The following is a 58,871-nucleotide window of genomic DNA, read 5'->3' as shown; positions in this document are numbered from 1 at the left end:
GAGGGGGAGGGAGGAAGAAGGGGGAGAGGAGAAGGAAGAAAAAGGGGGAGGGGGGCCGCGGAAGGAAGAAGGGGGAGAGGGCAGAAGAAGGAAAAAGAAAGGAAGGAGAAAAAATTGAAAAAAAAAGTGAAGGAGAAAGGTGAAAGTGGCACGTTGGGGGAAGGAGAAAGGTGAAAGTGATCACTGTGTACACAGTAACAATTGAAAAATTGGACGAAGGAAGCGCAAAGGTAAAAAAAAATTGATGCACAGTGTAACAGTCGAAAAAAAATTGTACAGTATAATAAATTGGTTCAAACAGTAACAATTTGCACACCCAATTATCATTCTCATTTTTCATTTGTCAACCTCTATTTTCCAAATTCGAGTTTTTTTTTCAAACGGATCCAAATCAATTTGATTGGCAAAGTTATATAAATGTTTTACAAAATTACAACATGCCTCCTTCGATCCAAAATTCACAAAATCATCCTCCTTTTTTACCACCACCACCACCACCAAATTATTTTATGTCAAACACTTTCAACCTTTAATTCTCAAAGTTCGCAAACATTTTCTTCAATCCCAGCAAATAGTCCTACGATGGTTTCAAATGATGACATTGGTTCATAATTTCCAAAATTTTCTATCCAAATTGGGCTAGACGAGATTGCCATTGAGGTAATAGGAGGGTCTTCGACAAAAGGAAGCCTCGAGTCGCCTTTATAGTTGAAGAAGATACACACCTCATTAGTTCATGGCTCATCATCTCAACCGATCCAATTGTTGGTGTTGGTCAAGGAAAAGAAGCGTTTTGGTTGAGAGTCATGGAAAATTACAACAAATTTCAAAGTGAACTCCGCGAAAAAGCAATTAATCAATTGAAATCATGATGTCAAAAAATTAATCTAAGCATGCAAAAATTCAAGAGTTATTACAAGCAAGCGGTATCATTGAAGAAAAGTGGTTGCACAGATAACAATGTCAAGCTTAATGCATATGCCATTTGGAAGGAAGACGAAGGAACCAATTTTGGTTTGGAACATGCTTGGCGACTTTTGAAAAATCAACTGGAATGGTTATATCAGTTTACTGAAAATTGCTCTAAAAGGATGAAGATTTCTGCATCTAGGGCATATTCATCTTCATCTAATCCAGAAACACCGATCGAAAATGTTGAAGTTGACACACTGTCTCCAATTTTCCGTTTAATGGGGCAAAAGGCAACCAAAAGGAAGAGCAAAGGGAAAAGAGTAGGAACATCTACCAATCCTGTGGACCTCATTGGTGTGGAGGAAGGAATGCGGGAAATAAATATTCTCAACGCCAAACTAGCAACCTTAAGGGAGAAAGAATTGGAAAAGGAGTATTACGATATTCTAATGAAGGACACATCTACAATGTTTGAAACTCAACTCAAAGACCATCAAGCCTTTTGTAAAACAATTAGGCATAAACTACGAATCTAGTATTAATTTGTTAAGTAGTTTTAATTTGTTATAATTGTCTTTTAATTTGTATTTTTAGGAATCATGTTTGACTTGTTTTTTTTAAACCATATTTTAATTTGTTCAATTTTTTTATTTGTGAAACTAGTCGTTATGAAACTAGTTGTTACAAAACTAGATGTTATGAAACTAGTCGTTATACAATTTGATATTTAATTGTTCAATTTGCATTCATTGTTGTATATCTCCTTCAAACAATATTCTTCTTTCACTTGTTTGTGTAATCAATACAATAGGTCGAAATAATGACTTCGACAGAGTTTGGAAACAAATTATTTATGAAACACTTGACGACGATAATGATGAACAAATCATGGGTTACTTACGTGCGATGCAACAGCAAGGAGGCAACAACAGTTAAAACAAAAAGCCTAGAAGAGTCATTAATCGCAATTGTGAAGATGAACATTTACTATTGATGAATGACTACAACTCAGAAAATTCAATATACAGAGAGACTCAATTCTGACGTAGGTTTCGAATACGGCAACAATTGTTCATTCGAATTGTCAACACTCTTAGTAATCATGATGAGTATTTCCGAATGAGATCTGAAGTTGTTGGTAGAATGGGTCTCTCACCATTGCAGGAGTGCACTACAGCTATTTGTATACTGGCATACAAATCACCTGTTGATCGTGTGGATAAGTACATTAGAATTGGCGAATGCACTGCAACCAATGCTTACAAAAATTTGTAAGGGCTGTCAATGAGATATTTGGACAAGAGTACTTGAGAAGACCCAACAACAATGATATTAATCGCCTACTACAAATTGGAGATGCACGAGGGTTTCTAGGTATATTAGGTTCTATTGATTGTATGTATTGGAAGTGGAAAAATTGTCCAGTTGTATGACAGGGCCAATATCGTAGAGGTGATCATCGCAAACCCATAATAATACTTGAAGTCTTCACTTCACAAGACTTGTGGATTTGGCATGCATTTTTTGGAGTTGCAGGTTCAAACAAATAACATTAATGTGTTAAATCAATCGTTTGTGTTTGATGATGTTTTGCAAGGTCGAGCTCCTCTAATACAATTTAAAATTAATGAAACTCCATATAATATATGGGTACTATATTGCAAATGGTATTTGTAACGACCCGCCTTGTCGCTACGATATCACCATTCTAAATACCTCGAGAAATTTTTTATTTTTTTTTTAAAACTCCCTTAATTTGCTTATGAAAATAGAAGTAATTTTTGTCTTGACATACATTCACCAAACAACACACCATCACTTGAGTGAACATATATATATATATATATATATATATATATATATATATATATGTTCACTCAAGTGATGGTGTGTTGTTTGGTGAATGTATAACTCAGTACACGTCATACACATAATGGAAAGTAAATTTGTTCATACATATAATTTAAAATCTGAGTTTTACATCTTTAGTTCAACAAAAGGAATCATGAACCAACTATGGAGGAGTTGATTAACAAAACACAACTCTCTCCCAAAATTATCCCAACGTCATCACGTCGGCTCGGCAACTCCTCAACAGAATCTCACTTCCTGCACCCTACTGCTGTCATTCTGCTCCCACAAACAAGGTTCGCGATCATCACATGTATCAACCACACGATACAAAATTGCAAGGGTGAGTTCATTATAAAAAGAACCAATGCTAAATCCAAATAACCACAATTAGTAAGAGAACATAGACAAACATCATAAGCTTACACAATATTCGTTAATCAACACACACATCTAACAATTATTCATCATCCATCCATGGATCCAATCAATTATGTTCAGAATGATGCATGCACCTGACCTCAACTCTCATATGCAATGTGGTACGTACCATCCCCAAGGAAATAGCCTAAGTGTGTTCACACGACACCTCAATTAGGGAAACTATGCAGTAAGTGTCGAGGCCACCCTGTCGAGCACCGTCACTCCCCCCCCCCCCCCCCCGGTGATCAGCCTGGGCCACAAGGGAGTTCCTAAACCGAGTGACACTCCCTCTAGTACAAGTAGTCCTCCTCACAAGGAACTATAAGTACATACTGCCATAGTTTATACTATTTCCCGTGTCATATAAGCCATGAAACATGGGCACCATCAAGTGCAAGGACCATGGATGAATTAAAGATCATAAACATCCCCTCAGAGATGTTTAAACTCTTTAACCACTCTATTTTCCCCCACTAGGGACATCCGACAAGGTCAATGTACCCCCCATGAACATACACAACATACGACGTATGAACGTGAGAACCATCAAGTACAAAGACCATGGATGAATTAAAGATCCTAAACATCCCCTCAGAGATGTTTAAACTCTTTAACCACTCTATTTTCCCCCACTAGGGACATCCGACAAGGTCAATGTACCCCCCATGAACATACACAACATACGACGTATGAACGTGAGAACCATCAAGTACAAAGACCATGGATGAATTAAAGATCCTAAACATCCCCTCAGAGATGTTTAAACTCTTTAACCACTCTATTTTCCCCTACCAGGGACATCCAACAAGATCAATGCACCCCTCCCCCCACGAACATACACAACATCCAACGTATAAAACATGGTCATCATCAAGTACACTAACCATGGATGAATTAAAGATCCTAAGACATCCCCCCGGAGATGCTTAAACTCTTTAACAACTCTATTTTCCTTCACCAGAGACATCCGACAAGGTCAATGCACCCCCCCATGAACATACACAACATGCATCATCTCAATGCATTTCCAACATCATCAACATTTCATTTCAATATCATTCTCAACATAAACATCGTCTCATCGCATTGAGATTATCAACAACAACAACCTCATTCCATATCAACGTAATCATCAATAATAACATCAATTCATGTTGACCTGATCATCACTAACAACGTCATCTCAAATCAATATCATCATAAATATCAACATCACCACATATCAATTTAAGTCATCAATAGCAACATCAACAGTAAGTCGCATTCTGCATATACATATATCTTTCATGCTTGGGATTCACACTCCCTAGGTCTTCAGACAACACAAGTCTAATAAGACAATAACGTTATTCATCAACAATAAATATATTGCATTCCATTCGTCAAAAACATTGTTTTCTAAAAACAAAATCAGCATGCAATAGGGACAGACATATATTCCCATAGTTAGGTTCCCTAACCCTAACCGTGGCATCAAAACAGTAAATTTATAATAAACTCCCCTCACCTATTGTGAGCTCTCCTTCAGTTCTTCTTTGCGTCACTCAAAGGTCTCTCTCTCGTTCACGCTTGTCAGTCCAAACACAAGTCTCTATATACCAAATTGAAGGAAATTTAATATAGATTTCAGAAACAAAGTAATGACAAACATTTGGAGTCAAATACCCCTGTCAAAACATAAAGGGCTAAGGGGTGTTTCGGGTTCTACAAAAAGGGAACATCATTTTTGAAATTCTGATCATGCCAATGTGACCAGGGTTCAGTGAAGGTCACGAAAACAACACCTATTTCATAAAAAGATAACTTTTGCAATGTCTCATTCTCTAGGGTTTTTCAAAGGAAGTGTAAAAACACCCTATTACAGTACCCAACACACTAAGAGGAACTCAAACTAACTAGAAGAAGGTTTAGAAGTCAAGATTACCTCAAAGAAACTTTGAAATGGAGGATTGAGGGATTTTCTCCATCGAATCTTTGAGGAGGATTTTGAGGATTCCGCTCCGATTAAAGTGTTCCTCTTGGTGTGGGGGTTCAATGGCAAGCAACGTCGGCTTACGATAGTCACCGGTGGTCTTGGGTGGTGGAAAATGAGGTTTTAGGGTTTGGGTGGCGTTTTGGAGAAGAGGAAAGTGAAAAATCATGTTTTTCACGCTGAAAACATATTTATAACCTACAAATCTCTCTTAGCAAGCTCATCTCGCTAAGTCAAAGTCCACTTTTTGTGCTTAGCGGGAGAATTCATGCTTAGCGCAACTTTCATTGCACTATGGCTTGCTTAGCGCGCTCTTGCTCGCTCAGCGCAATTCCCTCTCGGGTTGGAATTGCACTTAGAGCGCCATGCTCACTTAGAGAGAGACCAGATTTTGTTATTTTCAAAATCCCAACGGTCAAACTATGGAGAAATGTCTTAGGAAGCTTCAAAACAAATTTGAAGACGATCCAACGATTAACAAATTTGGGATTGCGATTTTACTGAACTAGGTTTAGGTAAAATCTAAAATCTCATAATTTCAACTTAGCTCAACAAAACTCCACATAACTCAACATCCACATCAAAAAATTCACACATGACTAATTCAAGGCATACTTCAACTCATTCAAGTCAACCATATAGTCAAATAATACAATAAATACAATTAAACATCAATTTATAACTTGTAATATTTCGGGGTGTTACAGTATTTATCCTAATTGGGCCACATTTGTAAAGATCATACCAATGCCACTAAGTCCCAGAAGAAAATTATTTACAAAATGTTAAGAAGCAACGAGAAAGGTTGTAGAATGAGCATTTGGTGTGCTCAAATCTTGATTCGCAATTATATGTGGTTCATCATATGCTTGGAACATAGATACAATGAAGGATATAATGTTGGCATGCATTATATTGCATAACATGATTGTCGAAGACGAACGAGATACGTTCAATGATAATGTCAATGTTGATTATGATCATGTAGAAAATGACATTTAAAATGTTGAAGTATCTCGTGATACTCCTCCTGACTTTGCTAAATACTTGCAAACAAAACGTGTTAGGCATACAAGACTAATTCATCAACAACTTCAAACAGACTTAGTAGAGCATATTTGATAACGTTATTTGATTTTTCTTTGACATTAATGTTTTTCAATTTTTTTATTATCTAATTTATGTATTTTTCATTTGTTTAACATTTAGTCACAAATAAAAATTAAATTTATGCTCATTTTTCTATTTCTTAATATTTATAAAAAAATTCAATTTTTCATTAAAATTAATTACTTAATTAATTATATATGTTGTTAAAATTTATTTTTTTTATAATTTTTATAATATGTCATATCATGTTTTAAGCATTCCATCTAATTTTTTACTCTAATTTAATAACTAAAAAAATTTCTTAGATCAACCTAAACTTGTCAGACACTTCTAAAAAGCATTATAATTAAAAATATATTAATCATTAATTAAAACTAATCATAGGACCAAAAAATTGAAGAGCGGCGTATTATGATGTGAAATTATTGAGTTTGTCTCACAATTGCTAATAATTAACACTATAGTTACTTATTCAGTTGTTTGTTACATAAAGTAGCTACGGTTAAAGTTGTCCTTCTTAGGAAATACATTTTCATTTTCTATTTTTTAAATAAGTATGAAATATTTTTCATCTTTTATCGATTCTAGTTTGCATAAGCGATAACAATTTATATTATTTAGTTAAGTAATTTAGTATTCAAAACCTAATTTTTGATATAAAATAAATCATATTAAAATGAAAATATTTATGTTGTATATATTTTTAGTCTGATCAATCACTACTTTTGATGATAAACAATTTTTAAATGGTAAAAGGAAAATACTTTTCATTTTTTTTTCTTAATATTTTGTTGGTTTCTACTGATTAGCTCTAAGGAATTCAAGACGCTGTATATGTGGGTTAAGAATATTAGAGTACTCTTTCACCCATTATTTTAACCATATATGTACGATGAGAAATGACAAAGCAAGATCCAATTAAACACCAAAATCACCTCCATATAATACAAATAAAGTTCAGTAGATTTAGATTAGCTTAAATATACTTTTCTGATATTTGCAAATGAAATGTTTATCCGTTAATTTTGATGTCCGTCTTTTATTTCCATTGTCTATTTTAACTATGACATAATCGTTGTCAGGAAAAGAAACAAAGAAAAAAACTGTGACAAAATCAGCATTTTGATTTAAACTTTAAAGCTATTTCCCTTTTCTAGTTTCAACCGATAATGAAGAGAAAAAGAAAGCACAACGCCCAAGAGTTAAATAACGCAAATTATTTGTATCGATAAATATTAATTTATTAGAATATTAATTTTTATTAACATAAATACATATAATGCATGAAAATTATTGGAGATCACAATAATTAACTCCTGCAATCATTTCAATTTTTTTTTTCTTGGTGAATTGAGATCATTTCATATACTTGTATTAAAAATTACAGAAAATGAAGAGTCCCACATACTCCTTTGGATCCTTGCATTCCTCATATTCATAGTCAACAAATTACTACATCTGACACGTGACACACCTTTCCCAGCCTCACCTTTTTTTCTTCCTAACATAGCCGCGGATCTTGGGCAATAGTCACCAATGTCCACCATAGCAATTTCTTGACGGCCACCCACTCAAACAATTTAATCTTGAAATCAAGAAAAAGTCAAACAAATCCCTGAATTTTATTAGGATTTCATCCAAGTCTCTTTTGTTTCTCATCTTGGTCCTTAGTACGAGGACTTAGTGATAATAATAATATAAGCATAGATACCAAATTTAGCAAAAATGATAAATTTTAGGGACTTAAATAAAATCGTAAAAAATTTTCAGAGACTTATTTAAGTTTTCGCTTAATTCTAGAAACTAAAATTAAAGAGAGATAAAAATTCAGCACTAAATTGTTCATTCATTAAATAATTTATTATCCTTTTCGAAGCCTACTTTAAACAAACAGGTGTGGTCGACAAAGGAAAAAGGAATGATTAGTAACACTGTATTTATTGTTAAAATATGTCAAATATTCTATTAGTTAATATTAGGCAATCAAATATTATATTAACTGTAAATTAGGCTTTATTACAGTTAGGTCATTTGTGCAGTTATCATTCCTTTAATAGATGAGAAATTATAGGACCCTTATATATATATATATATATACAACACTATTTTATGAATAAAATACATCAGACTTATTCTTTAAACCTTTTTATATGGTATCAGAGCCTAACACCGACACCCTCTCCAATATAGGAATCGATGCTTCTTTATTTCTTTGGATATTTCTTATGGCTCCTTCTGATAAAAATCAATCGGCGAAACGTGATTCTGGGACTTCCCCTGCTACCCATATGCACGAAGCGCTCACCCTTGAACGGCTTAACGGCACCAACTATGTCGAGTGGTCATTGAATGCGCAGAATAAGATCAGAGGCAGAGAACGTTTTACATCTCTGGAACAAAGGTTGCACCAGAAAACAATTAATCTGATGAATATGAAGCATGGGAAGATGAAAACTGCCTAGTCAAGTCTTGGCTTCTGGACTCCATGACGAAGGAAATCAGATCCCTCTTTATTCGCTTAGCTATGGCAAAGGACATCTGGGACACTGTGCAGCAAACATACTCAGTCAACCAGGATGCGTCCAGATCTTATCAATTATATCGTGAGGTAATCTCAACTCAACAAAATGGAAGCTCTGTTATTACATAGTTTAGTTAATTGCAAAGGTTATGGTTGGAGTATGATACCATCACGAATTGTACCAGGAATGCCCTAAAGATGTTGAGAAGTATAACAACATGATTAATTCTCAACGAGTTTATATCTTTTTGGCTGGCCTGGATTCACATTTGGATGCAGTTTGCGGCCATATCCTTTCTACCACTCCCCTTCCAAATGTTTAATCAGTTTATGCAACTGTTTGTGCCGAGGCAAACTGCCAATAGGCTATGCTTGATAGTGAGTCTACTATGGGGACTGCCTTTGTTGTTAAGAAGTATTCTAAGAAAGGAATCCGCAAGTGTACCCACTACAATGGGGATAATCATGTCGTGGAGACATCTTTTAAACTCCATGGCTATCCGAATTGGCATCCAAAAGGCAAAACTACTCCCAATACCAAGGTAGACGCTACTTCCAAGAGCCATATTTCTATTGCGGCTGGATTTTTGACCAAGTCAGGTATATCTAACTCTGTTCTTAATCTTTTTGTTGTTACTAGGGGTAGTGAGTGGATAATTGATTAAAGTCCTACTGATCATATGACTTGTGATCCTCATAAATTTACTAGTTTTTCCCCTGATTGTTCCAAAACTTTTATTATTAATGCTAATGGGGTCTCATCACCTATTGAAAGTGTAGGTATTGTATGCCTATCACCCTCCTTATCGATTCCTAATGTTTTATTTGTTCCTACATTAAACTGTAATTTTCTCTCTGTTAGCAAATTAACCAAATCACATTCCTGTGTTGCCTCGTTTTATCCAACCCATTGTCTTTTTCAGACCATCCATTCAAAGGAGAAGATTGACAGTGGTAGAGAGAGTGAAGGACTGTATTATCTGGAAAATGTCTCACAATAAACCCATAAAGGAGCATTGGCTTGTCTTGTGAATGAACACATACAAGATAAAAACAAAAGGGAAATATGGCTATGGTATAGACGATTGGGACATCCCTCTTTTGGTTATCTAAAAAAATTGTTTCCATCGCTATTTCATAAATGCAATATTTCTGATTTTCTTTGTGAAACTTGTGTAAAGGCAAAAATCCATCGTGTTGTGTTTCCTTTAAGCAATAAAAAAACTGATTTTCCTTTTTCATTAATTCACATAGATGTTTGGGGCCCTGCCCCACAATCTACGCATAATGGGAAAAATGGTTTATTAGTTTTGTTGATGATTGTACTCGGGTAACCTAGGTGTATTTGCTTAAACATAAAAGTGATGTGTGTGATGTGTTTCGTTCCTTTCATCAGATGATAGCTACACAATTTAACACATATATTAAGGTCATTAGATCAGACAATGAAGGGGAATATTTTAAGACTGAATTAATAAAGTTCATGAACTCTAATGGAATCTTGCATCAAACCACATGTCCTTATTCACAACAACAAAATGGAGTGGTTGAGAGGGAAAATAGACATATATTAGAGGTGACAAGATCACTTTTGATAGATAGTAATGTCCCATCTCATTTATGGGGTGAGGTTGTGAGCTTTGCAGTTTATTTCATTAATCGAACCCCTTCTAGTGTGCTTAACTTTAGAAGGCCTTTGGATCTGTTGTCTAATTATTGTATCCTTCCTTCCATGGTTTATTTACCACCTCTTTTTTTTGGATGTGTTATATTTGTTCACTTACACCCACATCAACATACAAAGCTTGAGGAACAAGCTATTAAATGTGTTTTTGTTGGGTATGGATCAACTCAAAAAGGTTATCATGCGTACCATCCACCATCAAAGAAATTTTATATCTCTATGGATGTGACATTTAATGAGCTTAATTTTCTTTATGTTGATTCTACACTTCAGGGAGGAAATGAAAGTGAAGTGCATAATCATGATATTAGTATGTTTGATATCTCAGATATAAAATTATATTGTAAAGATAAATTATCGTGTGAGGATCATTCTGCAGGAAGTAAGTCAATCCTAAAGATGGAGAATTCTTTTTTGGATAATACAGTGTCTTCTGATCATAACCAATTGGCTCAATCTTCTCCACAAGCTCGGCTTGACTCTTCAGAGGTACCTTCTGATCCTATCTCTGATAATACTAATGTAAATGAAACTGATCATGAAATTATTTCTCTTGATCCTACCCTTGATAATACTAATTTAGATGAAACCGATCATGAAATTGATCCTTGTCTGCGTGAGACCACCAGCACACCAAACACTGAGTCTACTATTGTCCAATATAAACTTCCACCCCGCTCTAATCATGGTCAACCTCCAGCTAAATATGAACTAGACCTCCAAGTCAAAGTTAAATATCCCATTAGTAAATATGTGTCATATCACAAGTTATCCCAGTCATATGCATCATTTGTATCTCAATTATCTCCAATTTCTATTCCTAGTAATATACAGGAAGCTTTGGCAGATCCTAGATGGACCGAAGCAATGGTTGATGAGATGGCAGCTTTAGAAAAAAAACAACACTTGGGATCTTGTGTCCTTACCAAGAAGGAAGAAAACTGTGGGCTGCAAATGAGTACTTACAATCAAACACAAAGCTGATGGAACTATTGAGAGGTATAAAGCACGACTTGTGGCTAAAGGTTACACTCAGTCTTATGGTGTAAATTACCAAGAGACGTTTGCACCGTAGCCAAACTCAACACTGTGAGAATACTTTTGTTGGTAGCAGCAAACCAAGATTGGCCTCTTCTATAATTTGATGTGAAAAATGCTTTCCTACATGGAGAAATTTTAAAAGAAATTTATATGGATTCCCCACCAGGCATGACAGATCCAAATGGAATGAAGGTTTGCAAATTAAAGAATGCTCTATATGGATTAAAACAATCCCAAGAGCATGGTTTGGAAGGTTTACCAAGTCTATGAAGGCTTTTGGCTATAGAGCAAGTAACTCTGATCACACCTTATTTTTGAAGAGAGGTAAAGGAAAAATTACAGCTTTGATTATATATGTAGATGACATGATTGTTACAGGAAATGACCAAGATGAGATTTCTAGTTTGCAACAATACCATGCATCTAAATTTGAGATGAAACAACTTGGAAACCTCAAATATTTTTTGGGTATTGAAGTAGCTAGATCAAAACATGGTATTTTTCTATGTCAAAGAAAATATACTCTTGACTTACTATCAGGAAAACTAATTTATTTGTCCAATACACGTCCAGATGTTACCTATGCAATGAATGTCGTTAGTTAATTTATGCATGACCCATGAAAGCTTCATATGGATGTTGTCGAGAGGATTTTGAGGTATTTGAATTCCACTCATGGAAAAGGAATTGTGTTCTCAAATCATGGAAACTTAAAGGTAAAAGGGTACACTGATGCAGATTGGACAGGTTCAAAAGATGATAGAAGATCTACCTCTGGATACTTTACTTTTGTAGGAGGGAATCTTGTAACTTGGAGGAGTAAAAAACAACCCGTAGTAGTAAAATCTAGTGCAGAAGCATAATTCAAAGGCATGGCACTCGGTGTATGTGAACTTTTGTGGGTTAAAAATGTACTATCATATTTGGGTTTTAAACCAATGAAACTATGAGTTTGTACTGTGACAATACATTGGCTATAACAATTGCTCTTAATCTTGTCCAACATGATAGAACAAAGCAAGTAGAGATTGATAGACATTTCATCAAAGAAAATCCTGAAGTTGGAATAATTTCCTTTCCCTTTGTAAGATCTGAATTGCAATTGGCTAATGTTCTCACCAAATGAGTGTCAAGCAGAGTGTTTAATGAGTCTCTATTCAAGTTGAGATGTGTGATATCCATGCACCAACTTGAGTGGGGGTGTTAAGATATGTCAAATATTCTATTAGTATTAGGCAATCAAATATTATGTTAGCTGTAAATTAGGCTTCATTACCGCTGAGGTAATTTGTGCAGATTTGTGCAGTTGTCATTCTTGTAGAAGCAAGCTTCTTGATGATGAATCATGATAATGAATCAAGTTGATTCAAGCAGTTTTAATGATGACAAAGATGATGACAAAAAGGCCAAAGAATGATTTCAAGATTGAGTTAACAAGTTCAAGATCAAGATTAATTTCAAGTTTCATGAGAAGAAATCAAGAAGATTCAAGAATCAAGAGAAGTTTGATTTCAAGATTCAAGAGAAGATGAATTCAAGATTCAAGAGAAGAAATCAAGAAGACTTCACAAGGGAAGTATTGAAAAGATTTTTCAAAAAACATACATAGCACAGTTTTGTTTTTCAAAAGAGTTTTTCTCAAAATTTTCTTAAGTTACCAGAGTTTTTACTCTCTGGTAATCAATTACCAGTTTCCTGTAATCGATTACCAGTGGCAAAGTTTGATTTCAAAAGCTTTTAATTGAATTTGCAACGTTCCAATTGATTTTTAAATGGTGTAATCGATTAGAATACATTGGTAATCGATTACCAGTGTATCTGAACATTGAAATTCAAATTCAATTGTGAAGAGTCACATCTTTTCATAAAATGCTTTGTGTAATCGATTACATGGTTTTTGTAATCGATTACTAGTGGCAAGTTTTGAATAAAAATCAAGATATTGAACTCTTCCAATGGTTTTCAGGTTTTTCTCAAGGTTATAACTCTTCCAATGGTTTTTCTTGACCAGACACGAAGAGTCTATAAAAGCAAGACCTTGACTTGCATTTTAAAAACTTGATATAACTTTTTCATATATTATTTTACAACCTTTGAATCTCTTTAAACATCTTTTTGAACTTCTTCTTCTTCTTCTTCTTTTGCCAAAAGCTTTCTGAGTTTTCTAGTTTGCAAACCTTGTTCTTTCACAGAAAACAAAAGTGTGCTATATCTTTTCATTCTCTTCTCCCTTTGCCAAAAAGAATTCGCCAAGGACTAACCGCCTGAATTCTTTTTGTGTCTCTCTTCTCCCTTTTCCAAAAGAACGAAGGACTTACCGCCTAAATTCTTTTGTGTCTCCCTTCTCCCTTTTCAAAGAATTCAAAACGACACAGTCTGAGAATTCTTTTGATTCTTCTCTTTCCCTTAAACAAAAGATTTCAAAGGACTAACCGCCTAAGAACTTTGTCTTAACACATTGGAGGGTACATCCTTTGTGGTACAAGTAGAGGGTACATCTACTTGGGTTGTTGTAACTGAGAACAAGAGATGATACATCTCTTGTGGATCAGTTCAAGTGGAGGGTACATCCACTTGGTTGTTCAAAGAGAACAAGGGAGGGTACATCCCTTGTGGATCTTTGCTTGTAAAGGATTTTACAAGGTTGAAAAGAAATCTTAAAGACCGCAGGTCGCTTGGGGACTAGATGTAGGCACGGGTTGTTGCCGAACCAGTATAAATTCTTGTGTTTGTCTTCTTCTTCCCTACACTCTTTAATTTTCGTTGTGCACTTTAATTATCGCTTTTACTTTTGGTTAAGTTTCTATTTCTATTCTTTACTTTCTTAACATTATAGTAAAAGCCCAATTGAATCTAGTAACATTAAGAAGGATAAATTTTTAATTAGTAAAAGTTCATTAATAATTAATTCAACCCCCCCCCCCCCCCCTTCTTAATTATTCTGAGGTCACTTGATCCAACAATTCCTTTAATAGATGAGAAATTATAGGACCCTTGTATATATATATATATATACACACACAACACTATTTTATGAATAAAATACATCAGACTTATTCTTTAAACTTTTCTGTATTTATTATCCCTTTTACCACTAGCCAAGAAGAAACAAATGAAGTATGTATAGCCCACATTTTCGCAAATAAAGTCCGTTCTTCCTTTACTACTCACAAGTCAATATGCATTTGCTGATTGATTATTGCAATGCTACTATGGAACTTCCACAAATTAACCAAGTTCATAAGCTTCTTTTCATAGCATGTGTGTTGTTCTTCCTTGCAAGTTTGGGTTTGTCTTTCCCTTTTGAACTTCAAGGTAAGCCATGCAACTCTGGTTTCCTTTCTTATTGAGCTTTAAATAATGTTTTGATTGGTCTCAAGTCTCAACTAGCACTTAATTTCACTATGTAGGAAATAGTAGGCAATGGCACATGACTTCAAATGTTAAGGAAGTAGCAAGCAAGTCTTATGACTATATTATAATGGGGGGAGGCACATGTGGTTGTCCATTAACTGCTACACTGTCAGAGAAATTCTCTGTGCTACTCATAGAAAGAGGTGGTTCACTATATGGGAATCCATTGGTGATAGACAAGACGTACTATGGTTTTCCATTAATTAAGACAAATAAGTATATGTCAATGGCACAAAGTTTTACTTCACAGGATGGAGTTGGCAATGTCAGAGGAAGAGTTCTTGGAGGAGGTTCAACTATAAATAGGGGCATTTATAGTAGAGCAAGTGAGGAATTTGATAGAAAAGTTGCTTGGGACAAGAAGCTTGTCAAGGGAGCATATGAATGGGTGGAATCCAAGGTTGTCTTTCCTCCTTTTTATCTCTCCCAATGGCAATTTGTTGTTGAATTCAGCATTCTTGAAGCAGGAGTCTTACCATACAATGGCTTCAGCTTGGAACATATCAAGGGAACCAAATTTCTGGGAGTGTGTTTGATGAGTTTGGAAAGAGACACACCTCAGCTGACCTTCTAAATGCAAGGAACCCAAACAACCTCACAATCCTTCTGAATGCCACAGTCAAGAGTATCATCTTTCATCACAATAGTAAGTCAAACAAAAATAAGAATAAAGTAAAGAAGTAGAATGAATTGAGTTTCTGCCATATGCTAAAATCAACTTATGCACTTTTACTTTTATAGAAATTGTCATCTAACTTCTCCAAAAGTTGAGCTGCATAGGTTGATTTTAACTTACAAAAAGGTTCAATTTATTGTATCTTAGTTTAATTACTTATTTGATTCCTATAGTTATAATAACTTTGTTTGAGTCCCCATGGCCTGTACTTAAAAGTATTCCCTTTTAATCCCTGCAAATACCATTTTTAATCCCTTCTAGTTCTCGCCATAGGGACTAAATGGAATTAAAATGATATATGTAGGTAATAAAAGGGATTAAAATGGTGTGTAGTGACTAAAAAGGAATGTTTTTAAACATAGGGACTGAAAGAGAGAGTTTTGTAACTAAAGAAACCAAATGAGTAGTTAAACCTTTTATCTTTTTGTTCTCTTTTCTTTAAAATGTTTATAAAGGATTTTTTCACAAAAAAGACTAACACTAGGATTTTTTCAAACCCCAATTCAGTACTCACTTTGAATTTTGACCACTCAAATGTTGTAGGAAACAGGAATGAAACCAGAGCTAAGGGTATAAGGTTCATCTAGAGTCATGGCAACTTGGATGAAACACATGAAGCCTACATTAAACAAGTCAAGAATTCAAGTTCAAAGGGTGATGTTATATTGGCAACAGGTGCCTTAGGTAGCCCTCAACTTCTACTACTAAGTGGCATAGGGCCAAAATAACAGCTAAGAAGGTTCAACATTCAAGTAGTGCATGACATGAAAGGGGTTGGGCAAGGAATGCGATACAATCCTTGCATCAAAGTTTTTGTGGATTCTAAATGACAAAATAGGCTCCCTGATCCACCCCAAGTGGCTGGCATAACAGATGACTTCAAAATCATAGTTGAAGCAGGAATAGCTCCTGTAAGTTCCAACTCATCAAGGATTATAATTGCTGCCAAGATAGCAATGCCTACTTCAAAAGGAGTGCTAGAACTGAACAACACATACCCCAGGCTGAACCCTTCTGTAAGGTTCAACTATCTATCAAGTGAAAATGACATGAAAGAATGTGTGAAGATGATAAAATTGCTCAATCGAATCGCAAGATCAAAGTCCATTGCATTTTTCCTTGGTGAGTCATGGCAAGAAAAACTGATAGGTATTGGTGTTGATCTAAGAAACTTTTGCAAGAAAAATGTGAGAACATTCTATCATTATCATGGGGGTTGCACGATTGGATCGGTTGTGGATGAGCACTAAGGTTTATGGTATAAAGGGATTGAGGATATTGGATGGCTCAACTTTTTCAAAGTCACCAGGCACAAACCCAATGGCTACCCTTTTGATGCTAGGAAGGTACCAAGTACTCAAAATTCTAAGAGAAAGGAAAGCAAATTCTGGCTTACATTTCAAAGAGAACACAAAATAAGTTTCTTGATTGCTTGTTAAACCAAACCAGTATGTAAAAAGAATAAGGCGGACCTTACGAGCCAAATAGTGTGTATGTTGACGCAGAACGGAAGCGCTAGGTTAGCCAAACGCTAAACCTGATTAACAAAGACGAGTCGCAAGCACGAACTTGTCAAAATAGGATTTCGGAGTCCACCGAAAATTGAGATATAACTCGAATATTTTATTGAATGAAAAATAACTGCCTCTAAAGGCTACAATGATTTGGTTTAAATAGTAAGGGAAATAAAAAAATAACAAATCTAGAATAATAAAAATAGCAAATCTAGAATAATAAAAATAACAAATCTAAATCTAGAATAATAGAAATAACAAATCTAGAATAATAAAAATAGCAAATCTAGAATAATAAAAATAACAAATCTAAATCTAGAATAATAAAAATAGCAAATCTAGAATAATAAAAATAACAAATCTAAATAAACCCCCCTACATCAGTCTCCTCCACCTCAAAAGAACTCGACCCCGAGTTCTCATCTCGATAAAGGACTTCATCTGCATGGTACTCATATATATCTGCCACATTGAAAGTGTTAGAAATGTTCATTGATGCTGGAAGGGCCACGACATAAGCATTGTCATTGATCTTGCGAGTCACTTGGAACGGGCCATATTTGCGAGGCTGCAGCTTGCTGTAGGTACCAACTGGAAATCTTTCTTTTCGCAGAAACACCATCACTTCATCTCCCACATTGAACACTTTGACTCTTTGGCGTTTATCTGCCGCAATTTTGTTTTTCAATCCAGTAGCTTCCAATTTGGACTTGACAGAATCTTTCACAGCTATAATCTCTTCAGCCATATTTTCAGCAGCCACACTAAATCCAGGAGCCTTAGGCAGCTTAATCAAATCAACCACGTGCCTAGGAACAGAGGTGTAAACAAGTGAGAAAGGTGTTTTTCCAGTAGCAGAATGCATAGTGCTGTTATAAGCAAACTCAACTTGAGGCAAAGCCAAATCCCACTGCTTCGGTTTGTCACCACAAACACATCGAATCATATTTCCCAGAGTTCTGTTTGTGACCTCAGTTTGTCCATCAGTTTGGGGATGAGCTGTAGAACTCCTGTTCAGTGATGTATCAAATAACTTCCATAAGGTGATCCAGAAATGACTGAGGAATTTGGTGTCCCTGTCTGAAGTAATGGATTTTGGAACTCCGTGAAGATGCACAACCTCCCTGAAAAACAGTTTGGCTATGTTGGATGCATCAGCTGTCTTCTTACAAGCAATAAAATGGGACATCTTGGAGAATCGGTCTACAACCACAAACACGGAATCCACGCCTCGCTGGGTACGAGGTAGACCCAACACAAAATCCATAGCTAAATCCTGCCAAATGTCATCAGGAATGGGTAGAGGCATGTAAAGACCAGTATTTTGTGACTGGCCTTTAGAAACTTGGCAAGTATAGCACTTCTTGACTATGGTTCCAGCATCTTTTCGCAGGTGTGGCCAATAAAACCTTTCTTCCAGACTAGCAATGGTTTTATCTCTCCCCATATGCCCACTCAGACCACCACCATGTAGATCCCTAATTAATTTCTCCCTCAAGGACGAACATGGAATGCACAGTCGGTTTCCCTTAAAAAGAAACCCTTCACGAACATGAAAATCGTCACAAGGATGCTCACGGCATTTAGCCCATAATTCTTGGAACTCAGCATCATTCTCATACAACTCCTTCAGACATTCAAAGCCTACTACCTCCTGTGCTAAAGTGACAAGCAACGAATCCCTCCTACTCAAAGCATCAGCTACTTTGTTAAGGGCTCCAGATTTATGTTGAATGATAAAAGGGAACTTTTGCAGAAAACTAACCCACCGAGCATGCATCTTGTTGATCAGTTTCTGACTATGGAGAAATTTCAGAGCCTGGTGATCAGTGAATAAAATGAATTCTCTATGAATCAAGTAGTGCTCCCACTGGCGAAGAGCTCTAAAAACAGCATAAAATTCTTGATCATAAGTACTCCATTTTCGACGAGCTTCACTCAACTTTTCACTAAAGAAAGCAATTGGTTTCTTCTCCTGAGACAACACAGCCCCTATTCCAATTCCGCTAGCATCGCACTCAACTTGGAACACTTTATCAAAATCAGGAAGAGCTAAGACAGGTGCGGTACACAACTTTTCTTTAATCAAGGCAAAACTCTGCTCCTGCTCAAAACCCCAATTGTATTTTCCTTTCTTCAAACATTCAGTGATTGGTGCAGTGATAGTGCTGAAATCTCTAATAAATCTTCTGTAGAAAGTAGCCAGCCCATGAAAACTACGTACTTCAGTAACTGATGTAGGTGCAGGCCAGTCTCTGATAGCCCTCACTTTCTCTTCATCCACCTGAATTCCATCTTCACCAACTACAAACCCCAAGAAAAGTAATTTGTTGGTACTGAACGTGCACTTTTTCAGGTTAATGTACAGCTGATTCTCTTGTAACACTTGTAAAACTAGCCTCACATGTTCCAGGTGTTCTTCCTTGATCTTGCTATAAATCAGAATATCATCAAAATAAACCACCACAAAGGAACCAATAAAAGGACGCAGAACCTGATTCATCAATCTCATGAAGGTGCTAGGGGCGTTAGACAACCCAAAAGGCATCACCAACCACTCATAAAGTCCATCCTTACTCTTAAAAGCTGTCTTCCATTCATCTCCAGGTCTAATTCTTATCTGATGGTACCCACTTCGCAGATCTATCTTTGAGAACACCTTGGATCCTGCCAATTCATCAAGCATGTCTTCTAAACGGGGAATTGGAAAACGATACTTGATAGTGATCTTGTTGATGGCTCTGCTATCAACACACATCCTCCACTGATTTCCTTTCTTAGGCACCAAAAGGACTGGAACGGCACAAGGACTCATGCTTTCACGGATAAAGCCCTTTCTTAGTAAATCCTCAATTTGCTCCCTTAAAATCTCATTCTCCTTAGGACTCATGCGATAATGAGGAAGGTTTGGTAGGCTTGAACCTGGAATCAAATCAATCTGGTGCTGAATATCCCTCATGGGCGGTAAGTCATTTGGCAGCTCATATGCGATCAACTCGTTGAAATCCCTTAGAATTTCTAAGATTTCTCTTGGAATTGGGACCTCTTCTTTCACAGCGCTCATCACCCCTTTGAAAACAACTGGACAAAAACAATTAGCTTCTCTGACAGCCTTATCAAGTTTCCTCTCATCCTGAGTCATCACTAGGAAACTAGATTTCTTGTCTTTCGGATTCTTATCAAAATGTAGGATAGGAGCCATAGCAATTTTATGAGTGCCCCAAGTAAACATCATCACATTATCTCGTCCCCGGTAAGTAATATCATTATCAAACTGCCAAGGCCTACCAAGTAAAATATGACAAACATCCATATCAATAACATCACAAGATACCTCTTCTTTATAGTGTTTACCAATGGAGATGGGAACCCTGCAGGACAGCGTCACTCGTACCTGGGATCCCTTGCTGACCCAGCCAAGGGCATATGGCTTCTCATGAGGCTCTGCGGGCAACTTAAAATAATTCACCAATTTTTGTGACACTAAGTTCTCTGTGCTCCCATTATCTATTATGAGATCACATACTTTATTCTTGACAGAACAATGAGTCTTGAATAAGTTTTTGCGCTGTCCTTCTTCTTTAGTTGCTAGTAACATCCGCTGCAACACAAAATTCACCCTTTCATCAGATTCTTCTTCAGCAAATTCTACCTCTGCATATTCACCCTCATCAGGCTGCTCTGTCTCGTTATCATCGTCCCTTTCTCCCACCACAGCTGCAACTCTCCTTGATGGACAGACATTGGATCGATGACCTTTCCCATTACATCTAAAACAAGTATCCATAGTGGGTTTGACATATGGATTGTTTTGTTTTTGGGCCGGGGCTTTGCCTTGTGGTGCACTGCTAGCACTACAAGTTGCCTTATTACCAGGAGTAGAATCCCTGGCTGCTGCACTTTTCTCTTTGTCACCTGATGATTCAGTATTATTCTGGGGAGAAGACTTTCTGAAGGAGGAGAAATTTCTGGGCGATTTCTCCATCAATTCTGCCTTCAAAGCTAGGTTGGACGCTTCAGCAACGGTCCAAACGGTTTGCAAACCCATCTTCTCCTGCAAGGATCCTTTCAATCCACTTATATAACGAGCCACTTTCTGATTTTCTGATTCACCCAATTCATTACGTTCAGAAAAACGCAGAAATTCAGCGGTATACTCTGTCACTGATCGCTTGCCTTGAACACATTCAATATACATTTTATACAGAATTTGTTCATAATCTTCAGGTAAAAATCTCTCAAGCATCAATTGTTTCATCTTCCGCCAAGTTCGAATGGGATTCTTTCTCTGCCTCGTCCTCTGAACGACGAGTCTGTCCCACCAGACAGCGGCGGTACTTTTCAGCCTGATTGCCACCATCTTAACCTGCTTGTGCTCAGGGACGTCCATGACGTCGAAAAATCTGTCAACATCAATCTGCCAATCTAAAAATTCCTCTACTCCCATCGTTCCGTAAAACAATGGAATATCTGCTTTCACGCGGTAATCATGGTGATTGTCACGATCGTTTCTTTTTTCAGTCACGACCTCCTCCTCTTCTGAATCCGAATCATCAATCGTATGATTGTTTCCACGACCTCCTCCCCTGTTCAGATTGATTCTGTTGTTGTTGGATAACGTTGTTACCTGTGTTGTCAAAGTGGTGATGGCCGCGGTTAAAGCCGCTATGGCACCATCAAACTCTGTTTTCGTCACCGGTTGATCTCCCATCTGATCACTTCACGAAAGAACAGGGGAAACCTGCTCTGATGCCAACTGACGCAGAACGGAAGCGCTAGGTTAGCCAAACGCTAAACCTGATTAACAAAGACGAGTCGCAAGCACGAACTTGTCAAAATAGGATTTCGGAGTCCACCGAAAATTGAGATATAACTCGAATATTTTATTGAATGAAAAATAACTGCCTCTAAAGGCTACAATGATTTGGTTTAAATAGTAAGGGAAATAAAAAAATAACAAATCTAGAATAATAAAAATAGCAAATCTAGAATAATAAAAATAACAAATCTAAATCTAGAATAATAGAAATAACAAATCTAGAATAATAAAAATAACAAATCTAAATCTAGAATAATAAAAATAGCAAATCTAGAATAATAAAAATAACAAATCTAAATAAACCCCCCTACATCATATGTGTATCATGAAAATCACAATTCTACTTTTACAAATGTAAAGTTATTTCATTTCATTCCCTCTCATCCAATTCGTTTGATTAACTTTGAACCTGAAAATGAGATAACCTTCATGTATTTCTCCTTTGTGTTTTTTAGTCCTAAAATGGTATAAAATTCTGGCTTGTAACAGGCTATAAATGGCAATTCCGACAAAGATTGTGCTGCAATTATCAACATCACCATGCATTTTATTTATTACCACATTCTATCTCTAGTTGATGTTAGCAGGATTACAATCTTAATGTGGAAAATGACATATCAGTGCTGCTATGTTTGTTACTCGGTTAATTGTGACTTGCCTTCTGCGGCATTACTACAAATGGTGTGTGTGCAATAGAAGATTAAGGTGCAACAATTTGGTTAGGAAAGCAAAATGTCGAGGTGATTGGCAAGTGAAAATACAAACAGTCAAATGCAAGTGCACAAGGCTTGTTTTGTTTTTTGAATATCCATATGTTCTGTAATAAAAAAACATAGTTATGGTTATGTCATCTTATGTTTGGAGGGTTTATGTTTTTTTTTATAACAAATATTAGTTATTAATTGTTTGTTTTTTAGTTGGCAGTGAAATCGAACCCATGATCTTTTCTCATTTTATTTTTATTTTTATAATCATTTAACTAATCTTATATCTCCTTGGAGGGCTTATGTTGTGTCATGCATTCAGACAATTGGCTTTGGTTTGGTTGGGGATGGAACATTTTATGTATTTGTTGATATCTGTTAAGGTGGGAGGGGCAGTATAATAGAACAAATCAATTTTTAGGTGAATACATAAAATCTTATATAATTAAATTTATAGTTAATTTGTAACTAACTAAATTAATAACTAATTTATAATTAATTAAACTAATTTATATTTATAATAGTTCCAAGTTGCACTTCTTGTACTTGCTTGTAATTATCAATAATACTACTTTTGCCTTTTAAAAAAAACACCGTAGCCAGAAAATGAAAAACCTTCATGAACCTCTCCTGGTACTAAAAATGGTAGTGATTTGTTTTAATAATTTGTTATAATTATTAATCTTTTAGTTGCTGCAATTGGAACAATGATCTAGATTTTCCTAATTATCGTAATTAGGATAATGGTTTAGACTTTTTAATTATCTTAATTATTATGTGATCAATTAAAATTTATTATTTTCTTTTTTATAACAATATTAAATGTTTTGACGCGTACTTTTCATGTTCTTTTTATATTTTATTGGTTTCTAATTTCTAATTATTAGCTCTAAGGAATCCAAGACTGTGTATATGTAATATGTGGATTAAGAATATTAGAATGCTCTTCCATCCATTTTTTTAACCATTTATGCACGAATCAGTTGAGAAATGACAAAGCAAGATCCAACTAAACACCAAAATTACCTCCATATATAATACAAATAGAGTTCAGTATTTTTTAACCATTTAGCTTAAATCTACTTGTCCAATATTTGCAAATGATTTACAACGTGTAATATTTTTTTTTTATTCGTAGAAATTAAACTAATTAAATTAGTTGGCACATGACATGTAATGTCTATCCGTAGACGCCCTTGACTGCAACATGTAATGTTTATCCGTTAATTCTTATGTCCGTCTTTTATTTTCATTGTCTACTTAAATATGACAAAATCGTTGTAAAAAAATAAATAAAACTGTGATAAAGCGCATGTTTGTTTGTTTTTTATTTGTATCAATCGAAAACAAATATCTAATATCAAATATAAATCAATTTTTAATAACTCATGCATCCTCTTAAAGGTGCATATTTGATTTCACATTGAATAATTAATTTTGAGTCCATAATAAATTTTAGATAAATTTTTATATATTTGATTTCATGTTAGAGAAAAATCAAAAATTAATTTTGTGTTTTAGAATTGATTTTGAATCAAAATAATTCCATACTTGAATTTACTTCTTAACTTGTTTTAATAATAAAAATATCTAAACATAAATCAATATTTGTTTTAACATGCAAAATTTTATCTATATATGAGTTGTTTTTAAACTTGAAAAACTAAAATTAAATTAACTTTTTTTGCTGGATTGAAAGTTATTAAATAAAGATTAAAATGATGTGAATTTTGAATCAATAACACATAACCAAGCATGAATAGAGAAAAATATTTAAGAGAGTTAAAAGTGAACAACTTGGAATATATAAAATCACAATTTCTTTTCTAGTAAAATAAATAAACTCTATAAATATAATTTGAAAAAGAATTGAGAAAGAAAATTAGAGTTCAAACTTATCCTTCTTCAAAGTTTGTCTGTGCAAAGAAATATGATAAAACAAATATAAACATGAATCCTATTTCTTTTTTACCATATTTTGTTCTTATCTTTCTCTTCTTTTTCCTTTTTTTTTCTGACGGATCTCTCTTCTTTTTCTATTTTACTGTTTATCACATTTGTTACTCTCTTGTTTTTTCCTTTTATATTTTTTTTATTTCTTTCTTCTCCCCACTCCTTACAACTCAAAATGAGGTGTACAAATATCCTTATTCAATATTATATTAGGTCTGTTGAGAACTTGAAATAACGTTGAAAGAAGTTAAATTGAGTTTTTTTATACAAAAAGTTAAATTGGGTTAACTATAAGTCAAATTATTACATTTCAAATATTACTGCCTTGATAAGAGACGAACTAATACATTTAAAAATTAAAAATTAAAAATTCAGTAATCAATATAAATTATGAGGGCAAGTAACGATAAATCTTCTTCTAATTAAACCTTTCGGTTCTAACGTAGTTTATTTGCTTTTGACTAGATTAAAGAAGTGAATTTGACGAGAGTTCATAAACTAGTCCAGACACCGCCTAATTACAATATATTATAAATTAAACTAATAACTAATACATTTATAATATACAAATTCTAGGGTAAGAAGTCATTATATCATTGACATCAATATACTATTATGTGTCACATCAATTTATTTGCTTACGTGTCAGTGTCCAATATTGTTAACCTCTTATTACATCTTTCCTCTACTAATAATTTGTTCTACAAAATTCATTTCTCATTGTCAATTTAGACCTAAATGTGGTATCATTCTTCACACAAGTTTCATGGGTTTTTTGAGGTTGTGTTCTCGGATTATAGAGTTGAATACTCTGAAACATCATTACAAATGATACCTATTAAAAAAATTATTTTTAATTTTGACAGGCGTTGACCTTACAATGATACAACAATCACGTCTAAAATCGATCTACTTGACAGAGAACTGAAGCAGTGAAGTGAAGGAAAAGCAGTCATGAATTTCAACAGGTTTCTAACTTGTGTAATGATAGACATAATTCCAGTTGTGATTCAGATAAAACTCAAGTTATAAATTCATATGTGCTTAATTAGTGGATATATACCTATCTAGTTTAGTTTATCATCATTCGGGAGTTATTTAGTTCAGTTTAAATTCTTCATTATCTCTCAACAATTTGTCTCCATTTTATAAAATATGTCTCAATTTTTTATTTTCTAATATTTATATTTGATAACATTTTATTTATGAAGACAAAGGGGCAGGAGTTTTCATTACTTCAGGGGCAATGTGAATCAAATCCTCCTTTGCAGTGGGAACAAGTACACAATAGTGAAGGTTTATTGCTATTAAGGCATAGGATTTATTAGTCTAATTGCAGGGGAAATACAGGGGCTTATGTATTTTCTTTGCACATCATATATTTTCTGATTTTGACAGATGACATGATTTCCACGTAAACTCTGTGGTTACCAGATTTTGGCAATCCTTGTGCTTCGTCTGGTTACAAATTATTCTTCTTTTATAGTATTCAATAACATTCACATACTATTCATTATTTTTTTCAAAAACTGATATTTAATTTATTGAATCTCTTAATATATAACTGCTAATTAAATGCAATTAAAAATTAATCATTAATATATAACTGCTAATTAAATGCAATTAAAAATTATAATTACAAACTCTAACGTTATCGTGTTTTATTAAAATTTGAAACTATTGCTATTCGGTACAAATTTTCTAACATTACAATTATCATATTTAATAGAAACTTTAGCTTCATCATCTTTTTTCTTTAATTTATAAAACCATAGACATATATTTAAATTAATTTAAATCATTATGAAATTAAAATAAATTTTAAATTGCTTTAAAATATACCTAACTTTAAAAGACCCATCTAAAATATACCTAAACCTACCAATATACTTCAAATATAAAATTTAATAAAATAACACATCCATCACTGGAAGCAATAAAATTGTATTTTTTTGTAGAATTAAAATTTTATATTTTTATTTTTATATTAATATTTTATTTTACCATTTAATTTTTTGTGTTTTCATTTTACCGAATTAATTTTAGGTATTTTGAAACTAATTTCCAAACATTTGATCTTAAAATACGTGAATTAAGATATGCAGGAAATTATTAATTTCAAAATAATTAAATTTTATTATTTTAAAATATAGTGTATTACATTTTCCACAAACTAATTATATATTTATTCAAATAATAATTTTACACATCATCAACTTATATTTCTTTCCAAAATAAAAAATAATATAAAGCATCACATTTTCGTATCTTCCATTTTTTTAATGAAGAGTCCCCCACTTACTCCTATGGATCCATCTCTTTATCTTATTCAATTATTCATAGTCAACAAAAGAATACACATATGGTGGTATGCGAAGCAAGTGACACCCCTTTCCAACCCTCACTTTTTTCTTCCAAGCATAGCCCGTGGATCACGGGCCACAGTCACCAAATTTCCACCATAACAATTTCTTGACGGGTACCCATTGATATAATTTATTATACATTCTTAAGGCCCTACTTAAAATGTTAATAAGTGATGTCTAAACCCAGATCATCAATTATGTCTACATGCATAATTATTGTTATAACACAGATCATAGATTATTCCATTTTGAACCCATTTTTACCTACATGCAATTATGCCAAAAGCTACATACATTGTAATAATTTTGACATTTTTTAGCGTATAAAAGTCTCCCTGGCCATGCTATGAAAGTTAAGGATTTAAGAAATTACTTAGACAGATTGAATGGAATCATTAGCCTTGATCTCCAAAAAATTGTGTGGACTTCATTCACACGAAATATACTTTAACAACCTACAGATTTAGTATTTTTTATATGTCACAATCACCTATGAAATTCAAGGTTAGCCAAAAACATCATGCCCCTAACAGACAACGGTTGTCGCCACCAAAGGAAGAAGGAATGATTAGTTACACCATGCGCATTTTTTATATATATTTTATGCTATGCAAACTTTAATCAATTGGTGTCACCAGCCAAGAGAAAGCAAATGATTTGTATAGCCCACATTTTGGCAAATAAAATCATGCTCTTCCTCTACTACTCACAAGTCAATGCATTAGCTGATTGCAATATGGAACTCCCACAAATTAACCAAGTTCATAAGCTTCTTCTCACGGCATTTGTGTTTTTCTTTCTTGCATGTTTGGGTTTGTCTTTCCCTTTAGAGCCTCCAGGTAAGTTATATGACTGTGCTTTCCTTATTGAGCTTGACAAATATATCAAAAACTTTGATTTTTAACAGTGGTAAATGGTGTCATGTATCACATGTATCCGTGGGATAAAACTTTGTTGATCCATGTATCCGTGGGATAAAGCTTTGTTGCTGTTGTTTGTTTGTATTGAGCTTGAAACAATGTTTTGATTCAACCAGCACTTAATTTCACTATGTAGGCAATAATAGGCAATGGCACATGACTTCAGATGTTAAGGAAGTAGCAGGCAAGTCTTATGACTATATTATAGTGGGGGGAGGCACATGTGGTTGTCCATTAGCTGCTACACTATCAGAGAAATTCTCTGTGCTACTCATAGAAAGAGGTGGTTCACCATATGGGAATCCCTTGGTGATAGATAGGAGGTACTATGGTTTTCCATTGATTAAGACTGACAAATACATGTCAGTGGCACAAAGTTTCACTTCAGAGGATGGAATTGGCAATGTGAGAGGAAGAGTTCTTGGAGGATCATCAGCTATAAATGGAGGGTTTTATAGTAGAGCAAGTGAGGAATTTGTATGCAAAGCTGGTTGGGACAAGGAGCTAGTCAAAGAAGCTTATGAATGGGTGGAATCAAAGGTTGTCTTTCCTCCTTTTTATCTTTCACCATGGCAATCTGTTGCTGAATTCAGCATTCTTGAAGCAGGAGTTTTACCATACAATGGCTTCAGCTTGGAACATATCAAGGGAACCAAGATTTCTGGAAGTGTGTTTGATGAATTTGGAAAGAGGCACACCTCAGCTGACCTTCTGAATGCAGGGAACCCAAAGAACCTCACAGTCCTTCTAAATGCCACAGTCAAGAGTATCATCTTTCATCACAGTAGTAAGTGAAACAAAAAATAATAATAATAAAGCTTTTTAATAACTAGCTATAATATGTGGTTAAAATTTTGATTGGATTCACTTTTTTCATGAGTGCTTATAGGAAAAAAAATAGAACACATTAAATTTCTTCTATCGGTATGTACTTCAGCTTCCATAGACACTCTCGTAGCTTTTCCAATAGCTGATACATAAATCGATTCTGGATTTGAGAAAAAAATTCAATTCATTTTACATTCCTATTTTCTTCTATGAATATTTATAAAAAACATTATCTGAATAGTGCTTAACTAGTTTTTTTCAATCACCAATTCAGTATTCAATCCTGAATTTTGACCACTCAACTGCTGCAGGTTACAGGAATGAAACTAGAGCTAAGGGTATAAGGTTCATCCAGAGTAATGGCACCTTGGATGAAACCTATGAAGCATACATAAACAAAGCCAAGAATTCAAGTTCAAGGGGTGATGTCATTTTGGCAGCAGGTGCATTAGGTAGTCCCCAACTTATGATGCTAAGTGGCATAGGGCCAAAAGAACAGCTGAGAAGGTTCAACATATCAATAGTACGTGAAATGAAAGGGGTTGGGCAAGGAATGCAAGACAACCCTTGCATAGCAGTTTTGGTGGATTCTAAGCCACAGAATAGGCTCCCTGATCCACCCCAAATTGCTGGCATAACAGATGACTTCAAAATCATAGTTGAAGCATCAATATTTCCCCTAAGTTCCAACTCATCAAGGGTTAATGTTGCCGCCAAGATAGCAATGCCTACTTCCAAAGGGGTGCTTGAACTGAACAACACAGACCCCAGGCTGAACCCTTCTGTGAGGTTCAACTATCTAGCAAGTGAAGATGACATGGAAGAATGCGTCAAGATGACAAAACTACTTGAGAGAATTGCAAGGTCAAAATCTATTGCATTTTTCCTAGGCGAGTCAAAGCAAGAAAAACTGACATCAACTGACGTTGATCTAAGAAACTTCTGCAAGAAAAATGTGAGAACAATCTATCACTATCATGGGGGTTGCACGGTTGGATCAGTGGTTGATGAGCAAAACAAGGTTTATGGAATAAAGGGATTGAGAATATTGGATGGCTCAACTTTTTCAGAGTCACCAGGCACAAACCCAATGGCCACCATTCTGATGCTAGGAAGGTACCAAGGACTCCAGATTCTAAGGGAAAGGAAAGCAGATTCTGGCTTAAATGCCAAAGAGCAGACAAAATGAGTTTCGTGATTACCTTTTTTACCAACCAGTGTGTAAAAAGAATAAGGCAGCGCTTAGGAAACCTAACAGTGTGTACCATGAAAATCACAATTCTACTTTAACAATGTAAAGTTATTTCATTACCTCTCATCCAAATCATTGGATTAACTTTGACCAGAAAATAAGAGAAACCTTCATGAACCTCTCATCTTTCCTTTCAGTCCTAAAATGGTATAAATCTCTGACTTCAACAGGTTTAAATTGCAATTCCAGTAAACATTGTGTTACAATTATCAACAACAATGCAACCATACTTGTAAATTGAAACGAAAAATGGAATATATGAGAAAAAAAAATCATCATTTTATTTATCATCACAAGATGTAATAACAATTTTGTGCATTTTTGCCTGTACGTATTTTCCAGTCCTCCCCAACGCGAAAACCAACAACACTATACCCCAAGAAGGTTTTCAAAAACAGTCCACGATCGCAATTTTTAAGAAACCACAATTCAAAACCTTGCTCTACCGAAAATCAAATATCTTCTCTAACAGACTAACTCTCCTCAGCAGCACCTCCATGAGTTGATGAAGAATCATCATCATTTGAATCACCAGCAACAGCTTGAGCTTGATCAAGATCTTGGCCTCTCCTACTACTCCTATTAAAAGGAAAACTAACCCAAACTTCACCACCACCACCACTTCTCCTCTCTCCCACTTCCTCTTCCCTCTTCTTCCCCCAATCAATCTCCTCCACAGGCATCTCATACCTACACACAGGACAAGACCCATGCATCCCCAACCACTTCTCAATGCAATTGACATGAAACCTATGCTTACAAGGCATCTCCTTTGCCACCCCACCAACCCCAAACTCCTCCAAACAAACTACACACTCCAAATCCTCATTATCTTCTCCAATTTCCACACTTGGCAAGGCCTCAATGGACTCCTTAGAAGCCGGTGGTCGACCACCTTTCCCGTTGGCGAGTTCGCGAAACAGAGCTTCGAGGCTCAAACCGCCGTCGATCACCACCATGCCCTGAGTCAAGGGGTTCACCAAGATTATTCTTTGACGCAGTGAACCTTCTGTGTGAGCAGTTTCGTGATCTGGGTCGTCGCTATCTCGTCCTGAGGTGGCGTCAGAGAAGCCGAAGATGAAGGGCAGAAACAGAGACATGTTTCTCTCGAAGCGTTCGAAAACAGAGGAAATAATATTTAACACCTCTGTCTCTGAAGCCATTAGTTTCGATTCAGAACGCTGAGAATGAGAGAAGAAAACTTTTGCTTGAGAGAGAAGAAAAGTGGGAAATAATTGAGGAATAATTGTGAGAAGGGAATGAAAAAGAAGGTGGAATGGGGAGTGAATATATGATACTGAGAGAATGTTGTGGAAGGATCTGGAACATTGTGTTGGTTGTTGTGTCGCTGTGCTGTGTTATGTTATGTGTCTGCCTATGAGGTGACCGGCCATGTTTATCTTCACAATTCAATCACTATCTTGTTTTATTCATTAAACTCGAGGTATTTAAGGCAACAATCTGATACCTATGTGCATATCATTGGTATTGTAGGGTGGAGCTTTAGGGGTTATGATGATGATGATGATATCATTCTAATACTCATGATTTTTTTTTATCGCCCATGGGGTTTTTTATACTGATTTTTTAAGGAATGTATTTAGATCCCTCTAATCTTTTTTACTTTTATTAATTTAGGATAAGAATTAAGTGTATATTCTGTTTATAAGAATTAAATGTGTTTTATACTAATCAAACATTTTTCTTATAAGACAAAAATAACTTAGTTACGAAAATTTTCCTTCTATTTTGTATATTTCATCAAATTAATTTTTTTATTTTTTTATTTACTTTCTTCTTATATTTCAAAATTCAATATTTTAATATTTTATATTGTAGAAAGGACTAAAATCATGATTGACATATTCCTTTACCACTATATCTACATGATCACTTGAATATTTTGTGTAAAATATAGTATTAATATAAATTTTACAAAAATAGTTTAAAATTTAAATTTTATTTTTTTTTAATTTATTATATTTTTATAATCTTATATATTATCTTTTAAATTATAATATATGAGATTAAATTCTATTTTCTCATAAATTAGAATATGTATACTTATATAAATTTTATTTTTATTTTATATATTATATTTTTATAACCTTATGTATTTTTATCACATTATTCAAAAATTATCTTATACAATAAAGATATAATATTAATTTTATCTTTAATGTATATTTTTTATATAAATTATAATTTCATAAAATGATAATATTTTATTATCTTTTAAAATATTTATATATGTGATTTTATGACATTTTTTTTTTTAGGTATATTAAGATACTCTTTTATTTAATATAATAGTATTTTTATTTATATTTAACTTTATTTAATTAAGTACCTAATTTTTTAAAAGAATTAAATTATATAGTAAAGATATATAATTAAATAAAATGACAGTATTTTGATTTTTTAAAATATTTATGTATGTCATTTATTGACATTATTTTTTTATTTATATTACAATAAATAATATAAATATCTTAATATAGATAAAAAAATATTTTCACTAAATCACAAACATTATTTTAAAAGATAAATATAATATATAAAAATAAAACTTATATAAATATATATATTCTAACTTAGGTGAAAATAGAATTTAATCTTATACATTATATTTTAAAAGATAATATATGATTATAAAAATATAATAAATTAAAAAAAATAAAAATTTTAACTATTTTTATATAAAATTTATATTAATATTATATTTTACACCAAACATTTAAATGAAGTATAGTGATAAAGAAATGTGTTTCTTACCTCAAGAACTATTGTTAAAGTTCTTATCTTTTGAAGAAAATATTGGTCTAGTCTAGTTAACCTTATTTTGAAAGATAATGAATTAAAAAATAGGGAAAGCTATTTGGTGAAATAGGGGGACAGTTTTTTAATTAAGTAAAAAAAATGAATAATTTGGATAAATTTTCATCTTGAAATCTCATTATTATCTTTTTTGTTTATAAAGGAAATATCATTATTATCTTTATTAGAAGATTTGTGAAATGATTTTATATCATTAGTGTTTAGTACGATGATTTTGATAGTTTAATTAATTTATAACTTAATTCATTAAAATATAAAAATTAAGGTATAATTACTTAGATACGTTTAAGTGTTGTTCTATAATTTATATTATAATGAAATTTAGATACAATTTCCTTCAATGTTGTTTGTACTGTTCTCTAATTAGAATTACAGTTTCACTTTCACTTCAATAACCTATATAATCATTTGATACAAACTTTTATTATACAGATTATTAAAATAAAACTTCAATTTTAAGTAGAGAACAAAACAAACAATACCACAATGAAATTGTATCTATTTTTTTTTTCTTAAAATTATAGTCTCATATCAACAACTTGTACAAAAAAATAAAATATTTTTATTACATAAATTATTAAAGTGAAATTTTAATTTTATTTAGAGAACAACAAAACTAAAATTACCTAAAAATTGAATTTCGTGTTATAAAAACTAAAGTTGGATTCAAATAGCATCTAATTATGTTTGGACAAAATTTAAGAATGTACTTTTAAAATTTTCAGTGCACATTCTCAATTTCCAATGCATAAAATTCGGGGTGTTCCAAGATTAGTTTTGATTGATTTTGATCAAATTTAGGATTCAATCAAATTAAATTTGATCTTTGATTTGGTTCGATTTTTACAATTTTTTTTTAACCCAACTCAACATATTCATAGTTTGGTTCGGTTTGAACCAATGGATTATCCATTTAAATTTGATTTTTTTTCTTAGAACTACTATTTTATATCATGATTCCATCTAAATATCTAATACAATTAACACAATATTACCAAATATTTGAAAGTAGTAAAATTGATTCATTTAATACTATCAACTTAATATTCTAAAATAGACTAATATAAATTAAAACAAAATATTTTTCAACAAGATTTATTATAATAGTCTAAATCACAACTATTTTCTACAAAATAATTTCTTACAATAAGCTTTGTTGCAACTAGATTTGTTGAAACAAATGAACAAAATATAATTCATTAATATTATAAACATGACAGAAAAAATAAATATGTAAAAAAAGAAACAAATAACAATGTATCTGAAAATAATACCTTAAGAAGTTCCAACACTTGCAATTTCAACACTTGGAGTCTCAATATTAGGAGTATTTAAAGTCAAACTAAATAACTATAAAAAATTTGATCGGTTTGATTCAATTTTGATCGATTCGGTTTGGGTTTGACCCAAATACATAAATCACCAAACCCAAATATTTCAATACTTATTTAGCAATTTCATATTTGTATAGACTTTGAGATTTTGATCCTATATCTAGATATTCTATATTTTAACTCTTACATTAGCATTTTTTATAGTTTTGAATACTACAAAATTGAAACTAATGATATAAAATCATTAAAATTTGCCTAGCAACTGTTAAATTGCCTGAAATTTTTTTTCCTACCCATATCAATCAAAAATAAAAATGCTTGTCATATATTATACTTTCATTCTTTTCTTATACTTTCCTTTTTACTTCTCCTTTTTCTTCTTTATTTCTCTTCCCTCTTTTCTCCCTTCTTTTTCTTATAAATAAATTTCTAAATCAACTAATGAAAAACACTTAATAAAAGTTTAAAATATTCAATGAAATGTTTGTTAAACACAAGATAAGGAACTAGCTAAAAGTTTAGGGTACTTGTCAAGGCTGAGAATGTGTCCAGAGTGAACTGAAAAAAAAAAAATACCCTTGTAAACATTTTAATTTTATCTTTTTTTGCATTTTTTTTGGCAAAATCATTAATAACTTGCACTACAAGAAATTTGCTAATTAGTGAAAAAAATTAGCGTATTTCAACATAGTCCATTGCTACAACTCTATCACTAATTTGCATGGAAATCGTAGGGTCACCCGATTCCCCTGGCCTAGTTAAAAAAATAATATGACAACGAAGCTATCCATCGCAAAACCCTCGCTAAAGTCAATATAAAAGTAGTGAACACAAAATTCATAATTAGTGAGACATATTTGCCACGATATTCCCTCTTTGAGTTGTGAATGAAATATTTGTCACAAATCCATCACTAAATGCATTGCAAAAAGAGAATTCAACATAGTGAGTCACAAATCATTCACCACTTTGTGAAGGATATTGTCCCTCGCAAATCTCCCGCAAATGTTAAAATAGCTTTTAAAATTTTGAAACGCATGTTTCCCCTCACTAATCCCTCATCATTTAGCCGCTATTTAATTTTGTGAAAAATTAAAGATTTTGTAGTTAGATCATATCATAATTTAGTAATGCAATTGAAATTATGAAAAAATAAATAAAAGAATGATATAAAAAAGTTGTCATGTGTAAATATATTTATATTATTATATTTGATATAATAAAAAAGACACTTAATTAATAATATTATAAAAATTGTTTTTTGAAATAAAAATTAATTTAGAAAAAAATATAATCTATAAAAAATTATTTATAATTTGATAAAAAAGAAGTTTCTATAGATGTTTATCTATTAGTTGAACATTTAAAAGTAAAGCGTTTTCTTAAAAATAATTGTTGATTAATTAGTTAATCATTGTTTTTTAAATTATTATTAATTAATATATGTGTACAAATACACATACAGAGGGTGACACTAGGGATGTCAACGGGGCAGGACGGGAGCAGGGAGTACTTTCCCGTCCCCCAACTACCCCATCCTCGATCCCTACTGCAAGGAATTTTTTTCTCCCGTCCCCCATCCTTGTGGGTCCCTGTAGTCCTCGTGGGGTCCCGAATTTTTTAAAAAATTATTAATTTTAAATTATAATATAAATAAATTAAAAAAAACTTTAAAAGTCTCACCAACATAATATTCAAATTTAAATAATTCATATACTGTTAAACTCAAATAAACAAACATGGACAATTAATTTAATTTGAAATAATACAAATATAATGTTCAATAATAATACAAATAGTTTAAACTACCAATATTTTTTTTTGTAATATTTTGAACAACCAGCAAGTCTCAAGTTCTCCAATTCAGCAACCAACAAGTCTAAAGTCATTCAATTCAGCAACCAGAGCAAGTCAACAACCCTCTAATGTTGCAAATCAATAAACTAATAATATTTTAGTATATATCCATTACCTCACTATCATCAATGAGAAACTAAATATGAACTTTTGTTGTCAATGTATCGCACTCATCATTCTGTTGTAAGTAACAATTTACAGCAGAAAAAGACAAGAAGAAACAAACAAGAAAACAACTGAGCCCTAAATTATATATTGTCAATTATGGACCACCGACGTAACTTGTAATATCATCCATGTCCATTAATTCACAAAAAAAAAATGATCTTTCAAAGAAATAAAGAAAGTCTTGATAATCAAAACTTGAAAGCAAACTTGGGTTTGAACTTAAAACTTAAATCCGATCAACCAACTAGCCAAAGAAAATATAAGATAAAAACTTTAAACTGTAAAATGTAATTCCGAAATGATCGAGCAAAACCATGGGTAAAAAACAATGAAGGCGATGTGTAACAAACAAATCCATTGGCAGGAAGAAAGTAGCTAGCACTTACACTCTGAGGTGATTGGCGGCGAGTGGTGACGAGATTGGGTGGTGATGGTGCGGTCTGGGAAGAAGTGAACGTGTGGTGCGGTCTAGGGCGAGAAGTGAAGTGAACGAGTTATTTGAGGATCTGTGCTTTGAGGAGGATTGAATTGTTACTTGTTAGGATTTCTTAAAATATAAGGATAATTTTATAACTTTCTCAGACCGAGAACCCACGAGACGGGGGAATGATCCGTGTTCCCGTCCGTGTCATGCTCGTGAGAAAATATTTATCCCCATCTCTGTTCCCGCATGGAAAAATATCTCTGTCTGTAGGGTTTCAAACAAAACAATCCTCGTAGAAATTCATGTTTATGGTCCAAATTGACACCCCTAGGTAACATTGAACTTTTTGTCCTTTTGCTTTCTTCCCATTCTGTTTCCTTAATTATTTACTTGCCTTTAATAACAAATTCAACCAAATCTTGACCCATCTACCATTGTTTGACCCTAAGACAATGGGAACACCGTAGACATTAAGATAGAGGAAAGAGAAACAAAAGAAAACTTAAGTAACTTTTTCACTAAAATTTGTTACATTTAAGGATGAGAACTTTTCCATGGTGGAAGACTTAGTAGCTTTCTCACTAGAACACGTCATATTTTATGACATTAAGTTAATTTGAAGTAGAGAATTTTATTGGATTAGAATTTATTCAAATTAAAAGTTTGTAATGAACATTTTAATTAAAGGTTGTTGTTCACAGGGAAAAAGGCACTTGGAGGGGGGCCCTGATTTTTTTTAAGTTAAAAATCCTTAGTATACATATTCAGGTCATTAATTTTAGAGTAAATAAAATAAATATTTGTATAATAAACAAGTAAATAATTTATGTATTGATGGTGTACATAAATTAAAAACTATTTATTATTAACTATATTAATGGAGAAAGCTCAGAAATACTATATAAAGAATTGATAACTCTAATTTTGAGACATACCAACAAATATTCTTCCTTGTAAAAAACAAATGTTCTCTTTTCCTAATATCATTGTTATTCTCATTATTTTTTTGTTATTTTTCTCATCTTATATTTGATTAATTATACCAAAATTTGCTTTCAAAATAGTTTTTTTTGTCACGTTATTCTTTTATTTTACAATAATTTGAGGAAAATTTTCTTGGAGAATAACGGATACGCACACGCAGGGGCACACACGCACATATATATATATATATATATATATATATATATTAATTTAGTGGACCTTTTATAATAAATTTTTCATTTACACATAAAAAATAGCTTTTATCAATAATAAAACTACATTATATCACAATATTAATTATTTATCACAAATTTAAAATATAACTTTTGTGTACACAAATATTATTTTATATCAAATTTAATTTACATTAAATTAATTTAAAATATAAAATATTATTTGATATTTATCCTATAAAATAATTGAAAAAAAATATTGTAGATAAAAGTATATAAAATTATATATGTGATTTGATCCAGATTATCTACATGTTTTGATCCAGATAATATATAGAAATAAAAATAAATTGTGCATTTTATATAATATGATTATTAATCTATGTAATACACAAATACATAATGTGTATATTTTTTTATCAGTATAATGTGTATAAAAGAGCAGAGTAAGATTAAATTAATTTATTGGTTGTTTAATTTAATTTTTAGATTTGATTTGATTTTTTAATTTTTTGGGATTTAATTTTAAAAATTAAATAAAAAATAAAGGAATAAATCAAACGAAAAAATAAATTAGAAGAAAAAAACTAGTTTAATAAAAAAAGTTATGAATTAATGATTAATTAATTAATAATAATTAAAAAGCTTTTTGTTAAAACAATTTTAACTTCAATGCACTCCAATCCCACAAGACTTGAGACCTCCCTCATGCCCCTTTGAATCCTGCCGCTAGGTTCCCATCGTGACCTTCGCCGTACGCCGTAAGGTCACAGCTGCATTTGCTCCGCTGAGGTATGTTTCCTCATCTTCTCTCTAAGTTATTCAGTTTTAAATTTGGATTTGAAGGTAGTTTTTAAATTTGAGTAAAAACCTAAGTAAGCTTTGTGCCTCTGCCTCTCTCGACTCTCCTATAGCAACAAAGTTTGCGTTCTCATATTTTCTTTCTATGGTTGAATTATTTGTTCAAGTGATTTATTATCATTTTACCAATTGGGTAATGCTAGATAGATATGCGTGATGGATGAGTATGTGATGTTAAAGGTTGATTTTGTGTTATAAGATATGAAGTATGGACATCTCTTTTGTTCACTATGTCGGACAAGTGACTGAACTTGACACTTATCCGACACTTCTTATTAGGTGTCTAATTTAAAAATTATTTTTGTCGGATTGAACACTTTAGTTGTCAATTTTACACAACTCATATATTTGAAAAATATAAAAGGTTGGTTTAAAAAGATATATATACCATCAATTTAGATAATTTAGATATTTTGTTATATGTTACACATATTTCATTTCATTAGAATTTCTATGTTTGTGGGTGTATATGATTTTTTCATGTCCTAGATTTTAGACATTAGCCATATTGTATCCGGTGTTCGTGTTAGAGTCTATCCTACATAGGTTGTAACAAAAGTGGAACAAGGGAAAGAAAAAGGAGAAGGTGAATATCGAGGTGTTGTTGGATCAGGCTATTTATGACAAGCTCCTCTCTAAGACACCAAGTTGATTACTCATTCCATTCTCTCTGACCGTTTAAGGGTATCTTCTATTACCACTCTTTTTAATTATTCTTATGTTAAAGAATTATTTTTATTGATGAGAGCGTTTGTGTTGGTGCTGTTTTGATTCATGTCTTGTATTTTGTTATTGTTAAGATTAAATTGTGAATGACAAGAGCTTTAATGTGGGTGAGGAGTCCGTTATAGTTGTTCCTTAATTGGTAGTTTTCTATGAGATCTGCATTCCTAGACTGATCCTAATTGTCAGGAGCATATGTTTGGTATTGTTATGTTCTTAATTGGGATTATCTAGATTGATTGACTGGGATCCAACTTCAATTGTTGCATATTTGAAACTTTGAATATTCTGTGTGTCATCTGAGATTCTGAATCGTATTACAAGCTTTAAACCTAGGATTTATTGTTAGTTGCACTTCTTGTTTTTATGTGTCCGTGCTTTGCCCTTTTTCTTCCTTTTGGGGAATAATCCTAGAAAATTATTTTATGTTAACTATTGGACAGTCTTCTTGGCATATGGATATGCCCGCATTTTCTTGTAATGGTTTCTTTAATATTATTTTAGAATCTAGATTTGCTAACTATTTTTTCCCCAGATATATTAATTGCCCAATAGTGAAATATGAGGTTAATAGTAATTTTTAGGTACTGGTTAATTAGTTTGGATGACCTGGTATCCAAGACAAATGTCTGTGTTGCCTCATTTGAAATTTGCAATGTATAAATGGGGTAGTGGCTGAAAATTACTTCTCTTTCTTTTGTCCGGTTTCATAATCAAGTTTTTTAAATAATCATATTCAATAGAAATCAAAGCAAGTTTATTTAATCTACCATGTGTCATAGTTTCAAATAGGATTTTAACAATTTCAAATTTGATAAATTAGCTTCTTTTAGTATATGCAATAGTAGCAACAATAGTTAATATTATTTTATAAGTTGTGCATGCATTATAAAAACAATTAAATGTTTTTAAATAACTCAATATCATAAAGTTTTATTTTGATTTATTGTTGAAGTTTGATAACCATTGTAATTTTTCGTTCAAGAACTTTGTTTATGTAATTATGTTAACGCTAATAACAAAGGAAGGAAATAATATGTCATACTTTTCTCTTTTAAATTCAACATTGAACCTAAATTATTGATTCTTTTTCTCAAAAATGTGAATAAATTTCATTGAAAAGTGAAAATGTCACTATTAATTAACCAATTACTGGTATTGTTTCCCTAAAAGAAATCTATTGAAAATTATTTTATTTTTTATATAATTTTAAAATTATATAAAATAATTATTTTTATATTTTTATATAAACTATATAAAAAAATTTGGTGTCCTTCTAAAAATAGGGCCCCTAGCCAATTGTCCACCTAGACCGCCCTCAGGGCCACCACAGGTACTTGTGGCCTCTGGGTTGGATCCCTTAGTTTATGTATCTTCTAGGTCAAATCTTTGACCATCTCCCTTGAGGTTGGGGGTGGGGACACACTACTCCATGATAGAAAAAATTGACTTCCAACCCAAACCATTGGGGGATCAATGTAACCACTGTTGATAAAGCCTTAAGAAACCCAAAGGGCAAAACAGATTAAACACTCAAATGCTCTCGCTAATTTGCCTCAAATCCCAGAGGAAATCTATACCAAAATAGTAGCATACATAATTTGGGTAGCAATAAAAAGTTGTAAATGAATACCTACAATCCTAAAGAACAGTCTCTCAAACAACCCTACACACAAAAATACATAATTGCTATGCTATTCTTGTCTTGCAACTGTCATATCCAAATGTAGGTGTTCAAGAGTTGGCAACAACCCAAATTCTCCATTCCCAGATTTAGACAAAAGAGAAAATTCATTTATAAATGAAGTTTTTTTGTAAATTCATTTGTAAATAAAATTTTTTTAGAAGCAATAAAATTTTAGGATTATTATGTGATCTATTTAGATAAATGCTAGAAAAAAATTTCTTTTAGACACATTTTTTATTATTAGTTAAAACTATTAAAAAATTACAAATTTTTGCGAGTCTTTGTTTTATTTAATGAGTTCCTCTTTCAATTTTGTAATTTTTAATAAATAATAAAGTTTATTTTAAAAAATATGTGTTAAAGAGTATATTATTATCATTCTTCTTTTATATATCAAATCTTGTTATCGATGGGAGGACTTTATTAGGGGACAATATATAATACATCTAGGACTATTTTCCTTATGGCTTGGTCATAGGTTGAAAGAATCATTAGTATTGCAATGAAGGACCACTTTGCAAATTTAATAAATTTTCCTACCTTGCTTTACAGGTTGCAAGTAATGAATCTAAGCCATTCAATAAAAACATCATTAAATCTAATGGCTCACAATAATGGTATTCTCGTACACCACCTGAGACAAGCCGTAACCTCGAAACATAAAACCTCGGCAACAGACACCTTACTCTGACATTTCACTGTTAGAAATAAAATCGTTCAGCCATTTCAAGACCCATTTGAAATTACAGAAATAAAATTAATCCCAAGATAACTAGCTGGTCTTCAATTGCCGTTTTGAATTAAACATAGGTCTCCATTTCCTTCAATTCCCAACCAAAATGAAAAACTTTGCTGCTTTTGTGAACCTGCACATTAATTGTTTGTCATAATTCCTGTATGGAACTCATTCTTGCATATGCATTTGTAGCACGAGTTTGGGTGTTTTTGCAGTTCACACGGCGCTTGAGACATGCACAATATGGCTCAAGTGAATGTTCCAATGCTACTACAGTTTAAGAATTCTGCTCTCTTTGGAATCCAACCAAACTCGTTTGTTTGCTTTCAGACACAAAGTAAAAGTAAGTTCAGCAGAAATTATTCTTGCCCAGTTTGTTCTTCTTGGGATTTTTGTTGCGTGTTCGAGATTTTAGTCTCTTAGCCTCTCCAGTACAATATGTTAGCATTTGACTTTATAACGTGGATGCCAACAATATGCTTATAGTATTAGTCACATAATATCTGTACATGGATATAATGTTGAATGTGACTTTGATATTGATTGCTATTTACTTTGAATGTTCCTACAGGTATAACTAAGAAACCATTAGTGATTGAAGCCAGAGCCAGAGCAAATACTAGAAAAGAAAGTGCAAAAATTCGGAACAGAAGGATGCAGAAAAAGGTTTGCCTTTGTTATATCTTCAACTTTTGTACTGTCATATCTATTGTAGCCAAATCCCTGTTCTTCTGCAGACACATTTTACATTCCATGTGGAATACATGTGTGCTATGCCATTTAACTTATTCCCTTAGTAAGACATGTCATCCCATTTTTTCCTAGTTAGCTTCAGATTTCAGTAAATTCTTTCTGTGAACTGTCTCTTATCCACAAGCCCTTTAATATATAGAGATACATACTATGCTATGTTTTACTTACATAATATAACAGTTGACAAGCTGTTACAGCATTCATAAAGGAAACTAAATTCATCAAAGTTTTAGAGTGCCTACAGTTATATGCCACTCCACTACTAGCTGCCAAGTACCATGTTTTTCCACCATCAGCTATTAATACAATACATGATTTTGTCACACATCCAAGGCTTTCGGTATTTTGCTCAGATAAGCAATTATATGCAATGCTTGTAGATGACAAAAATAAAAAAGTGTTTGCTCTATGGAAGCACTCTGCAGAAATCGTTTCGACAAGATCCTCCTTGTAGCACTCTTCTTACAAACCAACACGAGACATGGAATGCATCCTTTTCAATTTCCTTTGTTTTTTGGGGTCTCATTAGGCTTTTGCTTTCTATTTTTTTTGTTTTTCTGTTTTGTCATAACATGATTTTAGGAAGCTGCTCATCGTGTCGGAGAGGCACTTGTCAAAGCTTGTGTTGATCTCAACATAAGTGAAATATCATCCTATGATCACAATGGCCTCCATTCAAGCTATGGATTCTTACCAAGATAAGTCTGTAGCTGATATTGCTTCTCTTTTGTGAAACACATGTGAAGAACTCATGTTGAAGTCGATTTTATTCGGGTAGGACATCACTTTTCTAGAATATTTGGTTGCAATCTCGCGTGATTGACCTTTTATGTAAGATAAACTTTGAAACATCTAAAATTCTTTATGCCATAATAATATATATTGATTGGAATCCTAATCTGGACATACCCTGCCCAAAGTAGTTGCCTGTTCTACATCAATGATTTACTTAGGGGGGGAGGCGTGGAGCTAGTCATTTTTTTCTTTGGAGAGGGACAAATATATATTCGAAAGTCACTATATTAAATTTGATCAATAATCAGAAGATTCATAATCATTAATTTTATATAAATATAAATTATCCACAAAAAAGTATAAAATATAAATTAAAAGTAGAAGAGAGTATTTCATTAGGTAGAATTAAAGAAGGTCATAATAAGGCAACATATTATTTTTTAATCATACGTGTGGAGAACGGTTATAAAAGACAAAATTTACTCCAATTATTTTTACGCCTTAAGGAATTAGTCTCATAACTTTAGGTTACATGAATATTTGCTTTCAGCAAAAAAAAAAATAACATACTAATATTTCTTTAGAAGGGATTAGTCTCTTCAATTTCTTTTCAAATTAAACGGTACTTTTTAAAAATAATGAAGAGGCAGTTTAAAAAAAATAATGAAGAGATTATCAAATAAAATATAGGTATTAGGTATATTATAGTTTGGAAATGCTTCTTGGTACGATAGAAAATTCGTATTAAGAGTACGAATGATGTGGCATGTAATTTCCTTCCATATTGGCTTTTTTTTCATCAATCAGCAATTATTACTTACTAAAAATCCAATCGAACTTCAAGTCTTCCAGTCCTTCTCCTCCTCCCTTATGGTAGTGATAACAACTAAAATATGCAAAGCCCACTCTCTTGAATGCCTCACTTATAATCGCAATTTTTTTTTTCTTCTGTCTGAAAGGCAGCATTTTTTTGCTTATTTTATAAGGGTCCTTATCAAATAAATGTTTTGATTTAGGGAGCTTTTAAAAACTTCATAATCGAATAGTAGAATCTATTTCCTGAAGATAGAGCAAACAGAAAGGACCCTTTTATTTGTGTCATAGCACTTGTGAGAGAGCATTCATGATTAGTGGTAATCTCGGCTAGAATCCGAAAAAAATGTTATTTTATTTTTCTTATAATATTTTAATTTTTTTTTTGAATAATTACATTGCACATCAGAAATTGAAAAAACACGGCCACACCAGTTATTTCGTGCGTTTCGTGCTATTTGGTTTCGTACCAAATAGCATTTCTGATTATAGTTGGTTTTAAACATTATATGGAAAATGCTTTGTAAACATTAAAATACTATAACAATAAGTTGTTTCCTTTTGATTTTGTGGTATATTTTTTAAATGGTATATATGAAAATGATAGAATAAACAACAAATAGAGATAGTTATATATATAATATCACATGAGATGTTATTTTTCTATGTTTAAATAATGAAACAGAGACTTGTATAGAAAACTATAATCAACCAGAGCTAGTGGTCGAACCTTGATATGACTTTCGAAGCATACACTATAGTTGATTCATGGTGCGAAATTGCGAACACATAAGAGTCGGTTTTGATATAATTGAATTTGAAAGATTTTGATGGAAAAATCGTTGTATTTTGTGATGGTAAAAAGTAAGTTTAGAAGGATTAACTTTGTTTATCATTAAATCTTAAATGTAAAGGTTTGTACTTAACTCAAGAGTAATGATTTCTTAAAAATGCAAAAGTTGGTACAACAAGATAAGATTTCACATTTATCGAGTCACATTATGAACCTTCACATCACTTGTCTTTTCATGATGAAATAAAAATGTTAAGTTCTTTGGACTGTAAGACTACCATTTCCTTCTAAATTTTTACTCAAGAAAAAAAATAGTTGTAACTCACGGTAATTTTACTTCACTCTACCTATTTTTTTTATTTTTTATTTGGATAAGCAATCTATCTAAATTAATCAGATTCTTAATTTAGTCTCCGAACATTGATTATAAAAAAAGGCTATAGTTCTAATTGAGCTTTGAACAGGAAACCGAAGGACTTTTTCTCTTATTTTCAACAACTTAAGGATTCAAACATGTTTCGTAGCGTGTATTACATCACTCATGCTTAATTACTTAGTAATGTTTCACGAGTACTCGTAGCATTTTCTTTCCTTTATTTATTCTAGTTTTTCAACTCAATCACATCTACTGTCAAATTGTTCATCCAACGACATGATTCATTGACAAGATCAACTCTTTGTAATTAAGTTCATGACAAATGCCACGACCAAAACACCCTCTTAACAATTGTAGTTTGAATTTAGTTCTTACGCCTGGAACTGTGGCTTATCACCACATGTCCTTGTCCGTGACGATATTTAAGTGTGCGGTTAGGATCAAAATAGAAAAAAATAAAAATAGAATTTTTTTTAAATTAAAATAAAATATAAAAGATATTCACAAAAATATAAAATTTATCTCTTATTTCTCTCCGACCACCCTATATCAAATAGAATCTAAGTATTTGTTAGATGGGCAAATAAATTCCAATATTTGAACAAAAAATAATATACAAATAAAATATTAATATTATATAATACCAGTAATGTTAACTTTTATATTTAACATACTCATTTTTATTATTATTACTTTTTTTCCTTGTCTCTTTAAAGTCAAGCATTTAATGAAAAAAAGAAAAAAGTATTATATATTAACTTTATTGCAACAGTTGTTTGTTCATTACTCATTTAAATAACTTTTTTCACTATTTTTTCTACTCTAAGTTTTTCTTACTAATTGTTTAATTTATTTACATATTATTTTTCTCATTAGATTAAAATTAAGCATTTAATTTAATGTCACTGTTAAAAAATTATAAATACTATTTATTCTACTTAGTTTTTATAATGTAAAATACTGTCAAAGTAGAGAGATAAAATCACCAAATACATCAATAAGTAAAGATTGTTCTAACTTATGTCTTAGGTTCGAGATTGGTTATGCAAAATTGTATTTAAGTACGAAATTAGAATTAGGTATTTGAAAGACAAGGTTTATCCACTATGATAATCCTTTCTTTTTCATACACATGGTCGAGATGAGATTAGGCCCTGTAAATATACTTAAAAAATTCAGTCATCTATAAACTATAGGACCTTATTGATTGGTAAATGATCCTCATCCTGATTCAAATAAAATTGTCATATAAAAAAATATATGTCCTCTTTAAAAGAAAAGGACAGGGAGATAAAAATAAAAATAAAAAATTGTGGTTTCTTAGTATAATGACATCTCAATCAAAATTGATTAGGTGCCAGAAAATCTGATAAACTATTTCCGATTGACCGATCTATACAAATCTCTCTCTCTCTCTCTACATAGAACAATCATCAGATTTACTTAAACGAATTAATGACTAAGAATATGCCCTACCATTAACCATTTCTAATAATTTCAGGCTAAAGCTAACTATTCTAATCATTATACAAGCTCCCCAGCCATTCAAAAGGGGGATCTTTTTCTTTTATTTATTTTCAGTAAGTTGTAACCTGGTCAGTCATCAATCATTTCCTACTATCACCACAGCATTTTGCACGTTTATCTACCTGAAGCTTCTGCCACAAACAGAGCATCTCCCTAGGGCCTTGGTAATGGGCAACCACATAACCATCCTTACAACCTTCAGGGTACACTCTGACCTCATTCTCATAGCGAACTTCTAGACCTTCCTTCTTCATGTCAGCGATCCAGATTCCCATTGCAACGTCTTCTAGTTTAAACATCTGCCAGAAAGAGTTAACATTGAATCATTGAGGGTGTGTTTGGAAAACCGTTCCAACCATGTTGAACGAAAGTTTTCCAATTTCCCATGTAAAAATGGAGAAGCAGGGGGGGTTGCTTTGGCGTTCAGTTGGCCAACTGAATGCCAATACAAACACGCAGAGTGTTCAAAGATGTCAACATTGTGTTTGCACAAAACACATTTAGCACAATTGCAACTATACAAACAGTTTTCAACAAGTAATGGATTTTATTATATACCTTCAAATGGTTCTCTCTGAATTTCTTGGACACCGTCCTAGCGATATCATGTGAGACCACATAGCCGGGACCATGTGCCCAAGGAGGATAAGTTCCTTCGCTCCATTCCTTTAAGGTAGCAAGCAATAAGATAATTGTAAGTGTAAGTTTTTCAACGTAGCTAGACAAGAAAAAAAAAAGAGACAGCAAATGATAGCAATATACTTTTAAATACAGAATATCTACCCTTAAAAAAATAAAAAAAACTGGAAGCACACTCAGAAGTTCCAGATTTCTAAAACTAAAGCAACTAGAAAGCGCCATGCAGCAATTCAATCCAGTTTTTAAGTTAGTGTTTTTTTTTTCTATTGAGATTCTGATAGTGTAACTTGAACAAGCGTACGATAACTAACATAAAGATATTTATCCACGTCTGGTCAATGAATAAAAAAGTTTCAACCCTACCATGCAAAATTATATTCGTTATAATTGGAGTACATACTTGCACAAAGAGACGAACACTTTCAACTGATATCTATTTACAAGCAAGCCTTATTAACAGAGTTGCATATCAAATAAGCTAATAAGAATTTTTACAATTATATGTAATAAAATTATAATCAGAAACTGAATAACATAAACAACAAAAGGAGCAGGAGATAATTAATTCTTTAATGAGAAAAATCTTACCTCTGGGCTGATGTACCATTTGCTATCTGTATTTCGATGAGGTCTGGAATCCAAATTGATGAGTCCATATAGTAACCCATGATCCGCATTGATTCTGTGCAAAGAGTCTAGAACTTCATCTACCCGGACAAATGCATCATCATCTGTCTTCATGACAAACTTTGCAGAAACTTGTGTCTGTTGAAGAGATCAATTCAATGAGGCTAAGGAGAGATTCTCCAAATCAAAGTAAGAGACAAATCATTACCCCAAAAATGCAGATAGCTAAAGATTTCCAGGTGATGAGGCTGTAGTAGTCAACAAATGGCATCAGCTGCACGTCTCCATAAGTCCGTGCTTCTCTCCACAACTCTTCATTAACTACAGTGCTTTTATGCTGCATAAGCTCAAATAAAAGACCAAATTCAGAAAACATCTACGTGTTTCAAAATGTAGCAAAATATTGTGTCCATCTTGATCTTTATCAGAATGAAAAGGCTATGATAGTACAAAAATACTGAAAACAAATGTTCCAATAGAAGCAACTTTCACTACTTAATAAGATAAGGATGAAGAGCTCCAATTTATGAAAAGACCAAGAAATTTAATCTCATTTATGATTTAATAAATTGTTTTTTCTACTAATATTTAGAATCATGCAAGAAAATCACAAACAATACCCACCAAACCAACAAAGAAGCGCACAGCTGTTGTATTTGATCGAACTGCATTGTACTGCATCCAGGTTCTTCTAACAGCCATCCGACGCTTGAAATTGTTAGCAGTAGAGAAAACACCAATGAAGAGATCCAATGGGGTCTGTGCAGATATAGGACTTGATTTCAATGATTCTAGGTCAATAATATGCTCTGAATCCTCTGATGTGGGCAAACCACTGGCAAGAATAGATATTAATTTGAGGTCCCCTGAGATTTTTATTTCACTGACTAGCCATGGCTCCAAAGTCTGAGATATAACCAGTTGAGTCAGTCAACTTAATAAAACATAAAAGTGTTCAATATTTCAATGTTAAATAAATCAGAAACAAGAGAAAAAGAATGTACTTCACGGAAAGCAAACGAGGTTATGTGCTTCCCATCAACTGTCATCTGGATTCCTTCAGATCCCACTCTAAGAGTTGCCACAAATGGGTAACCTTGCTTAAAAGGAAAGTATTTCCTATTTACTGATTGTTCGTCCATTGTTGAAGATTGTCTTGAAGTGTGGGAATGCATGCCAGCTGGGTGACGTTGGCTAATGTTCTTCCCTACAATCTTATTGCACTGCTCCAAATCATCAACTGCCAAAAGAAACAGCATTATTATTAAACAACAGACGTCAAGTATTTATGTAAAAGCAGGTCATGGAATTGAGCACAACTTCTGGACCAGGAAAGACCACACAGCTAAAGCTTTAGCACTAAAACTTAATAGATCAGAAGAGAAGATATAAAACATGTCCTCACAAACAATTGATTTTCATGTGTATAGGTTCAAGTCTGTTGCATCTATTTTCCAACATGAATAGCATACGAAAACTAAGCAAAAAGCATGAGTATCTTGGATACAAGAATTCCATATTGCCAAAACTGTTATAGAACAAACACACTTCAGTAGTAAAGGGGTTCGTTCAAATTTTAAGAAATCTGATTTCAGAATTGTGAGAGGAACTTCCATGTCACTTAAGAACACAAATTGCTATTGATATTGAACCAAAAAATAAGAATAGAAATTTCACCTTTGTCAAACTTTTCAGGAGTAGGGGATGGACAACGATCCTCTTCACCCCAATCATGAGCTTGAGTCCAGGAGTTTTGGACAATTACTGGATCCTCAGTGATTTTATCCCCATGAAGCCGAACATTATAGTGCAAAACAATTGGAGGATCAGGCTCCCCAGGAAGTGGTTCTCCAGTCAAGTCAATCCGAAAATTACCTAGCAGGCCATTTGGAATGCCAATTATGGTGATGGAAGAACCTTGTGTCAGGCCGCAAGGTAATTGCAGTTTATAACTACTATTACCAAGTTCAGTGGAATTCATGTTATTAAGAAAATGGGGACACTGCTTCTCTTTAGCTCTTGAACTATCATTTCCATGACCTTGCTTTTGCTCTTCAATTGAGGAAATAAGGCTATTCCACACACTGGCAGCCTCCTTGATAGCTTCTGCTGCATTGGGTAAACCCTGAACATTATCAATTAAGTGGTTCAATTGGTTCCATGTCTGCAGAGCTTGTTGCTCTTCTTTGGAAAAGTTGCTCCCAGTAAAGAGGCTAGATACTAAAATATCAGAAGAAATAACTTGAGAATGACCATCTGGATGTTTTTTAATAGCATCCGGTACTGTGGGATTTATCCATAATAGAGGATTAGTACCATTAATGAGGACAGGTATAGTCAGATAACCTTCACCAATAGGATTTTTCATGACCCCGTATCGCAGGATCATAAGCATAAACAACGTAAACAGTGAGGCAATCAGAACTCCTCCATACAACTTCTTCATTTTGATGATCCTATGAACGAGTCAATAGTCCTGAATCTTCATGGTACTAGATCACAAGGATGTCAAACTACTACTAAATTGGTCATTATCTTTCATACAATCCCTTGTGGTAATTATGGAGGAAACAAACATAGAAGAAAAAAAAGGGATGCAGATGGTATATCAGATTCAAAGAAATAACTGTAGGAAAACTTTCACTGATTAGCAGTGCAAGATTCAATTCTTTCTTTTTAGTCTGCTATGTAACTGATAATCAAATATCAATACCAACTATCATCCTTTGGAAGCATGTGTTGAAAGCAGATACATCCACCATGAGAATTATTTGGAAAGCATGAGATTTAGCTAGCATACCAAACCTGTAATCAAAGCAAAACAAAATTTTTCTATTAAATACTGTAGCTGATGTGTATAAAACTACCCAAGCAATCAATGATTAATGCAAACCAAGGCAAACACATGATTTGTTCTCACTTGAAGAAACATAACACCTATTTGCTAGGAAGCTATCACTTGCAATAAAAAGCAAACAAACACCACAAACAAGTACACAAGTACAGTTAATATTTAAAAAAAAAGAACTAAAATGTAAAATTTCTAGAGAATCTTGTAGTCTGGTAGTACATATAATATCAGCTATACCAAGTCATCAACAATTAGTGGATTCAAACATCATCACAAGAACCGTTGAATTTTTACACCACCATGAAGTAATATGGATCATGGTCACAATTTTCTTTGCAACACAAACTTCAGATTGGTTATTAGTTATCACCGCTTCAGGTTCCTTTGCCACCTAATGAAAATACTTTCCATGTATCCTGTTAACATTTATTGAAGAAAAAACGCTTCCCACTTTAAATAAAGTATTGTAGCAATTTACAAGTGTTCACTGGTCAATGCCTTCACTTAGCAAACAACCACCGTTAGGTCAACATAGCAACAATACAATATAAAAATTTAACCCATTTCCATCGTAATTAAAACCATAAATTATAATCAGGAGAAAACTAGAAAGAAAAAAAATCAGAAACACTAAGGACCACACTAAACGGTTTCCTAACAGTATAAACACGGAAAATTAGAAATTCAATTCAACGCAAATTACGCGTTACTTATAATTAAATAACCAAAAACCCGATGGCTACCTTCATTCAACTATTAAAAATTTAAACTCAGATCATACTCCATCCACCGTTTCGCGTTACATCAATTAAAAAGAAAAATTATGAAAGAAAAAATCAAATTGAACCGTTTGAGCTTCATCCTCTAGTCGGTGCTCTTTAAATTAATTGCCGAAAAAGAGAAAGCATGCATCATAACCAAAATCGCAACAACAAAAAAATTATTAACACTGAACAAACAAAATTAAATCATTTTCTAGTCGATGCTCTCCAAATTAAACGCCGAAAAAGAGAAAGCATGAATCATAAAAAAATAGCAATAAACGAACAAAAATTATAAACAGTTATTAGCACTAAACACTAAAATTAAACAAAAAAAAAAAAGTGTTAATCAAGTTCGGAACGAAGTTTACAGCGTGGAATCAAAGTGCAAAGTAAGCAAACACAGCATCGCACAGATCGAACCGCGTCAACAGTCAACAAAGAATCTCGAACAGAAAAAAGCGAAAACGGAAAGACTCAACGCGAAAAGGTGCGTGGAGCGAGAGAAAATCGAAGAGAGTCGCAATGTTGAACGGCGACGAGTGACAGAGCGTGTGTTTTTTACCTGGCGAGATTTTCTCGGGAAATGGCGGAGAATGTAGAGAGAGAAAGTAGAGAGGTTTTTTTTTTTTGGGTTGTTTCTGTGTTTCAAAATGAAGTTTAGCTGGTCTTTGTGTCGTCTTCGACTTTCTTCTCACCGTGTGTGAGAGAGAGGTTCCTTCTTCAACTTAATAATACAAAGATTCAAAGAGGGTGACAGAGAATTAAAATAAAATAAAAAAGAAACTTAAAAGAAATAAAAAGCAATTAAAAAAAGAAAAAGAGAGAGAGAAAGAAAAGTGAAAACAGCAACCGAGACATTTGGCTACCGTGTCTTACGGTGTAACTGGAGTTCTTGGATTCATCCGTAAAGACTAAATCTGTAAATGGGGATGTATGTGTACCTAGATACTATCCCGGCTAAACCAAAAGAGGGTCATTTTTTAATTAAAATTATCAATGGAATAAAATTTAAATTAATACAAAAAAAAAAGATAAGACATAAGTCAATTTATTAAATAGGAGTATTTTTTTTTCAAAATTATTAATTAGAAGTCGATTTTAAATTATTATCCATTTTGAAGTATTTTTATCACGATTTCAGTTTTTCTTTTAATTACTACTTTTAAGGTGCAGGATTTTTTATTTTTTTTTACATCTTCAAAATTATATAAGTTCTTTTTATTTTTACGGCTTCAAACTCAGGAGTTTTTTTTTTTTTACTTCAAAGTCATTTTTTTTACTTTTATTTTTTTTTGTTTTTTGTATTATTTTTTAAATTGAAAATAAAATTTTAATTTAATAATTAAATAAATAATTTTTTTATTTTTTAGTTAATATTATATAAATATTTTTTGTTTTATTTAATATGTTATATATTTTTTTAATATTTTTTATTTAATATGCTTTCTATATTTAATATTTTATATATCTTTTTACTAATGTTAAAGGAATTTTATTTGTTTTATAAATTAAAAATAATAAAAAAACATAAATTTAAAAAGATTAAAATTCATTTAATAAAATGATGTACTAAAAATTTAAAAAATATATAAGTATATTAGATAAAACTAAAAAAAAAGTATATAAAAAACATAAAAAGTTGGAAGTCTTAACTGATATTATGACTTTCAACTCAGAAGTCATAACATTTATTATGATTTACTCTAAAATGGATAATAATTCAAAATCAACCCTTAATTTGTAATTTTGAAAAAAAATTACCCCCACTTAATAAATTGGTCCTGATAAATATCCTACGACTTTTGAATTGTTGAAAGTCGTATACTGTATTATCACTTTTTTTCATTGAAATCATAAAATATTTTATGACTCCCATTTTTATTTTTATTTCAATACTATTATCTAATAATTTTTTTTTATTGAAGTTGTAAAATATTTTAGGACTTTTTTTTTTCAGAACAACTTTAAAGTCATAAGGATATTTTTTTCTTTTTTTTCTTTTTCCATTTACGACTTCAATTTTTAATTTTTTTAAAGTCATAAATAGTTTTTATTTTAATTTTTTAAGAATTAATGTATTTTTCTTTTTTAGTTTAATTTAATATTTTCAATAATTTTTATGTTATTTTATTTGATATTTTCTATATTTTTTTTACTAAGGATTATTATTTGTTTTGTAAATTAAAAAAATAATGCAAAAGTTTAAATTTAAATAAAAGTATTAAAATATACCACACATATTTGTTTAACAAAAATAAATGACCTCAATATTTGAGTTCATATTTTATGTTTGATCATTGGAAGTAATAAGAGTCGTATACGTAATGAAGTGAACTAACCAAGTTCAAATAAGTCTAAGAAATATTCATTATGTAGAATTAAAAGACAATCATAATTATTGTCCATACAAGTGAGTTGACGACTAATATTATTTTTACTTTTTAATTTTATGTGTTTAATTTGTATTTTTTATTTTATATTAATGTATTATGTCGTTTTTATTTTAATAACTACTTTTTTTACTAATTTTTTTCTATTGTTAATATTAAAAGAATTTATAAAATAAATAAATTAATACTACTATAGGAAATTATTAATTTAACTGTGAAAAATATTTTTTTTTTAAAATTACTATTATTTGATAAATTAGAAGTTAATATTAGTTAGAAAATATTTTTATTTAAATTTAAGTTTTTGATTATTTTTTTAGTTTACAAAGCAAATAATAATCCTTAGTAAAAAAATATAGAAAATATTAAATAAGAGAATATAAAAATATAAAAAATATTAAATAAAACTAAAAACATACATTAATTCATTAAATAATTAAAATAAAAAAATTATTTACGACTTAAAAAATTAATAATTGAAATGGAAAAAGGAAAAAAATACCCTTACAACTTAAAGTTGTTCTAAAAAAAATCGTAAAGCATTTTATGACTTCAATAGAAAAAGAAAAAAAAATCCCTTAGGATTTTAAAGTTGGATTGGAAAAAAAAAATTGAAGTTGAAAATATTTTATGACTTGAAAAAAAAATCATAACACAGACTTTCAACTTAGAAGTAGTAAGATAACCTACTGCTTATCCATTTTTAAATATTAATTTAAATTTTATCTCATTTGTTAATTTTATTTTAAAATGCCCCATTTCCGTTTTTTTTCCTACTATCGACGATAAAGTTTGTCATGTATCTAATTGAATAGGAGATATTTAAGGTTAAACCTTAAAAATGCAATTTCATTAAACACTTAAAATCAAGAAAAATATGAACATATTTCTACTGTCAATTCATTTTAATAAAATCTTTAAATTATTCTTTTCTATTTAAATAATTTAAGATTTATGATTGATTTTAGTCCTGAAACAAATATAAAAAATTTGTAAAATTTCAATAAAATTTGAGGAAAAAAACTCTAAATTAAAATAAAAGTTTAGTTTGCAAAGTTTTCAAAAAAAAATGTTTAAAACAGTTAATCAATTTAATTTCTAAATATTTTAAGTAAATAATAATAGTTCTAAATTTTAGGTAAAAGAAAATTTACTGCAAACCCAAATTAAGTTACTTTTGGTTTTAAAATGACTTAATCAGGTTAAAAAACCTTGAAAAAACAAATTGAACGTGATTCAAATCAACAGAATTAAAAAGGACAACTAATATTTTACTTAATGAATAAACTAATATTATAACAAGTAATGATAGTGTTATACGAATAGTTTTCAACATATATGATAAAGTATATTTCATTTTTTATTATTTTAAACATTTTTATATCAATTTTATCTAGTAGTATTCTTAAATAAAGTTTTCATTTTCAAGTCATGGGTGGCGTTGGCCGTTTCCTTTGTGGATTTGAACAGGTAAAAAAAGGCATGACGCGTGAAAGTGACCGGTAAAAGAGGAAAGGTCAAATTTGTACTGTTTTATTATATAAGATTAATAGATAATAATTTATTATAAATATTTTAAAATATTAGAAATTATGATAAGAAATTTATTAGTAGTAATTTAGAATGGCTTTTTAATTTCTCAACTAGTATTCTTTTTTCTTCTTCTTTTTTTGACAAATCTTAGCTAGTATTCTAACATTTGCCTTTATTTTATTTTTCCATTTTTTGACCTGGTCCAGTATTCCATTTCCATCTTCGTAGTGTCCCATACACACCCTCTTGCTTTGTCGGTTTCTGGTAGAATCCCAAACACTGCCCTCTGATATTTCTTTTTTGGTATTATTACGTTTTTAACTAATATTTTATGAATTAAGTTTGTAATCTTGGTATTACAAATCTCAACAAGAAAATGTTAAAATAGTTTTTAAAATATTAAGCAGTAATACTATTTTAAAAAAACTATTTAATACATTAGTTTAGAACTCGAAATATTACTTTATTTCATTTTACAAAATGTTTTAAATATATACATATTTTCAATAGTCAAATTCAAAGAGTACTATTTCTACTTTTTTTTCAGTTTTTATAATATAACAAGACAGGTTGATATCTAAATTCTTACACAAAAAAATATTAATTCATGAATATTGCGGTCCATTGATCACAAGTTAAAAAATTGCTTAAAATAATTGCTAAAAAAGGCTAATCCACCATTGATCTACAAATTATTGCTTAAATTAGATTGACAATTTATATCTATGCAGCTATAAAGCATCTTTAGTTTATGCTTCTAATTGAAGTTTTTTTTGTTTTTTTTATTATTGAAGCTCAAATAATGAAATAACATAGTAAATATTTTTAAGAGTCATGAACATTCAAATATTAGAAACATCTTATTAATATTTTTTAAAATTTTTTTTGGATGAGAGACTATGAGTGTCCTCCAAACCAATGGATAATACATCATAGATTAATCTCGCTTATAATTTGTGATTGTTGTTAGCTTAAAGAATTTTGCACACCAAAAAAATTAAACACAAAATATAAATAAATTATTCTCAAGATGCAAATGTACTTAAAACCTTACACTTAACCTACTATGATAACTCTTTAATTTTTATTTGTTTCTATTTATCTCTTCCTTTTATATCACATCACCAATTATATGGATTATTTTTTTTCTGTCTTGTGTTATATATATATATAGAGAGAATTCACTTATTTTAAAAGAAACTCTTTTAGAATTATTTATCATTTTCATCATCTTGAGATCTAATAATTAAAATTAATTATTTATTATAATCATTAGATTGTAAATAAATAAATAAATATGTATGTTTTATTTCTAATAAATTTTTTGGGGACATATTTCTAATAAATTTTCAACGTACTAAAAAGGACAAAGTACTAAAGTGTGAAAATGTCAATTTTTAACACCATGAATAAATTTGATTTGGATATTACTTAAATTTAATTTTTCACAAAAATAATTATTGGTTAAATTTTATTTATTTCCACTCAAATTTTAGATTAATTAAAATCGAACTAGAGAATTAAGAAAAAAATACCGTAAATAAATTAAATTGAAATTAATTATGAGACTTTTTCCCTGTATTTACTTTACTTGACTAATTAATAAGTTAATAACTAAGGAAGACCCAGATACACACTTTATTAGTATTTTACAATTTTAATTAATGTGAAAATATAAATTATCTATATTCTTTATTATTTCAGTAAATAGAGTACTACATTTTTTCTTGTCAAGTTGCGTGCTAAGTCCCCAGCCGACAATGATTGACGAATAATGAAATTCACAATGACCCCCAACTTTGAATGTCAATTTACTGTAGTCGAAAATCTGATTTGTGCACACGCAAAGTATTGGTAGTTTGGTACTTTGTGTTTGATTCAACCAATTGCTTGATTCTTTTATTATTATAAATAAATCTAAATCTAAATTACCTCTTGTCATTTTTAATTATTTTTTTTGTGATTCTAAGTTTAGGAGAAGGATATGGTGCTCTATTCCAAGAAAAAAAATTAGTATAAATATTGCTGGCAAATATATTTACTTTTATCTAACCTCAAAAAGATAAGTAGAGATTTAAATCTATGACTTATGAGATGCGGGATCGTGTCTTTTTTCATTCGATAACTTCTTAGGGTTAGTCAATTTTTAAGAGAAAAAAAATTATATATTAATAATGTAAAAATTCTACATAATCATCAAATCATAATATATTATATATGATATCTATTTATTAATTTTTAAAATAATTTAAATATTAATTCATGATTAGATGTTAATATAAAATTTATTTTTTAATCTGAACATCTGTGATATCAATTTATTTTTATTTTTCACTTGGACATAGAAATTGTAGGAAAAATACATTTATGTGGTAACTGTAGCAGGCTATGGCCAGCAGCATGTGGCATAATTACAGAAATGCCCTCGTTGCACTTGTCTTTATTACAAAGCGAAAGCGTCGTTTACGCTCAAGGTGAAATGTAACTTTCGCGACCGGCCAACAGTCACTCATTTTCTTCAGATGAAACAAGAGCAATGGCAGACATTATAAGTTATAACCAAACACAATGAATGAATGACCTTTTCGTTTTGGAGCATTTTTTGAATTTTTTTAATATTGTGTTTGGCGACATAAATTGTTGGTAGCTTTCATCATTGTATATGTGTGTGGATCAATGGATCGATGGTTTCATGAGAAGCCAAGCATTGCCGTTTGTCATTGACATCTCACCTAAGAATGAGGGTTGGAGAAAGCCTAAATGTGTGAGGTGTCCTAAGTTTGATCAAATTGGGCAATTTTCTCCTAAAAATTTAAAATTGAGCTTTTTTGACCTGGTTTGATCGTAGATGGATTTAAAAGATAATAGGGTCTTCATTCATCTTAATTGCTAATATGATCCACCTTTGTAAGGTAAGTAGGTATTATTTTATAAATATTTTATTTTATTTTTTAAATCCAAATGGATTTTTAAATTTATAAAAATGTATAATTATAAAGGAATATTAACAACACGCTCTCTAACATGTTTTATTTAGGATAAAACTTAAATGGCAATACCATAATTGTTGTTGGTGTTATTCTCTTATTAAAATTGAGGTTTCATCTTGGTAATATGTAAACTAAAGCCTAGGCAATAGACAATGGCATAGGAGAGGTGGCGAAAGGACAACCGGCCAGAGGAGAGGGTGGAGGACCAGTAGCATGAAGTTGGGATAATGGATAGAAGACAATCAATAATATTTCACCCATTTCCCTAAAAGTGTAACAATATCCAATGTGTGGGGTATCTTCAGAAGGTGGGGAAAAGTCACATATGTCTTCAT

General features: G+C 31.8%; 6 protein-coding genes and 1 pseudogene across 9 annotated transcripts; 4 read left to right on the top strand and 3 right to left on the bottom strand.

The window, feature by feature from the left end:
* Positions 1 to 893: 893 nt before the first annotated feature.
* On the top strand, positions 894 to 1,448 carry LOC102665543 (glutathione S-transferase T3). Its single transcript, XM_006573899.1, has one exon. The coding sequence runs from the start codon at positions 894 to 896 to the stop codon at positions 1,446 to 1,448; it is 555 nt and encodes a 184-aa protein (XP_006573962.1).
* Positions 1,449 to 14,944: 13,496 nt separating this feature from the next.
* LOC102665401 ((R)-mandelonitrile lyase-like) lies at positions 14,945 to 17,044 on the top strand (annotated as a pseudogene).
* A 435-nt stretch (positions 17,045 to 17,479) lies between these two features.
* Positions 17,480 to 21,829, bottom strand: LOC112997809 (transposon Tf2-1 polyprotein). The gene has a single exon (XM_026123893.1). It carries the CDS (start codon positions 21,827 to 21,829, stop codon positions 17,480 to 17,482), a length of 4,350 nt encoding a protein of 1,449 aa, XP_025979678.1.
* Positions 21,830 to 27,482: 5,653 nt separating this feature from the next.
* Positions 27,483 to 30,250, top strand: LOC100783073 ((R)-mandelonitrile lyase-like). The gene is made up of 3 exons (XM_003517947.5): positions 27,483 to 27,799; positions 28,017 to 28,667; positions 29,020 to 30,250. The coding sequence occupies exons 1-3, from the start codon at positions 27,613 to 27,615 to the stop codon at positions 29,895 to 29,897; spliced, it is 1,716 nt and encodes a 571-aa protein (XP_003517995.2). The 5' UTR covers positions 27,483 to 27,612; the 3' UTR covers positions 29,898 to 30,250.
* On the bottom strand, positions 30,220 to 31,353 carry LOC100819587 (E3 ubiquitin-protein ligase MPSR1). Its single transcript, XM_003517747.5, has one exon. The coding sequence runs from the start codon at positions 31,121 to 31,123 to the stop codon at positions 30,434 to 30,436; it is 690 nt and encodes a 229-aa protein (XP_003517795.1). The 5' UTR covers positions 31,124 to 31,353; the 3' UTR covers positions 30,220 to 30,433.
* Positions 31,354 to 41,586: 10,233 nt separating this feature from the next.
* On the top strand, positions 41,587 to 43,396 carry LOC100819047 (uncharacterized). Of its 2 annotated transcripts, none has more exons than XM_006573049.4 (3): positions 41,587 to 42,088; positions 42,317 to 42,411; positions 43,081 to 43,396. In XM_006573049.4, exons 1-3 carry the CDS (start codon positions 41,980 to 41,982, stop codon positions 43,198 to 43,200), a joined length of 324 nt encoding a protein of 107 aa, XP_006573112.1. In that variant the 5' UTR covers positions 41,587 to 41,979; the 3' UTR covers positions 43,201 to 43,396. The 2 variants fall into 2 exon arrangements, with proteins under 2 accessions (XP_006573112.1, XP_006573111.1); XM_006573048.4 differs by having other exon boundaries at positions 41,602 to 42,088; positions 42,879 to 43,396.
* Positions 43,397 to 46,565: 3,169 nt separating this feature from the next.
* LOC100780913 (beta-1,3-galactosyltransferase GALT1) lies at positions 46,566 to 52,427 on the bottom strand. Of its 3 annotated transcripts, none has more exons than XM_006573047.4 (8): positions 51,992 to 52,427; positions 49,686 to 50,813; positions 49,013 to 49,248; positions 48,633 to 48,914; positions 48,217 to 48,345; positions 47,970 to 48,146; positions 47,301 to 47,408; positions 46,566 to 47,041 (listed from the first exon to the last, which is right to left on the bottom strand). In XM_006573047.4, exons 2-8 carry the CDS (start codon positions 50,452 to 50,454, stop codon positions 46,823 to 46,825), a joined length of 1,920 nt encoding a protein of 639 aa, XP_006573110.1. In that variant the 5' UTR covers positions 50,455 to 50,813; positions 51,992 to 52,427; the 3' UTR covers positions 46,566 to 46,822. The 3 variants fall into 3 exon arrangements, with proteins under 3 accessions (XP_006573110.1, XP_003517993.2, XP_014628872.1); XM_003517945.5 differs by having other exon boundaries at positions 52,186 to 52,427; XM_014773386.3 differs by lacking the exon at positions 51,992 to 52,427 and adding an exon at positions 51,097 to 51,918.
* Positions 52,428 to 58,871: the final 6,444 nt, after the last annotated feature.

Source organism: Glycine max, chromosome 1 (assembly GCF_000004515.6).
Source record: "Glycine max cultivar Williams 82 chromosome 1, Glycine_max_v4.0, whole genome shotgun sequence".
NCBI classification, from domain to species: Eukaryota; Viridiplantae; Streptophyta; class Magnoliopsida; order Fabales; family Fabaceae; genus Glycine; species Glycine max.
Note: the sequence above shows the minus strand (reverse complement) of the source record. Positions and strands in the feature narration are given on the sequence as shown.

Bases quoted from the DNA above. Each gene is read 5' to 3' on its own strand.
- LOC100783073 (XM_003517947.5), top strand. From the start codon at position 27,613: ATGATTTGTATAGCCCACATTTTGGCAAATAAAATCATGCTCTTCCTC. The intron at 27,800-28,016 runs GTAAGTTATATG...TTCACTATGTAG, and splicing joins TTTCCCTTTAGAGCCTCCAG to GCAATAATAGGCAATGGCAC. The intron at 28,668-29,019 runs GTAAGTGAAACA...CAACTGCTGCAG, and splicing joins TATCATCTTTCATCACAGTA to GTTACAGGAATGAAACTAGA.
- LOC100780913 (XM_006573047.4), bottom strand. From the start codon at position 50,454: ATGAAGAAGTTGTATGGAGGAGTTCTGATTGCCTCACTGTTTACGTTG. The intron at 49,249-49,685 runs GTGAAATTTCTA...TTCTTTTGGCAG, and splicing joins TCCTGAAAAGTTTGACAAAG to TTGATGATTTGGAGCAGTGC. The intron at 47,042-47,300 runs GTATATAATAAA...TCTTTCTGGCAG, and splicing joins TCAGAGAGAACCATTTGAAG to ATGTTTAAACTAGAAGACGT.
- LOC102665543 (XM_006573899.1), top strand. From the start codon at position 894: ATGCAAAAATTCAAGAGTTATTACAAGCAAGCGGTATCATTGAAGAAA.
- LOC112997809 (XM_026123893.1), bottom strand. From the start codon at position 21,829: ATGGGAGATCAACCGGTGACGAAAACAGAGTTTGATGGTGCCATAGCG.
- LOC100819047 (XM_006573048.4), top strand. From the start codon at position 41,980: ATGCACAATATGGCTCAAGTGAATGTTCCAATGCTACTACAGTTTAAG. The intron at 42,089-42,316 runs GTAAGTTCAGCA...ATGTTCCTACAG, and splicing joins CTTTCAGACACAAAGTAAAA to GTATAACTAAGAAACCATTA. The intron at 42,412-42,878 runs GTTTGCCTTTGT...CAATGCTTGTAG, and splicing joins ACAGAAGGATGCAGAAAAAG to ATGACAAAAATAAAAAAGTG.
- LOC100819587 (XM_003517747.5), bottom strand. From the start codon at position 31,123: ATGGCTTCAGAGACAGAGGTGTTAAATATTATTTCCTCTGTTTTCGAA.